The sequence below is a fragment of the Aptenodytes patagonicus genome, chromosome 1, assembly GCF_965638725.1.
Source record: "Aptenodytes patagonicus chromosome 1, bAptPat1.pri.cur, whole genome shotgun sequence".
Taxonomy (NCBI): Eukaryota; Metazoa; Chordata; class Aves; order Sphenisciformes; family Spheniscidae; genus Aptenodytes; species Aptenodytes patagonicus.
Window position 1 is genome coordinate 131,352,916 of NC_134949.1, and position 53,753 is coordinate 131,406,668.

General features: G+C 42.3%; 1 protein-coding gene across 1 annotated transcript; it reads right to left on the bottom strand.

The window, feature by feature from the left end:
* Nucleotides 1-11,043: 11,043 nt before the first annotated feature.
* Nucleotides 11,044-47,297, bottom strand: PRRG1 (proline rich and Gla domain 1). The gene is made up of 4 exons (XM_076355659.1): nt 47,211-47,297; nt 27,334-27,383; nt 22,894-23,054; nt 11,044-15,196 (listed from the first exon to the last, which is right to left on the bottom strand). Exons 2-4 carry the CDS (start codon nt 27,341-27,343, stop codon nt 14,672-14,674), a joined length of 696 nt encoding a protein of 231 aa, XP_076211774.1. The 5' UTR covers nt 27,344-27,383; nt 47,211-47,297; the 3' UTR covers nt 11,044-14,671.
* Nucleotides 47,298-53,753: the final 6,456 nt, after the last annotated feature.

A 53,753-nucleotide genomic window follows, 5' to 3' on the forward strand; every position in this document is an offset into this window, starting at 1 on the left:
AGGCAACTCCATGGACCTGGAAAGCTTTTGATGCTCACCCAACCTCCTTTGCAGCACAAATCCAGCTAAGATGTCGCTACCTGTAGTTGCAGGGGTATGGCACAAGGAGAGAAGTGATCTCTCAAGTAGAGAGGTCCATGGCAGCTTAGGGGTTTGTAAAGCAGAACAGCTACCTCAGGCCGATGGGCAGCCAGCACAGGTCTCACAGCCCTGCAGTTATGCATCTCACTCGTGGCTGAGCAGTTCTTCCCACATTAGCTTTGGTCATGCAAAGCACATTGCCATAGGCTGGTGCTGAAGCAAAAAAGGCCTCTAAACAGTGACAGCATCTGCTTCTCAGAGGCATTACTTTATGGTCAAATGCAGTCAGCAGGCCAGGCAGAGTGGCTGCTACCACAGGACATGCACCACAGCAGCCTGCACTCCAGGACCACGTCCCATCGACGAGCTCTCCATCAATGTTGGATGCCCTTCTTCAGGAGGGGGAAAGGACAGCATCTCTGCCATCTATCTCACCCAGCAACGCCTCCATCACGTCTATGCTGAACGTTAGCCAGCCTCAGATCAACACAGATAGTGGTTGTGATGGTGACATACAGTGTCATTGCAGCCTGAGGAGGCTATTTGAGAAAGCAGAGGGGAATGCCATGAGGAGAAGGGGGACAGCAGGGTAGGGTCTTGCAGCATCTCACCTGTGAAATCTTGTGGAAGAGGAGCATTTGTTGACAACTAACAACAGCAATCTCTTTAAAAGAAAGGATTGTCAAAATGATGTTGACTATCAGCAAGCCAATCGTTTGTCATCATCACCAGCACAGAGGAGGTGCCAGACAAAAGGTCCACAGGCTGTACCTGACTCTGAAAACCTGTGTCTGGCAGCAAAATGAACTCCACAGGTCTCTCTCTATCCTTTGCAAGCCCTGGCGCAGAAGAGCTGCTGGGAAAGGGCAGGCCAGAGGGAAGTGAATGTTTCGGTGATGTGGGGGAGCGCTACTCAGCTGCCTGGGAGAGCATTTTGCATACGTCTTGCCCCCGAAACAGGAGTCCAAGAATGGGGCTTATACCTTTAATGTCGCTCTTGGAGAAGCCTTATCAACAGTATGGCACAAAATTTGGTGCAGGGAGTACTGGTGAAGTGAGATGGTTTAGTCAGCGTCATCAAGATAAGCACGTTTTTACGCAGCAGTCTGGAAATCTCTGGACAAATGAGCAATGTGGGATGATCTTTTTTCAGTCAAGTTGCTAGGAGACATCACTGTAGTCAATCATACAAGCATTAACTACTGCTGCTCAGGAATTATTTAAATAAACTCTTCTATACTGAAGAATAATTTAGTGAAGCTAAAATTGCTCATGGGACCATGCCAGTTTTGACAAAAACAAGCAACAAAACCTGCACTGGCAAAGACTTTTCAGGTGCCAGATGGAATTTGTGATCCAAAAAGTATAATGGGAAGGTTGATGTCACCAGTATACAAAAAACCCAAGAGGAGCGGCTCAAACCCACACCCTGTGATATCCCTTAACAGAAAAATACTGGTCTGCTTTCCAAAACCCGTAAACTAATAAGTAAATTAAGTTCATGGTAAGTAGTTTAAATTCATTATACCCAGAAATCTGCATATACTATAGGAAATTTCAAGGGATTTTGATGTTCAAAAAAGATGAAGACTGCTAGCCTATTCTAATGTGCAAAGCAGCCTAATGCCCTGCAATGGAGGAAAGCCAAGTTCAAATCCTTGCTTCAGGGCCGTGGGTAAATGGCAAGGTCAGGGCAAGAGACAGCCTTCCTCATGGGCTGGGGATTTGCCGACAGCCCCAAGCCACTGAGTATTTTGGCAGTGGTATCATGATTTTGTGAACGCTCTTCAGGCTGTCAATGTTGTGCTGATGCAGAACAGTAAATGTTGAAATCTGAAAGCCTTGTGCAGCACAGAAACCCCTTCTTTAAACACTTCTGCCAGTGGGGGAGATGGTAGCATTTTCACAGAGCCAAGCTGCCTGTGCGGAAAGGCTGGGCAGCAATGAAGGTGGCAGCACAAATAGGTAAGAAAAGGGAAACCGAGCGAAAAATAACACTTCATAAGGCTGAAAAAAATTATCGAAGAGAACATATCATTAGAAATTATTTCCAAAACTACATTTCTTCTAAAGAATCTGCACAATAAAAATATCAACTTTTATGCACTTTGATATAAGAGCATGTGAAAGACTTTAGGGGGGAACAGAACAAGGAGGTATCATTATTCAGCACTGTCATTAAACAAAACACAAAAATCAGCAAGTTAAGAGAAAAAAAACCCACCCAGAATTAGAAAAATGAAGCATCTAGGTTTTTACCATTACTAGACACATCTGACTAAACATGCTAGACATCCTTTCATTTTGCAAAAGTTATTAAACAGTTAAAAAAAAATTCTGGAGCTCACACTGAGAGTAAAAAAGTTGCATAAATGTTAATACCAATTCCTACAGCCAGTAACAACTCTACTCAGAGTACGGCTTCGGTTGCCTTGCCCGGCACAGGCTCCGTAGAGCAGCGCAGGCTGTTCTGAGGGTGCGGGGGCGTTAAGCCAGGCACAGCTGGCGGAGCCTGGCTGCGCCAACACGGTGTGGACGTGGAACAGCGCCAGTCCGTGGAGACCATCAGGGACATGTAGGCGTTAAAGCAACGTTTTGTTCTCAGCTGCCCCCACGCCTCAAATTTTGGTGAGCACCCACAGGCGGAGAACAGAACCTTAAAGCACTACAATATGCTTATTGTGGGCAAAACCCACAGAAGGACCAACATACAATTGACTGGGTTGTGCTAATTGTCAGGATGACGCACCTTCTCCCTGCCCACGCGTCTCGCCATGCCGGCAGACGGGCTGCTGCCTGCAGAGCACAAGCAGCCGTGCCGCAGATCGCTGGTCCTGTGCCAAAACCTCTCCACTGCAGCCGGACCGCCCAGGGCAGCAGAGTCAGTCTTAGGTTTGGGGTCAGCATTTTGTTGCATGGAAGGCAGCTGTTTTAATTTTAAAGTTGATACTTAGCTTCAACCTTCCCCACTCGTCAGGTGCTTTCACAGAGGAATTTGCTTACTGCTGCCTATGCTACTAGCAAATGAATGTGCAAGTATGCCCAGCCTTTATTATACTTCGACTAGCACTCTTGAAGTTGTAGGTGAGTTGGAAATGATCCAAAACATGATTTCACATGGCTGTTGGATAGAAGAAGTACATTTAGAGACACCAACCTAATGTTCAGGAATGCAAGCCCACAAGACTGCATGCGAAAAGGAGATACTGAGGTATAAGTACCACTATTGGGAGACACAGCAGACATCAGTGTGGAACTTTTTGGTTCTATTTAAAACTCTGGTGAGGTGGGCATATGTGAAAAATGTAGTCTGACCAACTTTCATGCATGGGGTTTTCTTTCAGAGGGCAGATATGTTTCATCTTCATCCACCTGTAAGGAAAAAAATATGGTTACAATAGAACCATGAACAGAAAAGCAGACAAAACCAAAATGAAAGAAATAAAAAATAACAGCAATTCTAATAGTAAATGGAAATAAATGACTTGTGATAAGACAGTTTAGGGGTACCAGACAGGGAAAATTTTTGAGCTGGTGACATCATCCTTGCTATTCTCTGACAGCATCACTTTTCACAGAAAATCGTAGAATCATAGAATCATAGAATAGTTTAGGTTAGAAGGGACCTCTAAAGGTCATCTAGTCCAACCCCCCTGCCGTGGGCAGGGACATCTTCAACTAGATCAGGTTGCTCACAGCCCCGTCCAACCTGACCTTGAATGTTTCCAGGGATGGGGCATCCACCACCTCTCTGGGCAACCTGTGCCAGTGTTTCACCACCCTCAGCGTAAAAAATTTCTTCCTTATATCTAGTCTAAATCAACCCCCCTTTAGTTTAAAGCCATTCCCCCTTGTCCTGTCGCAACAGGCCCTGCTAAAAAGTCTGCCACCATCTTTTTTATAAGCCCCCTTTAAGTACTGATAGGCTGCAATAAGGTCTCCCCGAAGCCTTCTCCTGTCTAGGCTGAACAACCCCAACTCTTTCAGCCTTTCTTCATAGCAGAGCTGTTCCATCCCCCTGATCATTTTTGTGGCCCTCCTCTGGACCCCCTCCAACAGGTCCATGTCTTTCCTGTGCTGAGGGCTCCAGAGCTGGACGCAGTACTCCAGGTGGGGTCTCACCAGAGCAGAGTAGAGGGGCAGAATCACCTCCCTCGACCTGCTGGCCACGCTTCTTTTGATGCAGCCCAGGATACGGTTGGCCTTCTGGGCTGCGAGCGCACATTGCTGGCTCATGTCCAGCTTTCCATCCCCCAATACCCCCAGGTCCTTCTCGGCAGGGCTGCTCTCAATCCCTTCATCCCCCAGCCTGTATTGATACTGGGGGTTGCCCCGACCCAGGTGCAGGACCTTGCACTTGGCCTTGTTAAACCTCATGAGGTTCACACAGGCCCACTTCTCAAGCTTGTCCAGGTCCCTCTGGATGGCGTCCAGGTCCCTCTGGCATGTCGACCACACCACTCAGCTTGGTGTCATCTGCAAACTTGCTGAGGGTGCACTCAATCCCACTATGTCATTGATGGAGATATTAAACAGTACTGGTCCCAATACGGACCCCTGTGGGACGCCACTTGTCACCAACCTCCATCTGGACATTGAGCCATTGACCACTACCCTCTGGATGTGACCATCTAACCAATTCCTCACCCACCGGCCAGTCCACCCATCAAATCCATTTCTCTCCAGTTTAGAGAGAAGGATGTTGTGGGGGACCGTGTCAAAGGCCTTACAGAGGTCCAGATAGATGACATCTGTAGCCCTTCCCATGTCCACTGATGTCGTCACTCCATCATAGGCGGCCACTAGGTTGGTCAGGCAGGACTTGCCCTTGGTGAAGCCATGCTGGCTGTCTCGAATCACCTCCCTGTCCTCCATGTGCCTTAGCATAGCTTCCAGGAGGATCTGTTCCATGATCTTCCCAGGCACAGAGGCGACACTGACTGGCCTGTAGTTCCCCAGGTCTTCCTTTTTTCCCTTCTTAAAAAGGGGGGTTATGTTTCCCCTTTTCCAGTCAGTGGGAGCTTCACTGGACTGCCACGACTTCTCAAATACGATGAATAGTGGCTTAGCAACTTCATCCACCAGTTCCTTCAGGACCCGCGGATGGATCTCATTGGGTCCCATGGACTTGTGCACCTTCATGTGCCTTAGATGGTCTCAAACCTGATGTTCTCCCACAGTGGGTGGCTCTTCATTCTCCCAGTCCCCGCCTTTGCCTTCTGCGGCTTGGGCGGTGAGGCTCGAGCACTTGCCAGTGAAGACCGAGGAAAAAAAGTCATTGAGTACCTCCACCTTCTCTGTGTCCCAGGTAACCAGGTCTCCCGTTTCATTCTGGAGAGGGCCCACATTTTCCCTCGTCTTCCTTTTATCCCCGACGTACCTATAGAATCTTTTCTTGTTGCCCTTGACGTCCCTGGCCAGATTTAATTCTATCAGGGCTTTAGCTTTCCTAACCTGATCCCTGGCTGCTCGCACAGTTTCTCTGTATTCCTCCCAGGCTACCTGTCCTTGCTTCCACCCTCTGGAGGCTTCCTTTTTGTGTTGGAGTTTGTCCAGGAGCTCCTTGTTCATCCATGCAGGCCTCCTGGCGTTTTTGCCGGACTTCCTCTTTGTTGGCATGCATCGCTCCTGAGCTTGAAGGAGGTCATCCTTGAATATTACCCAGCTTTCTTGGGCCCCTCTTCCCTCCAGGGCTTTGTCCCATGGCACTCTACCAAGCAGATCCCTGAAGAGGCCAAAGTCTGCTCTCCTGAAGTCCAGGGTAGTGAGCTTGCTGTGCGCCCTCCTCAGTGCCCTCAGGATCTTGAACTCCACCATTTTGTGGTCACTGCAGCCCAGGCTGCCCTTGAGCTTCACATTCCCCACCAGCCCCTCCTTGTCGGTGAGAACAAGGTCCAGCATAGCACCTCTCCTCGGTTCCTCTACCACTTGGAGAAGGAAGTTGTCATGGACGCATTCCAGGAACCTCCCGGATTGCTTATGCCCTGCCGTGTTGTCCCTCCAACAGATGTCGGGGTGGTTGAAGTCCCCCATGAGGACCAGGGCTTGTGAGCGTGAGGCTGCTCCTATCTGTCTATAGAGGGCCTCATCTGCTTGGTCTTCCTGGTCGGGTGGCCTGTAGCAGACCCCCACCGTAATGTCACCTGTCCCTGCCTTCCCTTTAATCCTGACCTATAAGCTCTTGGTCAGCTCCTCATCCATCCCCAGGCAGAGCTCCATGCACTTGTCGTGGTTTAATCTCAGTTGGCAACTAAGCACCATGCAGCTGCTTGCTCACTCCCCCCCCGGTGGGATGGGGGAGAGAATCGGAAGGGTAAAAGTGAGAAAAACTCGTGGGTTGAGATAAAGACAGTTTAATGGGTAAAGCAAAAGCCGCGCACGCAAGCAAAGCAAAACCAGGAATTCATTCACTACTTCCCATCGGCGGGCAGGTGTTCAGCCATCTCCAGGAAAGCAGCGCTCCATCACGCGTAACGGTGACTTGGGAAGACAAACGCCATCACTCCAAACGTCCCCCCCTTCCTTCTTCTTCCCCCAGCTTTATATACTGAGCATGACGTCATATGGTGTGGAATATCCCTTTGGCCAGTTTGGGTCAGCTGTCCTGGCTGTGCCCCCTCCCAGCTTCTTGTGCACCTCCAGCCTTCTCAGTTGGCAGAACATGGGAAGCTGAAAAGTCCTTGACTAGTGTAAACACTACGTAGCAACAACTAAAACATCGGTGTGTTATCAACATTGTTCTCACCCTAAATCCAAACCACAGCACTGTACCAGCTACTAGGAAGGAAATTAACTCTATCCCTGCCGAAACCAGGACAGCACTCCAGCTGGTCATTGACATAGAGGGCGACAGCCCCTCCTTGTCTCTCCTGCCTGTCCTTCCTAAAGAGCCTGTATCCCTCCATCCCAACACTCCAGTCATAGGAGCCATCCCACCATGCCTCCGTGATGCCAATAAGGTCATAGCCCTGCAGGCGTGCGCACGTCTCTAACACCTCTTGTTTATTCCCCATGCTACGTGCGTTTGCATAGAGGCATTTAAGTTGGGCTCCCGCTGAAGCTGTCTTACTGGCTGGAGTTCCTTTGTGCTGCTCTTCAGGCGTTCTCCTGCTGACCTGTGCTCCTTCTCCAGGCTCTGGGCATCTATTGCTGGCCCTGGCATCAAACTGGTAGGAGTGGGATGGATTGAGGTTCCCCTCCCCCAGCATCTCTAGTTTAAAGCCCTCTTCACCAGCTTGGCAAGCCTATGACTGAAGATGCTCTTCCCCTTCTCTGCCAGATGGACCCCGTCAGCCCCCAGTAGACCAGGTTTCTCAAAGCAAGTCCCATGGTCTAAGTAGCCGAACCCCTGGCTGTGGCACCAGTCCCATAACCATTTTTTGACTTGCCAGATTTGACTGGCCCTTTCAAACCCCTTCCCTTTGACCGGCAGGATTGATGAGAAAACTACCTGTGCTCCCAAGTCCCTTACCGCCGCTCCCAGGGCTCTGTAGTCCTTCTTGATAGTCCTCAGACTGCTCCTGGCTGTGTCACTGGTGCCCACGTGAAACAGCAGCAGTGGATAATAGTCAGTGGACTGTATGAGGCTTGGTAGCCTCTCGGTGACATCCCTGATGCGAGCCCCCGGTAAGCAGCACACCTCTCTAGAGTGTGTCCGGTCGGCAAATGGGTGCCTCCGTGCCTCTCAGAAAAGAGTTGCCTACTACTATCAGCCGTCACCTTTTCTTAGTGGCACTGGTTGTTATATGGAGGGCAGATCGGGCTGCATTACTCAGCTCCAGCGCTTCTCCTGGTGTGACAGGACTTTCCCCTTGGGCCTGCAGAGCGGTGAAGCGGTTCTGTGAGGGCACCTCAGGCTTCGGGGGAAGTCTCTTCCTCCTGCTGGTCCTTGCCTTTGCAACTGTCCATTCTTCTGCATTATTGGCCCCCCCGCTCCCTTCTGCGTGTGCTGGTGGGGGAGTTATTGGTTGTTTGGCTGTGGGCCGCGGGTCTGCTGCAGACTGCACTTGGAACCAGCTATCTAGTTCCTTCTCCACCTCCCTGATGTTACGCAGTCTTCTCACCGCCTCCTGCAGCTCAGCCACCTGCTGCAGGAGGTCCTCCACCTGGGCACACCTTTTGCAGGCAGGTCTGCTGCCTGTCCCTGCCCCAGGAGAGAGGTCTGGGCACTCCCTGCAGCCTGAGGTCTGCACTGCAGCCTCCCCCTTCAGCAGTTCCACCTGCGTGGAGGCATCGGCCACCGCTGGGGTAGATGGTGCAGACCCCCCAGCTGGAGCCGTGGCCTTTACCCTCAGACGAGCCCGCCATTCTGCCTTGAGGGTCAGGTAGGATGAGTGCCTTTGAGTCCCCCACTCGGCCCGTGGAATGCCGACCCTTTGAAGAGGCGCCCTCTCTCGCGAACTGCCATGCAAACTGCCACGCAAACTGCCACGCCACGCCCTAGCTGACGCGCCACGCCCTGTTTGCCCCTCCTGTTGGCAGCACTCCTGGTGGGAGCGCTCCCTGGGGCTGCCTTTAGTGGGAGTGGGGGGTGGCAGCCATCGCTCCTGGCCCTGCCCATGCCTCGTCAGCCGCCCTCGTGAGAGCTGCCAGCTCCTGGTGGGTCTCTGCGCTCCCCTGTGGGTTCCCCAGCTCAGGAACCCGCCCTGTATGCCATGGTCTGCCACTCCACTGCACGACATGCCTGCACCGGAGCTGATCGCCTCTGCGAATCTGGCATGAAATGTTGTCCACAGTGGTTTTCATCTTGGAAATGATCCACGTGTGGTGGCTGCATTGACTGGAAGTTAAAAGGCCACAGGTGGTAACAGCCTGTGCCTCACTGCGTGTCACAGCAGGCCGGTGCCTGCATCTGGCCCCAAATGCCTGCATTCAGCCCCAAATGCCTGCATTCAGCCCCTCAGCTGCGTTTGTCCGGCACTGAAATACTGCACGGGGAGTGAGCAAGCCAGCAAGGTAAGGGGACAAGGCAGGAAAGTAGGCAAGCTTGGGTCCCAGATCCTCATATATACGGGCCTCACAGTCTGCAGTCACTGAGTAAACAACTTGAGTCCTTGTGCCCAGCAAAGAGCGGGTGCTGTGCCACTGCCAGCGACAGCAGTTGAGTAAGAAAATAAGGAAAAATCGAATTGGGAGCCTCTGACCGATGGAATTGGTCCAGGGTCTGTTCTCTGGGAAAAGACATCCTACACCACGGGAAAGGCCAGGGAGACAGTCTGGTACAAGTTACTCCTTATGCAGAGATTGCGTTGCTGGGAGTATCGAAATAAATTTTCTGAGTACTTGTTTCCTTCCTGCTTTAAGGTCCTCAGCTCACGCCGGGAGCCACACAGGTACATACAAAGCTTCGAACCGGAGAAGGAAACGGCAGGTCACGCTAAAAGCTTTTGTTTTGATTCTTAGATTTTGTTGTTTCTAAGAGAGGGGAAAACAGCACAGCAGTCAGTGTGGGTTTTTTGCATGGTACACTGAGACAGGACAGGGAAAGAGAACACAGGTCCTAATATTACAGCAAACATTCTTGCAGAGAGCTAAATGGCAAGCAAATGCTGCATAATATATACAATCAAGAGAATATAGGTAAGGCCTTTCTTGCACTGACTTGTTACTTAGCGTTCAATAACTCACTGCCAAACCAAAAATACAATTACTGAGATCCCACTGCAGAAGAAAAGCGTAGTTCAACTTTCTGGCAAAGCTCAATTACCCTGTAGCAAATCAATCAAATGTGTGTGCAGCAAGCAATGAAATAGTACAGATGTCACCTCATTGCCTTCAGCTGAACATGGTTTTTCTTCTTTTTAAAAATCAGCAAGTAGCACTAGGAAATATTTACAAAGTTCACATTATGCAGAAGATAAAAAGGAATCCATCAGTGTGATTTAGAGTGGCAGAGAACAGTGTTCAGGGCATACGAAACAATAAATAATGAAAATTCATCACTAGTAACCTGGCACGACGATTTGATTTTTATAGACGCCGAGATTCATGATACCAGTTTAACGTTATATCCACCACGTTTCAATAGCTACAAGCCAGGCATGAAGAGGCAATCATGTGTTGAACCATGTGCAAACACGTTAGCCAGTGCTGATGGATGTATGGTCAGGACACTGAACGTGCATATGCACAGCGAATGCCACTTAACCAAACGGGGAGTGTTCTGTTTGGATGGCGTTGGTCTGAGCTACGCAAATAAAAGCTTACCAAGGGGAGCACGGCGCTACACTATGCACGTGACAGCTTGGAAAGTCACGCACACTTTGTTGCTTCAAGGGACTCTTCTTGCACTTTTGTTACGACCAGTACAAAACTGCACCCGTGTTCATGAAACTCTGAGATACGTACCTCCTATCGGGCTTCACTAACATCTCCAATAGACTCCAGTCATGCGGTAAGCTAGTGAAAAAACACCAGGGACATAGTACGCTATTTACTACCAGCTGAGCGAGAAAGGATGACACAAAGCTTGTCTTGTCTGGAATGGAGATCTTTAGTTTCCAGCAGGGATCATTACACACGGTTTCTTTTTTCGTGTTCGCTATTAACACATCATTCACAGAGCTGATGCAAAACTTTGCAATCACTTTCTTTGAAATGGCTGAAGCCACTTGAAATTAAGTCCCCTGACTTAAGCTTTTTTTGCTACAGTGTACTGTTTCATTTTGTTGTAATAACTTCTGCTTTCCCTGTGACTGTTCCTTAGCTATGGCTACAACAAATGCTTTTTATAAAAATGGAAAATAAACAAATTCACAAATCTGATTAAAAATGAGCCTGAATTTTGAAAAAATATCAAGCCTACCTGAAAACAAAATATTTGTATTTTAAGTCATCAAAAGAAAACAACTGATTCACTGCAAATGTTCAAGTACACAGAACAATGGAAATTAAGAGCATCACTTAAATACACAAAGTTAATTCTCACTGCAGTTGTGTAGAATTGATATTTTGAAACATGAGGCATCTTAAAAAAATTTTATTTAGCATATCCAAAAACATTACAAAAATTTTTCTATAAACATAGGCAAATATGTTTAAATAGGATAATTTAATGTAAACCAAACCCCTTTAAAATATGCAATACTGTAATCAGAGGTTATTTACATCCAGTGAAGACAGAACAACCTCCACTAATGCTAAATATCATCTAAGCAAATAATTCATTTCCATGATTTCTTAAAACAGTGACACTTATATTTAAGTTAGTTTTAGTAGATAAATCATCTCAATCCTCCTAATACAAGATGAAATTCAATGTTACATTCCGAAGTGGGAAAGGCAGTGTCCTGACTATTCGTGTCATCAGTCGAGATAGTACTGCATTCAGACTTGCAAAACATTTAGAGAGGTACAACTATAAATTCATAGTATTTATTGCATGACAATGCAATTACAGGATAAGTGGCCTGCAAAAAAAGCTGTATAAAAACCCAGTACAAATGAAATTTTATTTTTCAATCAGATTAGAAAAGCCAGCCCCAAGACTAAGCTGTTTTCCCACATTTCACAAACCAGAACAAAATATTTTCTAATTTGACATTATTACGACATGGAGAAAGCTGTTCGTGTCTTAGAGGAAATACCTTTGGATAACTGTCCCACGCAAGTATTGTTTAATTATGAAATTTATTCACCAAGACATAAGTTTACAGCCCACAATGCTATAAAAGCCACAATGGCTTTCATGCTCATGTACATGGAAAAGGTATAGCCCAATAAATTCAACTCATAGATCATTTTAGATATTTGGTTGTGGCTTTTTTGGAAAGACAAGCATCATTTTGCATTGCACATTAAAATATCTACAGGATACAGCAACATACTCAACTTAGGAGCCAGAAACATAAAGCCATTAAAAGTCATAGTGGAATATAGGGTAATAAAAGAAAAAAAAAGAAAAGAAAAGAAAAGAAAAGAAAAGAAAAGCCAGCTCATCTCTAAACTAGACTGCCCATGTTCAGGGGATGATGACAGCTGCTGAATGACCTAATGTGAAATGGGTGATCTCCACGCGTTTCCTACAGGAAAGTCTTATATCCAAACAAAAAAAGTTACTGCTAAAACTACTAGCTGTGCTGGCAGGCACAGGAGATGCCAATATGGCATGGACGTTGAAATACCAGCTCTTTCTGAGGTGGTTCCTGCATGTTGAGATGAGGCACTTTGTTTCGGTAACGTCTGCCTAAAGCAGCATATTAACTGTTGCTCAGTATAAAAGGAGCTTTAACTTCTACGAGTGGCAATTCAGGACACACAGAGCTAAAACCACTTCAAAAGAAAAGGTCAGACAGTCCAAAAACAAGACCCAGGCAATTCTTACTACCAGTGTCCAAAACATATTGTACTTATCTGCCCAATATCTAGTATAAATAATAAATATAAATAAGAGTTATCTTTTTTGACAACAGTTTGGCCTGGAGTTCATCCATTAACTCTAATACGACTTGCCTTAGCAACTGAAGATCCCCAGTAGACAACTTAGGCAACCTACTCTTTGCCAAAAATGAGAACATAAAATTAATCACAAAATCCTTACTTCATTTGTCAATACATTATATCAAATTCTTACAGAAGTGTGCATATACACATCCGTGTATGACCATACATTTCTTTTCAGCAGCTTTCTGTAAAATTCCTTAGGGACAAGACGGGCCAAGCCCCCATGAGACGGCAGACAACAGCACACATCTCAGACATTAACAGCGCTTTCAAACAGATGGCACTGGCGTTTCATTTGGGGTCTCTGGAACAAGATGCAGTTTGGGTTTCTGTAGTACGAAAGCCAACATAACACAGTAGTCCTTCAGGGCTAAATACACTTCAGTTGGTGCTAATTGATTAGTAGAACACGGAACAATACTAAAGCTAATGCCACGCTACCTTGGTGTGGGAAGAAAGAAAACTGAAATGAAATGCACAAGCTAAACCGAGCAATAAACTTTTAAATCAAGCTGGGAAAAAAGAATCTCCACACTACAGCTTGCACCAGCTTAACTTATCATCAGCGCCTAAACCAGTTGGTTGAAATCCTGTACAAGCCTCTATTCTAACTGGCATCAAGTCTGACAGAAATCCACATCTCTTCAGCCTCAAAAAGTCACTCCAGACTAATGCTTGGGGGAATGCCTGTGTTGTGTTCTTAGAAATACAACATGGTGGGTCCTCACGGTTCTGCCCTACGTCGGGTGGGCTCTGCAACTCACAACTGGAGATAGCAGAGCCAGGCTGGCCACCCAACTTCTGGAGCCAGCCTGGACTAACATGCTTCCTAGCACCTCTTACTCTGACAGGCACCTGTAACCTAAGAGCTGTGAAAAAAAGGCCTGTGTACACTGAGAACGGAGTGAATTCATGTCATGGATAAAAGCACTACACTGTTCTTACAAACAATAAAAAAATGTAAGTAGTTTTATTTCGTTATAACATATTGTTAACTTTTGCAACAGAAGCACCTTGTTGGAATGGATAGGCTATAAATATATTTGTTGTTGAAAAAAGGTATCTATATTCTCTGCAAAGGATTTCCATAGCCACCAAGACAAGGTGCACACACGGTACATGTAAGTATGCAAGAGGCAAAAGAATATCAGCGTTTGAGGAAGGGGGTTTTATTTCATAGTTGAGAAAAAAAAAGAAGTCACACACTGAATGCTTTCCCTTTTTTTCCCTTTTAAAAAGGAAAGTAATACCTTTGGGTTTGTGTTTATGGATAATATCCTGGTCCCAATGAAGACTATGGTAGGAAGACCATGATCAGGGTTTTATCCACTCGAGAGTATTTCGTTATTACCGTTGCATGAACTTTCAAGTTCTAAAGTTAACATATGCACACTTCTTACCTCTAGAATACACAAGTAAAAACAGATAGGAAAACAGAGAGGAAAGGCAGAACACAGACAAAAAAGTACACTCTTAAATTCACTAATTAGTATCTTGAACTGTTAGCTTCTAAACATTTACAGAATTTTGAGTTGCAATAGCAAAAGCTTTAGAATAACACCTCTTCTGCTAGGACTCTGAAATTATTGCTATTATGCCAGCCTACTCTTAACGAGATACTGGTTTGAACACAAAGGCATGCTGCTCTCAGCCTTCCAAGGGCCCAGGACAGGGTGCAGCATGTAACAAAAATCCAAGTGAGAAAAAGGAACCAACCAGACAAGAGGCAATACTGCAAGATCAGTCCCCTTTAGTGTCAATAACTATCTAAAACGTTGCTTAAGGATTCCCTATTTCAGGCAATTCTGACAGTCTGCAGTAAGAAAGGGGAGGGGCATTCGACAAATCTTGTGGGGAATGTGGACAATGTTCTGAATAAAACAAGTGTCATCCCTCAAAGCAGAGGTACTTCTGAGAAGTATGACAGAGCACCACATTTGTACCTGCACTACACTCTCAATACAGAATCCTTATCTTTTAAGACCTGCCGTAGGGGAAAAAAATCCCAAACCCAAAGAACAAGTGAATCTAAACCAAAAGTGAAGTTCATTGTACAAGTCCATCAAATTACAGAAATGCATAATAAGCCAAGATAAAGTGCTACAAAATGATTAGTAATTTTTGAAAAGTCCATAGCATTCTTCTTGCTTTACTTATTACTGGTGACAACAGGAGATAGTGCAATTGCACTGGCTGAACTGGAATTCACAATGTCTTCGTATTGCGGGGGTGGATCTAAATGTTGTTCAGTTTCACTTCTTCTCATACTGATTTCACCAGTGGCTTCCTCATATGAAGGAGGAGGATCACAGTTTGAGAGCCTTGTGGATATTGAGTCTGACCGTCCATCCGTATAGCTCAGACCTCCTGGAGAGAGCCCACTGACTTCATACATTTCCTCCTGTGGGGAATGAACAATGCTGAGAGGCGGCGGAAGCGGACCTCTGCCATCAGCCACAGCACCATCACCCATCGCTTCGTGGGCTCCCCTATGCACGTACACCGACTGTCTACGCATTTTCTTTTTAAACAGGCATCTCCATATGACAAAAATGACAATGAGGATAACAAAAAGGCCAATGATTAATGGAAATGCAAGGTAAAATGAATACCAGGTATGTCCTGTGTTACTTTCTCCCTGAAGTCCATTTTTGTAGACTTTCCAGAACTCCTTCTAGAAGAGCAAGACAGGATAAGTCAGAAACTATAAGACAGTTAAAAAATACACTGTAATCAAGCTGTTTTAAATGAACGAGAAAAAAAAAGGCATTTCAAGTACTGATGATTAAAATAAGAACAGGTATGGATAAGCACGCCCAATAAACTTCCAAATTTTCTTCCAATGTGGTTAGTGACACAAAAGGGTTTTGTTTTTTTAGACCAACTCCTCACTGCTTTTAAGATTCCTGTATCTGCACTTAATATTGACAAACCTGCAGCACAGACAGGCATAGGTAAGAAATCTCATCAGCATGCACATCAGACATCTGGTGGATCAAAATTTTTCAGCACCACTCAAGGTAAAAGTTAGGGGGTTGGTTTGTTTGTTTTAAAATTGTGATAATATACTAATACAGTTTGACAAGGAAATACTGTTTCGGCATGACAGACCATTTTGGCAAAGCACAACTATGTTGTACTGTCAATCTCATACTTCAGACTTCCTCCACCCTCTGGCTCATAAAGCAATTCTTCTCATCTTATTTTGACTTGATTCAGATCCTCTGTTTATAGTTAAAAATAGCTTCAGCACTATGAGACTATTACACAGCTTATTATATTCCAGAAATTTTGACAACATAGCTACCGATAAGTGGAACAAAGTAAAAAGTGAAAATATGAACAAGGGAAAACAAAGATGAAGGGGGACACCAGTACTTGAAAGTACTCTTTCCTACATTAATATGCACAAGTAGGAGCACAAAGATCATGTCGCCATCCCATTTTCTCTGCGGTGAATGCTATGAAAAACTAGTACAAAGAAAAGCATATCCTGCCTCAAAAAAGTAGTCATCCTCACCTGTAATAAGAGCTCTCCTACTAAGAAACACTTCCACTGTATTTTATAGCCATGTATTATTTCAGAAAAAAAATAATTAAAACCCCCAAATAAATCTATGCCAGAAACTCTGAACTCTTTAGTTTCCTTTAAAAATGCAGAGACCTGACCCACTCATATTCATGCCAGCATCTATTTTAAATAATAGTACACATCTCACATGCAAGTATTTATAAAACACTCACCAGGTAAAATTGATACTGTCATTGCTCAGTTACTAGTAAATGATGTATTCAGGTTGCAGACTGACTGACTTTGTACACAGACAAATCAGATCCATCAATTTTTTTTGTTCAGGACTGCTGCCACATGATCAGCATCAAACAGATAATGCCACCAAACTGATCTCAGAGGCAGCTTGAGTCCAGAAGCAGCAAGGCCCCTCTAGCGTGAAGGCTAAGCTTGCCCTGTGCAAAGCCAGGACCAGGACACCATGTGCAAAACACATGCTCACAATGCTTCTGGATCAGAACTGACTAAAGTTAAGAGCAATGCTATGTGCATGGAACAACTGGCTATCATGTACATTTTTTTTTTAAAAGATAAATTCAGTTGTTCTTATCCCTATACTGAGTGCAAGTTAAAAAAAAAAAAAAAATCTTAATTCCTACAGCAATCCAGGATCAGGTGTTTTTCCTGAATTCCAAGGCTTGACATCACAAGCAAGTCATCACAGTGCCCCTCCTTGATGTGAACCTAGGTCCAAATCATCTAAGCTAAGTCAGGCAGCATTGACTTCAAACAAAGTAAGCAAGTCTTGGAAGATGGACTAACCTCTCTAGATACTTTTCTGCAAGGGCCTTCCTTGATGCATTGTTCCACAGTGAACCCCAGATCAACTGTGCTGACTTTAGAAAAACATATTTGAGGTGGGAAACTAACATTAAAAAATGAAATCAGCTGCACAACTGAGGACTTTTGGGATCTCTGCATGATAAAAACCAACAAAACCAATGAACTCATCTCTCCCCACCAGATCACCAGGCAATTAAGAAGATCTGTTACCTATTACCTTTCCATCTGGTTTAAATACAACTAACTAGATTCTTTAGTGGAATAAATAATAAATGTATTCTCAACTAAAAAAGCAGAAAAAGATTCATTAGGATTATTAACTGCTATTGACTGTTACTGGAACCAAGCTTCCCACTTCACTGCTGTGCTGCCTCAACGGCAGCAAAGGAAAAAACTGGTACAATGTTTGGTTTTGAGGCCAAAGTTGCAAAAATTTACTGAAAGTCATCAAACATACTGTGCAAGGATGTGTCATTTTAAAGACTCCACGGAGGAGAAAGGTAGTTTTGATGAAAAAGATGAAATCACACTTTTCCCTCAGCAATATATTTTGTGTTGCAGACTGCAGAGGAAATGCACCCTCTCCGATGTAAGGGTATTAAGTTGTGACTGGTATTTTAGTACTGTTTCCATGTTACTTCTAGCTCAGCTTTATATACGCTGGAGAAAACGTCTCTGTATCTTCTTCAGAACGCTGTAATACCAGCATCTCTCCTTGTCACTCTGCAACATGGCAAAGCAGCAGAAAAGCTGTTTTCCCAGAGTGGCAGGCAATTAGTTCAGAATAGGGTGTGTGGCTGTGGGGGATGTTCAAGTTGATGGTGTGTCCACACAGGCGCATAAAGAGCTTAAGGTAAGAGTTTAAACTGCCTTAAGGATGAAAGTAGTTTAGTGTCCGCTTTCATTTGCATGCAAGGCAAAGGAAATTCCAAGACAGTTTAGACACACCCCCCCCCCCGTCAAAAATTACAGTGCTTCACATCTAAGGCTATCTTCAGAGACAGAGGAATAAAGTTCTGCACACAGGTGAAAAATACTAAGAAAGAAACACTTGTTCAGTCATTTAAAAAAAAGCTTTCTTTAAATTTTCCTCGGGGGGGGGGGAACCAAAGCCAAAAAAACCCAAACCCACAAAAAAACACCAACCAAAAACTTACTAGTGTACTAAACCCAAGGTTTCCAGCTTACATTTTTGCAAGCCAAATCTCAGAGGGAAGCACAAAGACTGTGAGTTCCAGACTGACAGAATTGACAGGAACTGCAGGAAACTAATACTTCAGGTTTGAGTTGCGCAGCTGCCAAGCAGCTCCCCCTCTGCTCTGTCATCCCACAGCTACACTGCACTGTAAATTGAAGGCACAGGAGGAGGACAAACCATCTGGTCAAAGTCAAATCATGCCCAACAAAACCACAGAGAACTTGGATGAATTTGCACAGTGTGAGGATTTGTACAAACTGCTATAAAAAAAAACAAGAGGGGGAAATACTGAAAACCTAGGAAGTAGCTGTACAGCTCATACAGAAAGTTAAAGAGTAATTTAAAAGTTGGAAAACTCACAGCACAAACATCCCTTCCATAGTTGCTGGTCTCTTAAACCAAGAACAAAAAGGACTTTCTTTCTACTTGACAAAATTATTAACTCGTGATTTATGAAAAGGACACTCCAGGAATCATTTATTCTTGAGTGCTGTACAGCTGGGAATACCAGGTGTGTATGACTTAAAAGGCTGAAAAACTAAGTTAAGCAGGCCACAGAATCAGACAACCGCAATGGAAAAGACTTAGAAAACATCTAACACATATTCCCGCCAAGAACTACTTTTCTGAATGTCCCTTACTGCTTTGGCAAATCTAGTTTGAAATAATCAAAAGGAATTCTCAAGGGCATCCCACGCAAAGACAGTTACAGCCAATTTGCCAGAATTTTGTTTCCCTTTTATTTCTAATACTTCTCAGAACAGAGTCAGCATCAGTCAACTGGATCTGAACGCTGAATCAAATACGAGATCCACATGAAAGTTAAGAGACTCACACCCTGCTGAGAATTTCAGCTGAGGCCTTTACCACATTTGGCAGCATCGTCAGCCTCAAATGATTCTTGGTCAATTGTCTGACTTGTTTTAAAGGTGAACTAATAATACGCCAGTCAGAAGACTGCTTGGTATTCAGTAAGTAGAGAATACAAACAAAGCAATAATGGGAAGTGAGTGTACCTGCTACACTGTTTTCTTCTGGTCTGCCCTCAATTTTAGGTGGCAGAAAAAGATTCACCTCTTCTCTTCTGGGTATTCATCCAGCATCCATAATTAGACACAGACTGATGCTAGAAGTCTTACTTGATCACACCATTTTAGATCTGGTGCTGACAAGTTTCAAGTTGCTTGCTAAGCTTTTTAGTGTCCTGTTCGTTTGGTTTGCTAGAATAGAGCTATACAGAGAACCTTGCAATTTCTGTAATACTTAAAATTTGTGGGAAATTTGAAACACAAGTAAAGATCTGTGACTTTTAGCTTTTAAAGTCTGCATGCAGTATAATTTAAAAAAATGAGTTAATGGATATAAAATTATCAGTGCTTCAGTCACACCCAGATACTTTGCACAGTAACCTTTGAACAAATCTTTGAGTCTCCCAACAACCTTTGACAACTGACCAGTGACCACATACAGTGCTGCCTGCAAGCTACAGGTGCTACAAATAAACAGCTTTACTAGATCAGACCTAGGGTTCACCTAATCCATTACCTGCTCTCTGAACAACAACAACAATCATTAGAGACTGCTGAAAGAAGAGTTCAAACATAAGCAGGCAGCGATACTCTCCCAGCTTCCACATATTTGCGCTTCAAGAACTTCCATTAGCCAAAGCTAACCCCTTTTATTCAATGGTCCCAGATTAATTTATCTTCTGTTCATTTATGTCGTCGTTCTCTGAACCTATATGAGCTTTTAGGATCCGAGACATCCCGTGGCAAGGCAGTCCACAGCTCTATTATCTGTGGTGAGAAGAGATACTTCTGTTTGCTTTGAACCTGCACCTTCTGGTTTCCTTTGAGGCCCTCTTAGCTCTCCTGTCAGAAGGATGGCAAGTGACTGACCTCAGTTCAATCTTCATGCTCCTCACAGACATCATCACATATTCCCTGATTTAACTCTTTTCCGATCTATCGTTGTTACAGAAGTCTTTTCATATCTTTGGTCAACTGTCACACTTCTCTGGTCCTCTGGTCCTTCCTCAGCTACTAATTTGCTTTTTAGGAGACAGGGAGATCAGAGCTGTACATGGCACATTCAAGATGCGGGTGTGCAATGACATAATTATGTTCTTCATTTTGATCCCTATTCCTTTCTTCGGATTTTTAGCACTCAGGTTTTTATTTTGTTTTGTTTTTGTTTGACTGCTGAGCATTAAACTCAAGTCAAATTCAGATCTTGTTCCTGAGTTTAGTTCAGAGCCAATCATAATGAATGTTCCCTTTTCCCCCACGTGCATTACATTTGTCAACACTGAATTTCATATTCTGTTTTATCCACAAAGTCCTGCAAATTCTTCCCTGTTGGCTCTAGCCTTATTAACATAATAATATTATCTTTATAATTAACTTCATAATTTTAAATAATAATACTGAACTTATCAAAATCCCCAAGCCCACACATTATTAAAGGCATTCAGTATTTCCATGACAGCTATGCATGTACACTTAACATACACAATGCTAACTTCCAAGAAAAACTCATGCATCAAAAATAACTTGAGGGAACTGCTTGATATTATTTTAGTATTACAAATCCAGATGTTGCACACCTCCCCAGAAGACTGCAGAAAAACAAGGAACCAAGTGGACAAGATAAAAAATACAGAGAGATTACACAAAACAAAGTTACCATGAGATAAACAAGCTACAGACCCCTGTTTGAATTCCAGTCTATCTATACTATGAAATCATTGCATCTTTGTTACTCTGAACATACTGTATCATGATCCTAGTCTACTGCATCCATTTCCTTCCCCTGGGACACAGAAGTTGTGTCTTACTAAGCGGCTGTAAGGATGGATACCGCTGGGGGACAATGGACTAAATAAAGCCTAAGTAAATGAGGCTGGTCAGGCACGAGTGCACATTAGCAGAGCCTGGCCCATTAGCAAGCTACCAACAACAGAATAAAGCAGCTAGGCAAAAAGGGTACAGTAATAGAAATGGATAAAGGGTGAGGGCCTTATTGGAAGCTCCTTCTCCCCTGTGACACAAAGGTTGTGGCAAGAGCAGCAATGTAATGTTTCCTACTTTACTATTTCCCAAATACCTCTGCGAGGGAAATGCTATCTACCAAAACACAAAATGTTCCTAAATGGGGGAAAAGAAGCTGAAGTGAGAGGCAACAAACATGTTTAGGCTATGCTTTCTCTAGTGACTTGAACTTCTTGTACTACTGAAGCAAAAGTGATATTGCGTTAGAATTTTACACAAGTACTGTCATTGTAAACATTATTCTTAATTACACAATGAGCTATCATTAGGAATGGCCACACCAAGCCAAGTTTGGGAAGTAAAAAACATGTGCGTACATGCACTTTAAAGCTTCAGAAAGAAGCAGCTTTGAAGAGACACCGCACGTCCTACTACTTCATTTTAATAAATCAGAAAGTTCTCATTCTAGCCTCATCCATCTCCCCACTTATGACCTCCAACAAAAAGATGCCAAGAACTTAAAAGTTCAGTATGCCTTTACAACAACATCGCTATTTTTTGATGTAGAGCTCAGCCAGTGAAGAGCGGAACACATCATCTGTGTAAATTCTGGAAATCTGCAATGCTCCCTGTGCCACTTTGCCCATTCACCTATTGGCCTTGCAAGTACAATTTCCCTGTGCAAAAACACACAAGGGATAGATGCTTTTTTTGAAGATAAGTTTTCTGAGTCACATTTTCTAGCACCTGTTTTTCACCTCAGATTTATCCACAAATTCAGCCCTAATTTCATTCATGTCTGTCTTGAATTAAAAAAAAAAAAAAAATCAAATCTTGACTGTATTGCATTAAATAGGTCAGATGCCACCATCAAAAACTTGTGTACTGTTTTTATTTGTTGGGAAGCAATATAAGATACGTTGGGTATGATGTGCAGCTATTGCTTGCAGAGCCATTAGCCCACAAGCTTCTTTTAATTAGAGAAGTCAACAGACTTATGCAACAATTCTGTGTGGGCAGTATCTGCTTCATTCCTGTCAAGTTAATGTATCACTGACCTTGCATAACACACGGTAGCACTGAAATTATTGTTCTTTCCCTGTTTTAGATCACTGCTGCTTAATAATACTCTCTGGGGGCTTGCAGATTTTAGCTTGAAGAAGGCCACTAGTCTTTCCTTATTTTTAGACTATTAATAGTCTGGGCACTGACCACCTTGGGCAGCTACACCAGCACCTGGGATTCAAAGGTGTATTTTAAATGGAAAGCTTTTTGAGTTGCTCACTCATTTCATCTGAGCACATTCAATAAACAAGTTATTCCACAAGGAGTGAGATAACTGAAGACTTGTGCTCTCTGCTTCTATATATTCCTCGTAACAGTCCCAATCCCATCATTTCTTCCAAGCAAGACAACTGCATTTGTGATATCCAGGTCAGTCTTAAGTGTGTGATGATAGGAGAACCAGGACACAGGCTATTTGGGTAAGCAGTGCTGCCAAACAGACGACAGTTTTGCCCACCTTTTCTCAAGTGGGGATATTAATTCATATTCCTTTTCTTCCCAGCTGCCGATTTTCACAACACTTAAGAGCGTAATTATTTTTGACACCTCTACCCCCTTCAAATTCCATTTAATTGGGATGAAGGATTCAAATGTTATTGCTGTGCAGTCTATCCATCTCCACTGTACAACTTATTTACTTAAAGAAACAGGCCAAAAAGAAAAACAAATCTAATGCAATGTTGGAAAACACACAAGCATTCAGCACATCCACAAATTTAGTATCAATACACCCCACCCATCTTTAAATACACACCAAAACATACCGTTTTTTCCTCATTTTCAAATGCTTCTCTTGCTTCTTCATAGCTACAGATTTCTTCTCTGCATTCGTGTTCTATGTCACCTTGCTTTAATTCTTCCAAAAAAGTGTTGGCTCTCGGGTATCTTTTTAACACAGAATTGGCTTTGTCCTCTGTTAAGAACACTGGTAAGAGGAGAGACAACAAAGGTCACTTCAAAAATAGACATCCAAAACCTCATGCTAAAACTGCTCAAAGAAAATGTACTTTTGAGAAATAAAGAGCTTTTTCAAAGTCCTCCCCTTTATTTAATATGATAAAAGGCCTTTCCTAGTTTTATTCACTGTTCTAAGTAGCTGGGCCTACAATTTCAGTAGTTATTGCTATAACGTCATAAGTGTGATGGACCTCAATTCAGCATCACAGTCATGCATGCTTAAACAAGACTGAAGCCGGTGCCTAAGAAGAGTGCTCAGAAGAGACAGGCACATGCTCAGCTCAAGCAACTTCTTAAACTAAGATGACACAGAACAAACAAATCCTGCTTGTGAACATCCAAAAAGATACTTGCAACTGCCTGAGGGCATCACAGCCAGAATGCTCTGAAGTTTTTGATATAAATATTTATGAATATTACCCAGAGTCATACACACCAGAACAGCTGCATTTATCAAAGTTTAAGTCTGTAAGTTTTCTTAAGCAACTTTGAAGCAGACTTGCTTCCTTCACTCCAGAAATGTCACCCCTGAAATAGTGACCCTTTCGGGGGTGCGGGGGGAAGTAGCCTCTTTCTATTTTCTTGAATCATACACAAAACCTCACCTTATTTGATGAATCAAATAAAACAACCCCAAACAGCCAACATTCTGACACAGGTATTCTTTATTTGCTTTCCTTGGTTTCCTGTTCAAAGAAGAGAGCTGGAAGCAACCTCTTTTCTTCCGATGTTCCAGCTTTCCCTCAAACTCCCTGACCAAATGATTTTTACAGTAACATGCAGCAACTGGAACACTCCAAAATCCAGATGACTGCATTACCCGGGAGGTACATCTGCGTGAATGATGCATAAATTCTCCAGGTATTTCAGGTCAGGAAGCAAGAACATCATGTCAGTGCAACACTGTTCTTGTGCTCTCACTGCCAGCAAGAGAGGCTTATTATTCAATGTGCTGCCATACTAACACAGCCATACCAGTTGCCTGACCTATGCAATCATTTCTGCATTGGTTCATTTACAGCTAGTCTGGGACTGCCAATATGCTACAAACTCTCAGTCTGCCAAAGGACAGAGACTGACTGGTTTAAGCAATGATTTAGCTATAATTTTATACAAATCAGTTTGCTGTCATTTTTTTTTTCTTAATCATCTGATTTTGAATTTTAAAAAAGGATGGCAGCAAGTCTACAAAAATGGTCACTATACTTTTGCTTTCTCATAAAATAGATGGGGTGGCATTTTTCAGCAATGAGACTACTACCATAATTAGGCTGACCTACTTTAATTTCATTTTGTTTAGTCTCTGTGGTATACTTTGTTATAAATTGTTAGACAGTCATCTTCCTTTTGCAAAAGATTAAATGAAGATTTGGAGATTAAACTCCCAAAACACCAGTCACTCCTATACTTTCACAGTTGAATACATGTAGTACGTACATGCACCACACAAATCACGCTATTCATGGTGTTACCAGAGGTTCAGTGCATACAACTCTACAACTGCACCTCCTGCAATTTTGGTTTTCTACAGCACCACAGGTGAGCACACGGGCATCTCCTATTGTGTAAGGTCAGGTGAGCACACGGGCATCTCCTATTGTGTAAGGTCACTGACTAAATAACATAGAAATTAGTATTAAAAAAACTCTTCAAAAAGGAAAGAAAAAAAGGACGGCTTCTTTCCATTTCCCACACAATTCTCCTGACTCCCCTCTAGGCCTGAAGAACTTGGTTTCTTTCAACACGCCTCAGTGATCACCTAAACATGATGAGATGAAGGACTTGGCCACATCAGGAAGCCAGCGTGCACCCATGCATGCGGATGGACTGCCAGTGCTCTACCTAGTTCTCACCAACTCCTCCTGTGGGCATTCCTGAAGTGGAACAAACTACAGCCCAGACTCTCTCTTAAGAGTGTCCATATGTGGAGTCACCGAAGAGTAGATAATGCACTATAAATCAAGTTTCCCTTCCTTCAGCAGATAAAACCTAGGGAATTTCATTTCACGGCTGGAATCTGTCCCTGAAAACAGCAATGAGACAAACTACGACAGCTTTGTCCTCGATGCAGAGGGAAAAGAAATAGAGAGGAAAACGTAGCTAGCTGAAAATAGCCTGATTTAAAGCTTCTGGCTCTCAGAAACAATACGCAAGTCTTTGTTTCTGCATGCCCTTTCCAATTTACCGAAGAAGCAAACTGAGAATAAAGGTTTAAAAGCTGGTATGTTACAAAATACTGCGTTTGATACACATTGGGATGAGTTTCTAGGTAATAGCTTAGTTTCCCAAAAAGAGCTAAGCATACATTTCTGCTTCAAAATGCATTGACGAAGAACAGCAAAGCATTAAAATAATTCAATATTCAAGAATGGCCAATATATGACTATCTAAAAAACCCAACTTTTTTATTTAGCAATTCATATTCAGAAAGTGTCTCCTCTCACAATACAGTACAGAAAATGCATACATCACAGAGACAAAAAAGCCCACTGAGGAAAATAAACCACACCCCGTATTAATTCTGAAGGTATCTGATAAATAATCATCTATGATTAGTCCAGACCAGGAATGGCTTTTGACCCTGCAAGGCTGGAAAAAAAATGAAGTATATTAATTTCTTTGGTTTGATTTGACATTTTTAAAGCTCTGCACACTCCTAGTGACTTTAAATCCTGTTGAGAAGTCAATACAAATTCAGCAAGGAAACATAAAAACATACACTGATCAAAGCAATCTTCACGGAGATACTGATTGAAACTCAGTGATTTAATGAGAACCAGTCATTGCCTGATGAATCCTATAAAAAGAGATAATGGAACCATATTGCAGAAACCACTTTGACTTCTTAGTATTCCAGGACCATCATCATGTAGACATTCAGTTATAATGGCATAAGAGTGTGTAAAAAAAACCGCTTTGGGTTGGATGCCCACCTAGCCAAGCTACAGCGTGGCTGAATTCACTGCAGCTGTTACAATGGAGCTTAAGATGATCAGGGAAGAATTGCATGTGGCAAGAATAAAGTAATGAAGCAAGATAAAACTTGATTTTTCACTTTGTTAAGGAGATTAACTAGCAAATACAAGATAAAGGAAAAATCAAAATTATGATTTTGGCATTATGTAAGATAGACACAGGAACAAAAAATCTGAAGTCTCTTCCTCTCTCTATATATTTGTAGAATATAGATGAAGATATACAACTCCCAAATCTAATGCATTGGAATACATGTTTATTTCTTCGAGCATGCTTGTGCTCTGTGTGTAACTGTAATACTTGGCTTTTAGCAAGTTTTTATGTATCAGCAAGTGACAAAAAAAAACATTCCAAAGTCTTAGTTTGACTTACTATTATTGAAGAGAATAATACAGTCAAATCAATCTATTATACATTCTCAGAAAAACCTGTGTGCTATCATAACAGCGAATAGATACTCTAGTAACGTGAAATTAAATCAGAATCAGAAAGAGACAGGCAAGGACACGAGGATAAATACGTCTCAGCTTGCCAGCTGAAGCTGTCACAGGCAAAGAAAATAGCCTTCAGGTCTTTACAGATATAAGGAACAGCAGCATGGGAAAAGTATTCTGGGACACAGAAGTGCTGCCGAAGCAAAGCCCAGGGCATCCAGGACACCAAAACCAGCTCTATTGAGCCCATTACTGAGGCTTCCTTTTTCTGTCTCCTTACCAACACCCACGCAGATTAAAACCACCACCAAACACTACAAATAAACTTTTCATTTTAAATTCGATGCTGCAGCTACTGATAAACTTGAGTATTTCTGTAGGTGACCTTAATAAAACTACTTGGTTTGCACAGGGCAGAAGGGACAAAAATGTTTTGAGCGTTTACATATACAGCTTAAAAAGTGACTTCTGCTCAGAGATTCTGGAGTTACTGGGACAAGCTTAGGAACAGTTAAACTAAAGTATGCAAGGCTGGAAATTCAGCTCTATGGTCTTCATTCTGCAGACAGCTTTCAAATGTCCACAAATGAGTTTGTGATGATTATTATGGTCTGCATACAATAAATAGCTCTGTCAGAACAGTAGTACGATTCCAGTTCAGTTTAGTGTGGGCAAAGATCTGCATCGTATGTAACACCAAAATCAGTTCAATAGCAGAGGACATTTTTTGTGCAAACTGACTGGGATTTTGAGCAGAGGACAGTTTGGGGTGTGTTAATGCTCAGTTCATAGGGAATAATGAAGAATGCACACTCATCACTAAGTTAACAAACTTACCACTATCCATGATGATTACTGTCAAGGCAGGGAACTTGCAAATATCAAGTCTGTAAACAAAAGAGGAAACACCCTGTTGAGTTTGTGAATTATGATGAACTTGGAAAACTTTCTCTTGATTTCCAAATATTGTTACAAATACATCAGTGTTGGAAACCCTGTAGTCAAGATTAATCCCTCTTTTGAGCTGTACCAGTACCGCATGCAGACTAATTTCAGTAGTATAGGAATACCATCCAAAAAAAAGGTAATTCTTGTGAAAAGGTGAATGCTTTAACCTTTTTCAAAGCTTTCCATATTTAGAATATGCAAAAATACTAATATGAAATAGAAGGTGTGTATCATTTTAAATGAATCTGCAACCTCTGTTTTACCTAATTGAACTTGAAAGGTATTACATTCTCCACTGTAATTACTTATATCTTATCTAAGACTTAGCAATTCACTCTGCAGAGATCATCAAGTTAACTCATTATCTTTAGTCTATGGATCAGATTTTTTGAAATCAGAATGAACACATTCAAATTCATTCAGAGTCTGCTACTGATTAAAACAGGATGCCTGCGTAAAGTTCAAGGGCAAAACAAGACCTGCGATTTGGCAAAGGAACTTGCAATACATGTGAGGATCCCAACCGGCCCTACAAGAACTTACGTGTACTTTATACCTCATCTTGGAAGGAGAACAGACAAGAGATGCTCTTAGTCAGGAAAGTGCCTGAAGCTCATTGCACCCACCAGGCAGACAGCCAACAAGAACTGCATCTGAAGGCAGCGATAGTAGTTTGAGGGACTGTTTTCAGTTTCTTGGGAGTCTTTGTTAGTATGGGAAAAGTTAAGAAAATGAAAGCTTTCAGCAAAGTGTGAGAAAAGTGCAGCTGTCCAACCAAGTTGGCAGAACACCACGAGGTTTTTACTAATAAATTACCTACTCCTAAAGGTTAGCATCAGTTCTACTTCAGAGGCCAGGTTACACATCAACATATCATACCATACTAATGTCCTCACTCTCCATGAAACCACAACCTCATAAGCAAACCTCTCTGTAAAAAAGTGGTAACTATGCAAAAAGGTTGGCCATAGCTGCTGTAATAAACAAAGAGAGAAAGTTAAGACTTCCAGCATGGCCTGTCCAACACTGTAATTCGTCACAAAAGAGCAGACTGCAGTACTTATAAGGACTGCTGCCAAAGTGAATGGAGCTCTATAAAGACATCCCAGTCTGCTAACAAAATTGTAGGATTGGGACAAGACATGTGGGATGGAGGAGTAAACTGATTTTAAGGCAAGTTCATCAAATCTCTGTAAGGGCAAATAAATGTGAATAAACAGCAGACATTAAAGCACTCTTAAATCTCACCATCATAGTGTTTAGCTTTTCATTACTAAGTATTGTAGGGCAACAGAAGCAGAGCACTTAAAAAAATTCTTCAGAATATATATATAACCTCTTTTAATAGCCTGAATTTTTCTTAGCAGACTACTCTATGCAAAGACAAAACCGCCTTTGCCACTTGCTTCTTGAATAAAATTAAAATTAGTATCATTTTCTGGGTGGTCACATTGTTACAACCCAAATATCTGTGCTGAAGAAATTGCCAAGCTTTTAATAATAAGCAGGTCACAAAAAAATTTGGCTACTGGTGTAACTATTCTCTTCATCTGTTACATCATGAGTTTCTTCTGCTATTTATTACCCTCCAGTTTCAGGTGGCTGCTTTTGCAACACCCCCTCAAGAAAGATTCACAGCAACAGAAGAGCAAGACCCATGAGTGCTCACTCGGTCTCCTGAGCTGCAGTAATGCAGTGCATGAAATGCACCTTGCCAGGCTTCCCCTCTCTAATGGGGACATTTTTCTGCATTACATTTCAGTTAGTCTTTAATATTTCACCCTTTTAACAAATAACTTGGGTGTGGATTTCAACAACATTAAAAAAAAAAGAGCAAAACAGACGCATCCACATCCACGCTCACTGAGTCACAACTAGACGGCTCTGCCTACTGAGAACTGTGGCGGAAACAAGGGGACGAACGTTGCTCTCCCCCGCTACGGGACATTTTCCACCAGGAGCAGAGTGCGACACTGCCTAGGGGTGCAGTGCTGCCTTGGCACCCAGCAGTAGGTGCTTGGTACCTCATGATCTTTGGCAATAAACATCAGAATACTGACATACACAGGTTGGGAAATTGGGGAAAACACGTGGAGGAGGAGAAGAAAAAAGAACACAAAAGAAAAAACACTTTTTATTTTCTTCAGTGGAAACTGATGCAAGTATACTATGAGTTAGTGATAAAATAAAGATTAGCTGAATTGGCACCAAAACACAAATTACATTTCTTTTCACCCTTCCTTCATTACAAAGGAACCAGTGTGCCCTTCTCTAGGAAATATCAAATACAGCTTTCCAGCGATTGCGGTGCAGAAACTTCCCTTCAACAATCTACATTAGATTCTTATAGCAATTACAAGTTTTTAGAGCTCCCTGGAACTATGGAACTAATTATGTCCATTTTCCTAAAAATGTGTGTCTTTTTTATGCTCCCCTGCCTTCCTTCTCCATATCTCCCCAAACTTCCTCATTTCCAAGCTCCCACAAAACATGGCTAGTTTCCTGCTATGACACCTAAATACCTGCTGGGCAAGAGGCTGATTGAGGACACAGGCAATGGTTGCCCTGCCACTTGTGCTGGTTTTGGCTGGGACAGAGGTAATTTTCTTCATAGTAGCTAGTACGGGGCTGTGTGTTGGATTTGTGCTGAAAACAGTGTTGGTAACACAGGGATGTTTTAGTTACTGCTGAGCAGTGCTGACACAGAGTCAAGGCCTTTTCTGCTTCTCACACCACCCCACCAGTGAGGAGGCTGGGGGTGCACAAGCAGTTGGGAGGGGACACGGCTGGGACAGCCGACCCCAACTGACCAGAGGGATATTCCACACCATATGATGTCATGCTCAGCACACAAAGCTGGGGGAAGAAGAAGGAAGGGGGGGACGTTTGGAGTGATGGCGTTTGTCTTCCCAAGTCACCGTTACGCGTGATGGAGCCCTGCTGTCCTGGAGATGGCTGAACACCTGCCTGCCGATGGGAAGTAGTGAATGAATTCCTGGTTTTGCTTTGCTTGCGTGCGCGGCTTGTGCTTTACCTATTAAACTGTCTTTATCTCAACCCACGAGTTTTTCTCACTTTTACCCTTCCAATTCTCTCCCCCATCCCACCGGGGGGAGTGAGCGAGCGGCTGTGTGGTGCTTAGTTGCTGGCTGGGGTTGAACTGCAACACCACTACATGGATGTTACACTCACAGAACAGACTCTCCCACCGCAGCGGAACCGCTTGGGTCTTTGTCCTCTACTTAACTGCCCCCTCCCCTAAAGGGAAGGAGCTTAATTATATTTTGGTCCTCTACTCTCTTACAGTCTTGGTTCAAATTGACTAAATAGTTCAAAGGTTGTTTGGAAGAAGGGATCAAACAAGCGTTTTCAAGCATGTGGGGACCATCTGGGGCAGTTCCTGGGAGACATAATTGAACACTTAGGTAACTATCTGTATTGAAACCAGAATTGCACAAATCCTCAAGAGACCATGCCCTTCTGAGCTGCCTACATCGTGGTATTTCAGATACGTCAGTCTTCTGTAAGCTACTGTTAAAAGACATTGCTTTAGGTTAGACACTATCACTATGCTTTGGGAATTCAAATTTGGAGTATTTAACTTGATAATCCATTTAAGCGTTGACATAACATTTTGCCAATTGTCATGCAATTTACAAGTTTAAGAAACTAGTATTGAAGTAACAAACCAAGCTGTACATTTCTTTTCACAACTAACCTAAATATTTTTTCCTCAATCCTGAAAGTGCCCGAACCTTGTATACATTATGTATAAGCACAAAGCATAGAATATTTTTATACACATTTCCCAAGCTGGTAACCATACTCTAGCAGTGCAGTGTATCCCTTCAATTGTGAGGCTAACTAATTTTGGCATTAAAAGTTGTTGGCTCAAGACAATATTTCTGCCAGATTTTGTTGCATTTGTTAAGATAACCGTATTCTGTTAGCAGGTACATCTCTTCTGGCTACATTTCCTGACTACAAGTTTAATGGAAACTTGTGTGCAGCACGTACCATTAAAGGACAGAGGATCTGATGGAGGGCACACAAGTCCAAACTGCCCTCACTATTCTCGATCACTGACTGTCACATATTCTAAGACACAACATCGAGAACAAAGCACATCCTTAGGGAAGGGATTACAAAGAGAAAGGACAGTAAGGATAATGCAGAGAAGTAGCAGTATTTTCCCTCACTCAGTTTCTCACTAGCTGCGTTAACATGGACTTTGAACACTGCAAGGCCAGCACGTTCCTCTCACAACTGGGGAGGGCTGCGCATTACAGTACGCAGGTAGGGAAGAGGGAAGTGGCTTTCTTCGTTCTGCAATATAACTCTAACAGGGGATACAGCTGTTAATTTTAGTTTTGTCATCTGTACAATTAGTGAGACTACTGGGATGCAATTTACAACCAGATGACACATAGAGCTATATAATTTTTCAAAATTATAAATATTTAGGTTCTTCTGCAGCTTTTTATGAAAACAGGTACATTCAAGAGACACTGCTAGCTAAAACTTCGGTAGATGTTCAGTCTAAAAATAAACACCCCTTTTCTAGTCCCCAGCCCCAAACCAGGTACAATGCAACAACTGAAACACACCTGTGGGAAGTTTATTCAGAAGAAAACTGAAAACATTAAATAATTACACAGGAAGACATTATAATTACCTGACTTCCATTTATTCAAAATGTGTTATGTGCCTACATACAAATCCCAGTCCCACTACATTTGGCTTTTACATCGTTGGAAAAAAATATTACAGAAGACTACAATTTTACTTATAACGATCTGTTTCAGAAGAACTCTTCCCCCAGGAAAAGTGCACACAAGGATTTACACGGATTCAAACACTGGAGAAATACATTGATTTTTCTCTGAACAGGAAGCCCACAGTTTCTGGATATGGCAGAAGCCTGTATTTATTCACAGAATCATAGAATAGTTTGGGTTGGAAAGGACCTCTAAAGGTCATCTAGTCCAACCCCCCCTGCTGTGGGCAGGGACATCTTCAACTAGATCAGGTTGCTCACAGCCCCGTCCAACCTCACCTGAAATGCTTCCAGGGATGGGGCATCCACCACGTCTCTGGGCAACCTGTGCCAGTGTTTCACCACCCTCAGTGTAAAAAATTTCTTCCTTATATCTAGTCTAAATCTACCCCCCTTTAGTTTAAAGCCATTCCCCCTTGTCCTGTCGCAACAGGCCCTGCTAAAAAGTCTGCCATCTTTTTTATTAATTTATTTTTTATTAATTAATTATAATATATAAATAATTATTATTAATTATTTTTTATTAATTTATTTTCTTTATATCAAGTTTGGTTTGTTTGCAACAGCAAGGTTAGCCAGGGAATTTGTGTGGGAATAAAGAGGGATGGAAAACTTTGGAAACTGCTCTATCAGACAACGATACAAAAGACTTGTCCCACCTGAGACTACCCAGGACAAGGATAAGAGTGAAATAGAGAACTGAACACCCCCCCCCCCCCTGCTTTGTAGATGCTATCCAAACACACCATTTAAAACATTATCATTAATTTTGATTACATAGGGATCCGAAACCACAGACCAGATCACTAAGAGAAACCTGTACTTAGCAGACTGCCATTACATCTTGAAACCAATAAAATATATCATCACTCACAGAACTAGCATGCTGAGTACAACTCGAACACCGCCCTGTTAGCAGAGAGAAGGTCGTTCCTCATGACTGCAGCTGGACAGGACTTCAGCTGGCTGAGGCTGAACTCTAAGCTTCTGCCTCAACTTCATTACCCCTTTTTTAAGTTAGTTAGTGCTTTTTGCTCTTTTAAAGCAGTGACAATATTCTGGCTGGTTATTGTCTGGTTACTTCCAGGCTCCTCCAGTTCAAAGGGGGAGTTGCTATAAGCTAAGACATCTCTTCCTTCCCCTCCCCTTCAAAACCAGACAAGAACAATCTCCTGACATACACATTTTGGCGAGTAGGACATCTGGGAGGAGAAGTAACAACACTCTCCCTTCGGAGAGGGAGCATTTTGGTGGGTTTCATTGTTTTCAAGCGTGTGGGGACCACCTGGGGCAGTTCCTGGGAGGCATAATTGAACACTTAGGTAACTATCTGTATTGAAACCAGAATTGCACAAATCCTCAAGAGACCATGCCTTTCTGAGCTGCCTACATCGTGGTATTTCAGACACCTCAGTCTTCTGTAAGCTACTGTTAAAAGACATTGCTTTAGGTTAGACACTATCACTATGCTTTGGGATTTCAAATTTGGAGTATTTAACTTGATAATCCATTTAAGTGTTGACATAACAATAACCAATTCCTCTCCTTTTTCAATTGGGAATGGTGAACAATTAAATAAAGCTTTCACAGTAGGATGTGTTTTTATCCTGATTTTGTTTGGAAACAAAACTAATGATACTGTGTTACTTATCCGTTCTACTTTCTGTTCCCCCCCATCTTTTAACTAAATCTGCCACTGAGATTTCTTCTTCTGTGCTACCATAGGTTTTCTACAAAAATCAATGACCAAGAAGAACAGAGAAAACCCATTAATGTTCTCACTGAAGTAAAGATGGTGTCTACCAATTCCAACAGTATCTCAGGAAGCACGGCACCTTTGGCAGCTGTAAATCATTATCCATTTTCGCCAGCAGAAAGTAGGTAGTCAGAAAGCATACACCATGCTCAGGGCCAGCCACAGCCTGTACAGACCTTTGCAAACTGGTAAATCAAAAAAAGTTGAAGAGATGAGAACAGGGAAAGAGCACGGCCAGCACATAAGAGGTGTCAGAATATTGTGGTGATTTGGGTTAGCGACTGGGTCATAAGAATAAGCATGTTAGAGAATGGAGGAGAACTCAGATTAATGAAGTAGGAAAGGGCAAAAGGTAACAGAGACAGGAAAACAGCTTCATTATAGCTCGGGTGCTCACTAACCTAATTACTGTTTAAGTGTCAGCTTCCAAATCAAACTCAAACTGTCAGCTACTTTGATATTATCTATTCTCACTTAGGCTTGAATAGGTGGACTCTTTAACTGAAGCAAGTACAGTGGTCATGAGTAATAACCTCTTAAGTGCTGTGTATTTATCTCTATCCATGACTATATTCACATTAGCCAGGAATGCAGAGCAATAGGAGCAAATCTGAAGAACAAAACAGTTGGTGCTGAGGACCCGACGTTAACACAACATGCACTTGTCGAGAGTTTTACTTTGGGGTAGCTCTAATTTGGTTCCACGAGCTGAACACTGTGCGGCAATGGGACTGCAGTAGGTATGCTCTTGGAGGGTATCTTCTGGTTTACCTTCATCCAAAAGTAATTCAGTCTGAGTGCTTTGAAATGATTCTGCAATGCAAACCAAAGCACAGTAGGTGGTGACAATTGGGAGTTTTGCTTCCAAAGCACACTCCTAATCTGAACCAAAATGCTACTGCAGGTACACCCAATGCGTACTGTATGACTATGCTCAAAGCAGTAAAAAGCTGTGAGGAAGGAAGCTCTAGATAAACAATTCCTCAGCAAAGAACCAAAGGTTGTTATGGGGCGACAGTGAATGTCTGGCAAAACTTCCTGTGGAGCTACAAAATTACTTTGACAAACAAATTGACAAAAACAGAGGTAACATGACGCTCTCCCTCAAACAAGAAAGTAAGTGCTGGGAAGCTAGTTAGGAGGAATCCCTCCCAACCAGAACCTGCTGGAGGCATCACCCAAAAAAGCCAGGCTTACCTACAGTATCATTTGGAGGAAAAATCAAAAAGCAAACAACAAAACACAAAACAAACAAAACCAACCCAGAAGCAAAAAAACCTCACCACAGCGAGAGAGATTTCTGAAGCAGTCTATGTGCTTGTCTCTTGTCTTCAAATGCCGTGTTCTCACTGTGGAAATTAAACACTGCTAATACACAGGATACCACAGGGCCCAATCTAAGAGCTAAAAACCTAAAATACAGGAGTGTTTGCTCAGAAACACCAGAAAAAAAAGAAACACATAGCTAGTCTGGGAACTAGGAGACAACCTAGCCACTCCTCACCTCCCTCAAAAAACTCCACAAACAAAAAAAACACATTCCCTCCCCACGAGTGGAAACTTGCAATTACAGACTACAAAATTAACATCCAGTTTTTGATCACCACTATCAATATTTTCAATAACTCCCTCTCAAAAATCTGTTACCAGCTTCTAAAATAATAAACACACGAAGTCAATACACAGTAAGCCAGAGAAACTACATTATGATCTTTCTGCCTCACATTTACAGGTGGCTGAAGTTTTAAATAATGTATTGATAAATTCTTATGTTATACTAGTAAAGTGACAGCAGCTTATTGAATAGCTATCATGTATTTTTTTTAAATTTATAGTAAGAGAAAATAATCAATGGACCTGCTAGCTCTTTTCAAGAAAAAAAACACATGAACTGCATCAGAATTGCTGCAGACTGTTTTTATAGCACGTTTTCACTCACAACCTCCCTAAATTAGAAGCAGCTTTGAATGTGCACTCATTTTATTTTCCTTCCCTATTTTGTCCCGGTTTTCATACAAATGAAACGTTTGCATGTGTTTTGTAAATTACGAACAAGCGAACTTCCATTTTGCAGTTCAGACCATCTCCTGATGCCTTACAGACAACAAATTGAGGAACATTACCCAGAAGCTCTCGACTCCAGTTGGAAACTGGATTGTATATGGATTAAAAATTACATGCTGCTTTTATTAAAAAAAAAAAAAAAAGAAAAAGAAAAAAATCCTTCGCGTTGAAATAGTCAGCGTATAACAAACCACTCAGTTTAGAGAAGGCAGACATTCAGCTGATCTAATCATAACACACAGAGTCTGTCCAGGTAAGTCGGTCTCTTGGCTATATACCTGTGACCAGAGAAGAGAAGATAAACACATCACAGCTAACCATTATTTCTCACAACATGCGAAACAGGAGGGTACCCACTGACCTAAACTGACACAGATGTAAATAAATCAAAGGACCTGAATTTTCACATAGTGCCTAAGTTAAGGAACTTGCTGCCATAAGACACTGTTCAGGACAAAAGTAGAAATAGGTTTAAAAAACAGAAAAGAAATCAATAAATGAGGGAGAGATTTGGTGATTACTGTAACACAATTCTCCAGGTGTATCCTCTATCCCACGAAGTTTCTGATCTACTGATAACCAGGACTTTACGGGGAAGGCTCAGTCTGTCCATGCTCTGTTCTAAGACTCTTCCCATACCATCTCTTGCCAGCTGCTGGCACAACACACAACGCCAGCCTGATTTTTTGGCTGATTTGGTATAGCAGTTCTTACTTACGTTCTCCAGTATGCTAAAATGGCTAACCATTTACCTTCCAACAATGCTAAAATGGCTACTTACCTTCCAACAACCTTCACGTTATTAATACCTAGTTTAGCATCTTCTACAGTTTGTGGCCAGACATAATTTCCCAGACGTTTCAACCATTTGCTAAAGTTCAGGAGCCAGTTAACGTTCAGATTTTAGTATTACACAGTTTTGCAAAGGAAGTATGTATTATTATATCCACACAAGAGACACCACATATGCCTTTTATTGATAACTACCTGGCTATGAAAGGAGGGAAGCAGTCCAGTGCCCAGTATGGAATGAGTAACTATATCTAGTTCCTCTCCAAAGTGGTTTAAAACTAGATTACGACCAGGGGAGTAAATACCAGCACATAATAGAAATCGAGTTGATAGATGGCAAGTGGTCTCTTTAACAGATCCTAATCACTAGCTACAATCTCCCTTTTTCATTCGGCTCTGGGTCTCCCATCTGCCCCCAAATCAACACACCAAAACATTCAGGAGAAGCAGAAAGCAGGTAACAGTGCTGTCTGCCTTTTAAAAGCATTTATGGGTCAGGCAGGGAAGGAAAAAAAAAAAAGAAAAAAAAGAAAAAGAAGAGTACTACCTTTACTTTCGATTATACCTCTCCAGGCATGAGAAAGAAACGCCAAGCAACAGTACCTGGGCACAGCCCAGTCACAAGAATATAATTTCACTGCAGGTACAGTGTTTGTCCACTCAGAAAAGGTCACAAGATCAAGGCTAAAAATGTACCATTTCTCCTACTTTGAAACTCTTATAGATACTTTCTTCCCCAACACATCTTAAAAAGCAAAACCATGACCCAAATGTCACAAACACCACCTTTATGGATGTTCCAGTAACACAAACTGGCTGTACAAAATTCAGCCTCCAACTGTATCAGTCTGTAGCCAATATTCAAGTCTCCTCTTTTCACAGGAAAAAGAGACCTGACAATTCTGTACATTTGAAAAAGATTATCCTCAACTCACTGAAGTTTTTCTTGAAATTGTTACAATACTGTGAAGGGTAAGGAGAAATAGCTATTTTTTAAAAATCAGTTTCCTTCTGAACTACCAGTATTTTTCAAGCAGCTATTAAAAAAAAAAAAAAAGAAATATTCTAGATCTCAGAATGTGCATTTTTTAGCCAAAAGAAACCTGGATAATTTCATATTGGCATCTTTGTTTTGCATGCAATAGTTTTATAACAAACATAAGCCTACCACTTTATAAAGCTTATTTTGCTTTTCTGTGATGAGACAAATACTCTGCTCTGTACAGAAACTGCATTTAGCACTTGTTTGGTAGGCCAATGCCTTACACCTCATTTAATTTAGAAAAATTACCCAGAAAACAATAAAAAGTAATTTCTTTGTGAAGTGCTAAACTAAGCTAGAGAAATGTGCAAACAAAGCCTTCTCTTCCAAATATTTACACACCATCAGCATGTTTTAATACAAGTTTTCACCCTGCTTGTCTTCCCCTGAAGTAAGGCACATATGACAGCATTTCAGAGCATGTTTTAATGGGATTTTCCAGTCAACCAAAAATCAAATTGCATAGAAGTGACAGAAGAGTCATAAATACGTATTTCATCTTATTGAATTACATGGTAACTAGGGAAAAGATAATGAGGCACAACTCCTTTACAGATTTTTATGATGTTTTCTGTCACACTGGGAAACTGCATAAAGACAGCACACAGAAAGGTGTACACCACCAGAATCTACTGAACAGCTGCAGTCATACTCCTCAGTAAAACGGAAGGGTAAACAGCCCTACAAACCAGGAAAAAAAAAAGAATTTTTAAAATACTGCTGTTCCCTCTCTCACAACACCCACACCTATCTCCCCTCACATCAGCTTTACCTGAATTTCCAAATACGTTAAGATGCACACATTATGACTGTCTTTTTTACTGCATTAAACTTAATCTTTTCTAAGTAGGATTTGAACAAGACTACACACAAAAGTACTCCAGCTGATTTACACATTTGGAGTATAATAAAACATGATGTTTTGGCTTCAGTGTTGGAGTCAAGGAATTTCTCCTCCCTTCCTACCCACCCTTTACTGGGGATCAGAGCCCCTCATGTGGCCTGATGCAGTTCTGTGCTCTGCGCTACAGCTTCGCACCTCTCCCACTGGCCTCCCTCTCCTCCTCTACCCCTTTGCTCGCAAAGACGGCCGCAGAAAGGAAGCGTGAACTTCCTAGACTGTATCTGGCACCGAAGCCAACCTATCGGGCAACTAGTTTTGCATCCCTTCTTAGTTACCTTGTAGTCTCAATAACATAGATTACATTTGGTTTAATAAGACTGAAATCAAGTATCAATTTTTATTTTAAAGGGTTACAATTCTGTAGAGCATTACTAGAGATGCAAAAATTGAAAACTTCAATATTATTTCTTTTGAAAGGGTGTTAACACAGTTTTCCCATTTTGAGATTGTTTTCCTTCAGTAAAAGGGCTTTGTGCCTACCTGGGGTTTCCTCATGTCCAACAATTTTACTCATTGGTCCTTTCCAATCAGCTACTACAGAACAGTAGAAAACCTTAAATTCATGGAAGTTTTCCTAAAGAAAGCACACTAGTATAGAGGATGGAGGCATGCTGAACACTAACCTGAGAAAAGACTGGAAGACAAATTAACATCTAATTCAAATTTGTCATTTATGAAGAAATAAATACCACAGTAAAGCTTTAAGTCACAGCTTGTAACTGATCAACCACACAGCACAAATCCATATGAAACCAAGCTGCATGAGTTCCAGCAGTCACAAAACTACCAGTATCGGGGCATATTTACGAAGAGTTTTCCACACTTTCCAGCACTGTGAAAACACCAGAGCAGCTCCCAAAACTAAAACAATAATTCTATTGATGCTCTCCTACTCCTTATGAAGTGAGTCAGTACAATACCCATTCTGCCTGTGAGTAGGAAGCACAAAAAAGTACATTAACAAAAACATTTCAGAAGGATTTTAGCTTTAGAAATCAGTTTTAAAAGATTTAAGGCAAGAAAAATTTTACACATATTGAAGTTCCCAACACTGACATGCCAAATTAATGCATCAAATTTGTGTGCAATTAACCGTATTTGAAGATATAATTTATCTTAGTTGTGTCAAAAGCATACACAGAATTAAAATAAAGTTAATTCTTGAAAACTTCATTCACAACTGAAAGATCCTCTACAGGATCTAGCATGTCTAACATTTGTTCTTGGAAGATTTAAAGGGTGCTCCTCCCCCACCCCCAAGAAGTTGTATACCTGCTCTAGCACCTAGAGGATGTGAAGGAGAAAAGTCTTCTAATGCAAACAAACGCATCACTGATATTGTCTAAATCTGGTAATTCTGTTGTATTCATTTACATATGTAACACATTGCAGAAGTCATTGGAGCACCTTCCTAGGCATGCTGCCCACCAGCAGGTGCATCTCCACCTTTTGTATTTCTGGTGTAGATCACTTCAGCCACAAAAAAAAATTCATAGCACCAGAGCAGCCCAGGTTGGAAGGAACCTCAAAAGATCATCTGGTCCAACATTTTGTGGGAAAGGGAGCCTAAATGAGGTTATCTAGCACCCTTGAATTTGCATTGCAATTGCATCTTGAAAACCTCCAGTGATGGGGACTTCACCATGTCCCTGGGGAGGTTGTTCCAGTGAAGGATTGTTCTCACTTTAAAAAATTTCTTTCTTATATTGAGATGAAAACTTTGATCAAACCTTTGCCAAGAGTTCCTAAAGAATGGCCATAGCGAAAGTGCTTTGATATTTCTGTTTTTCTGAGACAACTGCAGATCTGATAAGCTTGTTGTTGGGCACTTTTTTACAGCTCATCATAAGTGGCCTTTCCATAAAAGATGAGTTTGTTCACCTTTCTTCTCACTTTCTGAGTTTGACCCCAAGATCTATTCACGAGGTTCTTGTCTCTCTTGAGGGACTTTGTTGTATCTTCCCCCTTGAGCAGTTTGCTGCTGTTCTTCAAAGATGTCAGCAGCGAAAGATACCAATACACTGCTGCTTCACTGATAGTTTCAGAGTCAGCACTTAAATCAACCCCAGCTAAAGCTGCCGTCTGAGCAGGTAGTCCCCCCCATACAGCCACATAGTCCCACTCCCTCCCTTGAGTCAATACAAGGTCCAGCTAGTAGCCCCCAAGGCTGGCCAGCCAGCCAGAGGTAGCCCAGTGGAAAGCCTTTTGCATGCATGCGTGTCAGTATGCTTGTTTTAGTTTGACTGGTTTCATTTGAAAACAAATCAGCTCCCTGGTTCAGTTGACTGCACAGCATTAAGAGTGCTAGGGCCAGCACAAGGGAAGCAGTTAAAACACAAAACCTAAGGATAGAGGGGAAAAGCAGGAACTCTTGTTTTCAGGCAGCAGGACATGCTTAGATCAGTTAAGCTGCTTACAAAGCCACACACTCAGTTCTCCAGACTAAGCCATGCCTTTATTCTGCTGCTGCCCACAGCTCTGATAACCAACAGTAGCAAACAGAAAATAGTACAGCGAGTCCATCTCATTTTTGATACTTGGAACTGCTCAGCAGCACTGAAATAAAATGTCAAGGACTGTGCTAATTTCAGCTGCCACAAGGGAAATCTGTAGGAAGACAGGCAAGAGAGTTAGCTAATAATTCTGTGGTTGAGACCTCTTTCAACCTGGATTTCCCATAGCCATGAGAAGGAAGACTAGGGACAGAAAGATGAACAGAAAGCTGCTTCTCCTCCCAGCTTTATTTAGCAAATAGTTTGAAGAGTAATACTCTGCAAATAAAAGCTGAAGAATACACACAAGGTCAGTAAATAGCACATCGACAAACCTGGAGGTACAGGCAGGTGCAAAAGTTCACATCTGATGAAGCTGCTATTTCTGAATTTTCCTGGTAGCATTCCCTACTGCTGCCTCGCACCAGTGAGCTAACAAATTCACACTTTTTGAGCCAAAAAGGAATCATTTTTCATTGCTGAGTAGTAAACATTTAGAAATACAGCTAATTATAATAATTACACAGTTCAGACAGTTATATTAGACAGTTAATTCAGCGATAGGGATTTAATGAGGAATTGCTGTAAAGTGAATCTTGAAGCCGGTCCACGGCATTCATTCTTATACTACAGGAAAACAAAGAGCTCAGCAAACCAGGAACATCCAGAATTACAACAATAGGGTATAACGTCTTGGTGTAAACAAAAAAAATCTCACCCACCCCAGAGTTCTGGCAAACATAGAAGTTCTGCAGTTTCAGGCAACAAAATGAACTACTTCACCAGGATTAAGAAGTTTCCTCATCCATTACTACCTTTCACACGGTCTCTCTCTGGATTTTAGTATCACTTAATCTGACCGCTGTTGGAGTAATCATATTGGTGCAGACTGACCACCACGTTGAAAAACTGAAAGTATGTTTGTTGTCCCAAATGCAGTCTCATTGCCCGGTGCGCAATGCCAATTCACACACCGAGACGAGGTATTTCCACTTCTTTATTCTAGTTTGCACAAAGTAGGGAGCTAGGTGGTAGCCCACAAAAGACTAGCTCTCCGATTATTAAAACCTTTCACTGTTTGAAAGTCTATAGTCTTTGTCAAATGGTCTTCTTGCCTCTTATGCTAATTAGTTCACATGTTCAGTCTTTCTCCGCATTTGGGTCAGAGGGTTTCTTGAGTCGGTGGGCCATGAGTCGGCGGTCGTGATCTCCCCCTGCCAGACTTACCTCTTCTTCACCTTTAGCTTCACGTTTCAACCGCTGCTGCTCAGTTCCTGCAGCTGTCTTGGTAAATTGGTTATTTCAGGCTTGGATCGCCACCATCCATTCTTTGAGGTTTCACTTGACAGAGACTTCACTTAGCAAAACAGATTATTGTGTCACAGTTTTCTTAGATCCTACGTTAAACATTCAACTTGAATATTTAACAAAAGCATTGGGCAAAATAATTGCATATTAATCAATGACAGCCTCCTGCAAAGTTACATCATGTTGAGTGGGTGATCTTAAAACACAGGATGCCAACTTTCAAAAGTCATTTCAGAAGCGACGTGAGAAGGTTGATTCAAACACTTTAAAAGAAACACTCCACTGAGCAGGTACACAGCACAATGTAATGTATAAAATGTGAGTGATCTCACACTTTCAAGATGCAGCTGGAGGATAGTCTGTCTCTTCCCCATGTAAGGACGTCTACTCTCAAAAAAAAAAAATTACACAAAGCAGTATTCTTAGCTTGAAAACAGGCAATACTTCTTGTGCTACTATATTGTCCAGGAGTCTTAGCCCTGGATGCTAACTCCAATATGTTGGGCTGTGCAAGTATGTTTCTTCTCTGATTTTACAAGTGTATTTCTGAAAAGACGCATAACTTTTATCCAAAGTTAAAGATATTTTACATAATTGTTATCTATCATTAAAAATAAGTGACAGCCTGAAATACGCATAAAATAGCTTTCAACAAATATGTTTCCTTAGCAAGCCAAAACACATGGTGTGATTTTAGGTGGTTAGTATGTAATTTATTTAACTTTCAGTATGAAGGCAGGCTTTGCTTTTGAAATGTAGCTATTTTAATAATGGTATTCAGCAACCTTGATTAAAACACAGATCACTCGATAATCAGTACCATCAAAACTGTTGGCAACAAGAGAATGGGCTAAGCCTACTTCAGACCTCACAAATGCATATCAAATTTTAGTTAACAAGAATCAGTAAACAAAACAAAGCTAAACAAGGAAAGGGCTGGGCATTGTCAGATTAGATTTTAAAAGGTCAAATAGTTAATGACATCTGAACGCAAATAAAAATAGCTGGCAGGAGAACAGATATTAGACATTAGGTCATTTAATCCACTCCCTTGACAGTTTTGTATTGTTCTCTACTGCACACTGCAAGTGCTTTTGTTTATAATGTGGAAGAGGAGAGGAAGCAAGGGATGGGGGGAGGAAAGTAGATTGTCTTTGGAGGCTGAAGCAAAAAAAAACATTAAAGAAACATGAGCCAGCATCCTGGAAACACAGCTGATAGGAATTCATGAAAGAGCAAGATGAAAGGCAGGCGAGAAATTCAGAATTGAGCTGAGAAACTGAAAGCAAAAGCCCTTAACAGGATGGTGCAAGAAAATAAAATTCTTGCCTATAGGAACCTGGTGTCATTTGTTGAGTAAATGGGAAGAAATGAAGCACATAAAATTTACAGGATTAATGGAAGAGGGAAGTGGAGGGGCAAAATGGCTTAGGTTTTTCCCAGCACTCATATGGCGGGTAAGCAGTGCCAACCGCATCTCTTGTTCCCCTGCCCATCCAGCTGTTTATAAGAGCCAGATAAGGGAAATGATCCAGGGTCAAAAGTAAGTCATATATTTATATTTTTTTTCAACCTGATTAATTCTGTGATCCACCTCAACAGACAGAAACGGTTACGCTACCACAAGTGAGGGAGGTCACAGAGGTAGGCAGGACAAAATGATGGAAAAGAGGATCACAGGAAAAGGGAGCTGTTTAAAACCAAAATGGTTCACAATACTGTGATCTAAAATAAGTTAGCACTGTCCTGAAGCATATTTTATCCCTGCTTTTGCCACAGAATTCCTTCATGACTTTACATAAATTACTTCAAAATGCTGTTTTCAGTGTGGACACTACCTGCATGCATTTTATTTTACAGGTGCCTTTCCCAAAATCTGAGTGCTTGATTTGCAAAAGCAGCATAGGCATAGACCAGATATTCAATTTATTTGCACCTGTGCACTTAATATAAACCGGGACACTGAACTCAATACCCTGAAAAAAAATCAGATCCTACCTGGACCAGATTTGGTCTCCATAGTTTTATCTTTCATTCTTCACGTGGAGTGGGAAAGATGATTATTTCCTTGTTTTGGGAGAGTTTTGTCAATTAAGGGGGGATTTGTCGAGTACAGAGATATTAAGGTGAAAAGCACAATAGAAGACACAAGGAAATTTATAATTCCGTAGTCAAAGCAAAATTTGCACGCAGATTTGAGTAACGTTCAGAAAATAAGTCTTGATGTCACACAACCAAAGTAATGAGGATAAGACCAAAATACTTCATCTCTTTAATACCTTGAGTATAACAGGATTTTTATGCAACAAACGATATGTTATTACTTAATAGAAAACTGTAGTTCAGTCTAGACGTACAAAGATGCTGAATTAAAGCTAACTAAAAAACTTAGTTCTCCTTCATTTGTGAGTGCTTCTGGAAATGACAATATTAATATAGTTACCCTAACTGCGTGTAACTACCCACTTCTAACAAAGGAAAACTGATGCCACCGTGTTGTAATCTCAACACCTGTATGCGTTATAACCAGATGCAATGCTTTGCTGCTTGAACTAATACGTTATCTTGCAGCATTAGTTGGATGCAAATCTCTGGATGAACTTGCGTGAGAAAGGGATAATCCATGTTTTGCCTGGGGATTTCCTGATATTTGCTAATTCCAAGAAAATGGAGATACTCAGGAATTCCAGGCTCTGCCCTAATCTGTTCTGGAAAATAAACTTTTCTTGTCTAAAAGAGGTTGAAGTGAGATGGCTGAACAGATGAGTAAAAAGTCTCACTCCTCTGTCTCTATGCAGTACTCTCACACAGAAATTCCCCATCCCCTCTTCTCTGGCTTCTAATCTCACTCGCCTGGTCCAGCAAGAACTACTCTTGCAAACTCACCCTTACTGGATATGTCTACTCAGGCTGCTAGTCACCTCTCGCACTTGTAAACCTCCCCCACAACTGCTTTATCAATGGCACTCCCTCTGTTCAACACAAGACCCAGAATGCACAACATTGCAGTTGCACAATCCCTTTACACAGGCGTTTGCATGCCTACGTGTACACATACACATATATATGTAAACAGCGCTTTTACATACATACCTATTAATTTATATATAAAAAAAATAAACTCTTTCCCTCCCCTATCACACATATTTCCTTGAGCTAGCATAAGCACCCCTATGGCAGTGCAGAGAACCAGATGCGAGTACTAACTTGGTCAGTCAGAAAAAATGTTTAAAAGGTTAAGTGTGAACCTGCGGGTAATACTCCATGCCACTTCACCCCACTACTATATAAACAATGGTGCCAGCACGGAGAGAAGATGGTACAGAAGGCAGCAACGAGCATCAAGGCTGCAGAAAAAGCATGACTAGGGTTTTTTTTTCCAGTGACAGCGCCAGCCTGTCGTAATAATAAATTTAAGGTGTTGATTTTAATCTAGAACACCAACATCTGCATATCCATCCCTCCTCTCTCCCCAGACTTATCTATGACAACAGGGTAATGAAAACTTGAGATTCTTTCAAGCGTCTTCATTTGCTTATAGTCTTCTTCCCCTTACTCCCTGGCTCCATCCCTCCCTGTTTTGTTCCCAACAAGCCTAGCCACTGCTTGCTCTTCCACCCCTCAACCAATGCAACACTCAATCCCAGTTTCAACTGTGATGACGTTGAGGCTCCCTGCCCCTCTCCTGTTTCCTATGGATATGAATAAATTGTTCCCTTGCCAGTGTTAGGCCTAGGAAGGGGTCTCAGCCCCTGGAGAATCAGGCTTATAGCCTCAATACACACACCTACCCATACTCAGCATCTTAAAAGCTGCAGTGACTTCCCTGGCTACTGCAGATCTAATACAGGTAGAGTCTGGGTGACCCTGCTAAAAGTGAAAAAAGTTTTAACAGGAATATGAAAGCTTCAGATGGTTGTGGCTTTATTTTGGTGGTGGTGTTTTTTAAACCTTAAGAGAAAAATTTAATAGCTGCCTATTTTGGAGACAACCATTAACCTCTTCCAAAAAATAAAGTCCGTACGATTTTTCCTTTGTTAAATACAGTCAAAACACTTTCTTCCCTGGCTTAACTGGAAATGGCACAAACCCCTTGAGAGAAGTTTTCCGGGCGGCTCCGCCAGCGGCCGCCGGCCCAGCCGCCGGAGCCCGGCAAGGGGAGGAGGGCGGCCGGGCACGTTTCACCCCTTCCCCTCTCCGAGGGCCTCCCCGTCGCCCCGCCGGTCGCACCCCGCACGGGACCCCCGCCCCACGCACACCGGCCGGGCAGCACCAAGCGCGCCCCGCCCCGCCCGCTCACCCCCGGGGGCCCCGCCGGGCCTCTCACAGGCGGCCCCGCGCCGGGCAGCCCCTTCCCCTCGCCGGGACACCCCACGGACCCCTGGTCCGCCCGGGGGGCCGCAGCGCCTCTGTCTGTGGGTGCCCCCACAGGTAGGCGAGGGGGCACCGCCTGCCTGCCAGCCCCGAACCTCCCCCACGGCGCGGCTGCCCGCTCCGCTCCCGGGACGGGACGGGACGGGACTGCCCGGCCCGGCCAGCTCTCCGCCACCGGCCGCGCTGCGCCCCTCCGCCCGGCCCGGCTCGCGGGACGGGGCAGGACGCGCCGCCCGCCCGCGCTGCTCCGCACTCACCGCTGCCGCCCGAGGCGAGGATCCGCCGGCAGACGGTGTGCGGGTGGCGGAGGTGGCCGAGTGCTGCCGGCCCCGCACTGCCGCCGCCCCGCTCCCTGCCCCCGACCTCGCCGCAGCGCGCCCGGCGGAGCAGGCGACGCCGCCGCGCATGCGCTGCGGGCGGATCCCCGTGCCGGCCGCCAGGGGCCGCGAGCAGAGGGCGGCCGCAGGGGGGGCGAGGCGGCCGTTTCCCCGCTGACCCTTTCCTGCGCCGTGCCCGCAGCCGAGGCGCTCTTCCGAGCTGGCCGCGGGGTCAGCGGTGCCGGAGGGCGGGCGCGGGCCCCCTCCCTGGTGCAGAGTGATCCCTCCCGCCGCCCCCCGGGGGCCTCCCCTCGGCCGTCGCCCGGAGCCGGGACAGGCCGCGTTAACGGTCGGGAAACACGGGCTCGGCGGCAGTTGTCTCTCCGCTGCCCGGCCGAAACGCCCCCCAGGCGTTTGCAGTCCTAAAGTTTCTATCAGTTTGTCTGTATAGATACATGCAGCCTTTTCTCGTGGTAGGGAACTCACTTCCTCCCCCCCCCCTTCCCCCCCCCCCTCCCCCCCCCCCCCCGGCAATTGTGCCCCGTGACGGAGAGCTAAAATGACACGAAAAGTTAGGATTTGCCCCTTGACTGTGTCCCCAAGGGTGGCGGGTCTTGCTTCCCGGAGGTCTGGGTCTTTGGGTGTGCTCGGATCTTACCCCCCGGTAGGTGCATTTCAGGAACCCTAAAACCCTAATATTCCACATCATTAAAAATTAAGGGTGGTTGTGGGTTTTTTTTTTTGCGCTGCCCAGAATTGGCACTAACTAACTTTTGGTCCTTAATCTGAAACCGAAGGGTATGTTAGCTTAAGGTTTTTTGGTTTGTGCCTAGTACCTTCGTTTTTGCCTCTCTGATTTTTAATGGATGCGTAGAGAAAGAGGATAAAGCTGCTCAGAAAATTGACGGTGGATTAATAGTCCCTACCTGACTTCAAAGGTGCTGTTGTCAGTGGTGCAGTAGCCTGGTTACAAATGACTTAGAAATGATTCACAAAAATAACAGCTTGGCTTGCCAGAAGAGAGATTGAGGTCTAAATGGTGTGGAGCGTAAAATACCATTTATTCTGTGAAAACGGAAGTGAAGCTCCCTATAAATATGCAGTGTTTTTTGAAGTTTACATTGCTGCTGCCTTCATATTCAATGCTCTGTGGCTTCAATTTTTAGTGGATTACTATGCTGTATACAGTACTTTTTACCTTTATATTAACAGACAACTGGCAATCAGCAGAAAAAGGAATGAGGATATAAACATAGACTTTATGGAACATTCTGTTCCCTAAACATAGACGTTCAGGGAACAGAAATACGAGACACAGTTTGCAATAGTTCAGACACGTCTCAGCTTCTTTAATGGATCTTGACCTATAGTTAAAAGTTAATGCTTTCATATATGTCAACTGAGACCTGGCAGCGAGACCATCAGGATTTAAACAAAAGAATATGTCTGACAGTACTTTGACAGAATTATCTAGAAACTCAAATCCCTTGAATCAATGGGAGACAAAATACCTTTGCTCTTCGAGAGTTCACTGAGGCCCTGACAACAAATGGTCATCAGTAAGTCCCATATAAGTTTCATATGTAGCTGAAATCAGTCAGGTTCACAATCAAGTTTAAGGAGAAAGAAAAATATAAGGTGGTTGATAGTGGTTAATATTAGTATTATATGCAATACACCTTTCCTAGTTCACAATTTTCTCAGTTTCTGAATCTTCAGTACCCTCCGCTAGTGTTTAGTATGAGCTCTTCTAAACAAAAGACATCATGCCACGAAGGACAGGTTTTCCTATGTGTTATTGAACTGATAGTCAGAAATACTCTGGAGAATTAATTCCAGCCCGATATTAAAAAGTATTTCAATAAAGCCCTCAATCTTATCCATTCATTTATGTCTGTGAAAGACAGAATCTGTATCAAAGAAGAATGGTTCAACTAAACAGAAAATTTAACATTGTCTACATAACTAGATTTTTATTTATTTGTTTAAAGCATTGATTTTTATAAACTCAAGACTACAGGTGAAAAGTCAAAGTTGAGAGGAGGAAAGGGGCTTCGCAAATTATAAAATTGTATTATGTTCTCTGTAATACACCACCATTAGCAGTGTAATACTTACTCTTATAGTTGAAATGCTTAGAAGGCAAGGAGAGACACACTGTACAAGCAAAGACTGGGTATAGATGAAAAGAAGAATGTCCTGAACCATTTTCATGTTTCATTTTGTATTACATTTGTCACACTAGGATGTATATTTAGTGAACATGGGTTCTTATGGGCTTATGATGGTTTTTTACCTTTTCCACATGGAAAAGTTGTTCTCATTTCATCTCTTGAGAATTATCATCTCTCTTGAGAATTACCACCTTTGTAAGTGGCATATGCTTTCAGCCGTCTGCAAAGACAAAAGATGTCGAGTCATTTCCAAACTCCAGCAATCCTTGGTTGCTAAAATAATCTCGGGGGGTATGAGCAATTTTAATAAATGAAAACCATCACCAGGCATTTTAGTTTATCCTGAACACTAACCTGCACTGAGATAGTTTCATTACTGGAAGAACATAAAATTGTTTTAAGGTTACTTTAAATTGTTTCAGTCGCCCCTTGTCTGCAGCCAAAGTAGTAAAATGTTTGCCAAGAGAACAGTGACATGTTAAGGACTGCCCAAGTAGCATGACAAAAACCTTATGATTTTCAAATGCCGAGTCTGATGTTTCAAGGAATGTTTAAGTTTTGCCGGTAGCAATTCAAAACTGAAGGTGAAAGTATGAAGTTTTATATGCAGTATTGACAGACTTTTAGCTCAATTTCTCTTTTCCAAAAGAAAAGTTACCTTTTTTGCATCCAATAACAGTTGCATCAGTGAGAAAAACACTATTATTGCTTATGCTGATAATACTTTTTAGGACTAGAAAAGCATCTTCAGTGCTATGAAGAAGGAATTCAGAGAAGATTCAAATATATTTAGAACAAAAGGTACATTTTAAATTATGGGATTGTAATTGCTTTTGAAATACAGATAACTTTCTATTCTATTTACAGTTTGGTCTGAATCATCAGAAGCTCAATTTTGAACTGTAGACACATAATTCACTAATCTAATGATTTATTTATTTTCTAAAATGAAACTATTTTGTAATTCAATATACAGATACCGATTAGGTTTAAACACAATAAAAATAAAAGGACATTTTATGACTTGGCTGCAACTTTAAAAATATTTTTACTAAATAAGTGATGGGAAAGGTACAAATTTTAGAAACTGTCTACATCTTAGACTAGAATATTCTTCAGAATAATGGCCTCAAGTTTGTACTAAAATAATACCACTTGAAATTTCCATGGCGTGAACAAAATTAGTGGCAAGCTCCATTAGGTTGCCTGAGAGTAAGTTGCCTTCCTCGGGGTGGTCTCATCTGACCTTTTGCATTTTCTTGTGGGTGATTTGGACCAATTTTCATGTAAAAGGCTGAATTTCTCTTCCTGCCTGCCACAGCCTAATGCAGGTACTTGCGATGCTATTGTCCCTGCTGGTAAGTGAGAGTGGGAATATCTGGTGGCTCATTCTGGCCCTCTCAGAAGACAGCAGCAGAGGCAGTCCACTCGCCTCATCTCAGCCTCTTCCCTTCTACTGTGTGGAGCAGCAGCTGTTCTGGGTCCCCCTTCCTGTCCTTTCCCCATAGTTGGCTGTAACCTGGAAATTGTTTGGCGAATTGCTGTTGCTGTTAGAGAGAATGAAAGGGGGAAAGCAACTGCTCGTGCAGAGGTAAGACCATAGGCTGCTGTGGCATTTGGAGTTCAGGACGTGTATATGGCTGAGTCATGAGACTTGGATTTGGCTCCTAATCCCAATGCTGCCAAGGTTGGCCCATCCTGAATCTAGGGCTTAACATTTTCTTCACTGTCTTGACACCAGATTCTAATGCCATGATGCCTAATGACAAAGCACTTTCCAGGCGTCCCCATTCCCTGTTATTCCCATCGACCGTGGCATCAGTCTGATTTCTTCCAAATACCTTGGTTCACATAGCAGGCAAAATGGCAGACTGCAATCCTTCGCAATGATGAGCTTGAAGGTGAGAGCTCCAGTGTCCATACACACCCCTGAAATTTGTTTGTGGGGAACTACCAAGCTCTTCCATGCACCTCTGACATCTCCCCATGAGCATCTTGCAGACCCCTGGAAATCTGGAAACAGGAGATGTGCACCACGTGAAGAAAAGAGGAGGAGAAGTCAAAGGCGTATGTGCAGGCAAGGCCTGAGAAAGAGCACCAGAGAGTTTAGCAGAAAGAAAGGGACCTGTTGCCACTACTTCCTAAAATACCTGTGGGAAGGGGCTGTTCAGCAACTTGTGTGGAAGCTCAGATTCATTAGGAGGCAGGTGAATGTGAAAGAAAGTACAGCAAAAGTACAGTTCTTGTGGTGGAAAGCTTGGATTTGGCAAGTCTGTATCAGGCAGCTAATCAGGATAGGCAGAGAGAGACGCGAAATCTGACTCAGAAACTCTGTTATGGAGCAAGGAGAAGCTTTGACAATTGTTAAATTCATCTTTAAGGAATGAAGAAAACTCCCAGCCAGGTACAAGCTATGCGGATGCCTGGAATTCAGCAATCTCCCTGCAGTTTGGCTGGGCAATGGAGACAGGCACACACCATTGTAGGTTAGGACTCCAAGAGTAGTGAATTTGCATCTGCCTTTCTTTGGAAGGCAGGGAGTTTTTCTGTAATGATTTATACGTGCTTGCCACAGGTTGTTTGAATATGTAGTATTTGACCATATCTATTTAACTTAATAGCAGGTGGTTGGGAAATAACCAGGAAAGGCAGTAGATGAAAAATTTCTTCATAAGGGCTAAGAGACAATATTTAACTTAATAATTATGCGGTATTTTCTTCCTTGATTCCAGACGCATTGCACAGTTTGTTTGTGAAGGCTTAGAGCCAAAAGCCTAAAAGGGCAATGAGAAAGTTAAAAAAGACTCTGTGAACAGAGGACAAGAAATGTAACAGCTATATTGGAAGAGAGCAAACTGTCATTGAGCCTTGCTGAAAGGAGTGGAGGCATAAAAGCAGACCAATCCTTAAGTAGAACTCATTGTGGAATCTTACAGTTATGTAGACTTTCTCCTCAGAAATGAATCAATTTTTAAGGATATAGCTTAATAAAATTTAAATTGGGAGAGGTATCTTGGTTCCAAGGTGGGATTGCCAGACAGAAAGAGACTCATTAGTATGGGTAATAGTTTTGCTGTGTAGGTACTTCCCTTGGATTTTTGAAAACAAATTCAAATCTCTGTTCTTCTACTTCCCATACATGAAGTGGGGAAACATTTGGGTCCCACTTCTTGGAGATGTCTCACTTTATATAAATAAATATAATTAAGTATTCACCAGAACAGCAGTAGTAAACCCACCTACCACCTGAAGGTCTTAACTTCCTGTTAAGCTGAATGACTCTCAGTTTTCATGAAAAAGTCTTAAGCCTCAGTTTCCCCCTGACTTCTGTTGTGGAATATAAATAATTTTGAAATTTAATGTCGTATCTGCTTTCATCTCTGAGAGTAAACCGTCATTTGTTTTTAGAAAGATTGTCATAGGCTTGTAACCCCAAGGTACCTTTAGGAGGTCCATTCCTAAATCCGGAACGGAAGAGGTACAAAAATGAGAATACAGCCAGACTGTTCTGGGGTGAAATATTTATCACTATCACGCAGCCCAGAAGCAGAACAAGGAGTGGGAGAAACAAGGATTCCAGCTGAAGGGAGATGGAAGTCCAAAGCCTATCTCAGTAAAAGAACTGACAAGACTTAAAAAAATGGAAGGAAGCAGAGTTCTGGCTAGCGCAATAACTGTGATACTATACTGTTTTCTAGAAAAATATAGTGTATACCCTAAATTTAGGCACAACGTAAACATATGAAGAAAATGTGCCTTACAAAGTCTTCTTTTTTTATGTGTATAATATGATACAAGTAAAGATACTTTTAAATACAAAACTTCCTTCAAACAAGGAAAGGGGAAAAATATAAAGTATCATTTACTGCCAAGAATAGTGCATGTTTATTATGGGTGCTGTCTCTCAAATTCACATATTAAGTTTTCCTGTTTATGCTGTGCATTGTGTTTGCACAGCTAAATTGTACTAGAGCATTTCCCTGGATGTCACACTTTCACATAAACGTAACTGGTTTATTAACTCTTACTCATCGAACAAAGCAAACAAAGGTAAAACCAAGAGGTTTCTAAAGTGCTACGTCAGACACAGATCCAATGTCCTCATTACTCAACATTTCCCGCTCCGTAACTTTTTCTCATCTCCTGACAAATGACAAATTTCAGCACTGAAAGGGCTATTCTGATAACAAGAAAACTTCCCTTGTTCTGCCATCTGGTTTTGAAACTTCTGATGGCACAAAGAAGCAATAACTGCTGCGGGGAATTGTACGATATTTTCCAGCGTATTCAGCCATTTCTCCCCTCCAGT

What these genes read in the sequence shown, in the direction of transcription:
- PRRG1 (XM_076355659.1), bottom strand. An exon ending in TTGAAAATGAGGAAAAAACG is followed by an intron (nt 15,197 to 22,893) that starts GTATGTTTTGGT and finishes TTGCTCTTCTAG; the next exon opens with AAGGAGTTCTGGAAAGTCTA.